A 72,089-nucleotide genomic window follows, 5' to 3' on the forward strand; every position below is an offset into this window, starting at 1 on the left:
ATCTATTAACCTCAGGCTTAAAAATCTACCCTGATGGAAATTCCTTAATTTCCCTTACTTTTCCCAAACATTCATTCATTCATTCATCTAACATTCATAGGAAGAATTTTTTTTTAAATTTTTGAGGCAATTGGGGTTAAGTGACTTGCCCCCATCACACAGTTAGTAACTGTTAAGTGTTAGAAAGAATGTTGAAATTAGAATCACAGGACCTGAATCTGAATCCCAGTTTTGCCACTTACTGGCTAAGTAAACTTGGGAAAGTCATTTTCAGATTTCTCATCTGTAAAATAGAGGGAGGAGTGCAGATTTAGAGTTGGAATTATACTAGATGAACTCTAAGGTCCTTTCAAGCTGGAGGATCATAGGATTTAATCTGTCATCAAATGCTTATTAAGTATTTATTATATGCTAGACACTGCATTTAGGATACAAAGAAAAAAATTAAATTGTCCCCATTTTCAAGGAATTTATATTCTATTAGAAGAGACAAGGTGTATATAAGTATAGATAAAATATAATCTGAATGAATGCAAGGTTGTCATTCAGTAGCATTCATTTTCTTCATTTGTTTATTCAATTGTCTTTCCAAAATTCATTCATTTCCTCTTCATTTATTCAATGTCCATTCATTTATTAGCCATTCATTGGATATGTTATGCTCAAGGCACTTTGTGCTATGGAGGCTACAAAGATAAATAAGGCAGGAGGAGATCCCTCAAGGAGCTTATAATCTAGGAGAGGAAATATGGTACATTACTAACTATAATACAAGGCAGTAGTTACAAGTATCAAATGATTATAAATCCAACATGAATTTCGTAGGAGAAAAAGATCACTTCTGGCTGATGTGATTAACCCACTCACTCCATTCATTCAATAAATTAACTCTCTTGTACTGAAAATCTCTGATAATTTCATGATACAATTTCATATCTGTATTCTCCTCTCCTTAAATCCCTCGTCAAATATTTCCTCAGTGGAAAGATCTCTCAGTTAAATCCAAAGAACCAAGTCTCCAGATTCCATGTGCTTGCTCAAGTCTCAAATCCAGCAAATTAAAATTGGATTATACAGATTGGTGTCTTGTAATCCTTGTGGTTGTTACTATATTAATGCATAAATCCTGTTTGCTCTGCAAGATTTTGCATGTTTCCTGTAACATGATACTATTGTTTTAACCCTTCCCTTGATCTTTAATTTAGTTTGAATTCTTGATTAGGAATCTAGCCATTCTAGCAAAAATATGCACCCATTTATTTTCTCTCCAGGAATCAAAGGTACAGAAGCAGGCAAACTTCCAAACTCTAGAAGGTGATTAAACACATGGGAAAAAAGTCTTCTAGTCATGGAACTGGGGATGATAGTAGATCAAACAGATCAAATAAAATGCGAATACACCAAAGATCCATGATATCCTCAACATAGTGGAACTCGAAATATGAAAACTTTCTCCACCAATAGCAACCATGATGGTTAAAGGCCTAAAGCAAGGTCTGACTATGTCACTCTCCTTTTCAAGAAGCTTCTGTGGCTCTCTGGTTCCTCTGGCTCCCATCTATCTTTTCTAGACTGATTACACATTATTCCTACTCACATTCTACTAGTCAACAGGTGAAGCTTCCCATATGCAACACTGAACATCCTTTACAAAGGCCATTCTCTATCCCTGGAAAATTGTTCCTCTTTACTTCTACCTTTTGGAACTTTTCAAATATTAGGAGAAGTGCCAACTCTTGTAGGAAGATTTTCCTAAAGTTTCTATCCTTGCTTCCCTACAAAGTACTATCTTTGTATTATCCTTCCTTCCTTCCTTCCTTCCTTCCTTCCTTCCTTCTTTCCTTCCTTCCTTCTTTCCTTCCTTCCTTCCTTCTTTCCTTCCTTCCTTCCTTCTTTCCTCTCCTCTTCCTTTCTTCCTTCCTTCCTTCCTTCCTTCTTTCCTTCCTTCTTTCCTTCCTTCCTTCCTTCCTTCCTTCCTTCCTTCCTTCCTTCCTTCCTTCCTTCCTTCCTTCCTTCCTTCCATACATCCATCTTTCTAACTATCTATCTACAATCTCTATTCTGTCTCTGTTATCAGTCACACATCAATTTATTTCTCTTCTATCATATATTTTTTCATTTATTAATCATCTCTGTATCATCTGTCATCTATCTATATTTTAAATGTACTTATATGTAGTCACATTATAGAGTGTGCACAATACACAAGTAGAATGCAATTTCCTTGAGGTCTAGGATTGTTTTTCTTCTGATTTCATATCCCCAGTATCTAATATGATCTAGTGCATAGTAGGCACTTGTTGAATTGAACAAATGATATCATCACCTATTTAACAGGATAATTACAGGAAGAACTTCCTTTCTCCAAAGGTTTTCAATCCCATCTCTGTTATTACCAGTATGATTTAACAAGTTATTCACCTCTGTGAACCCCAGTTTCTTCATCTGGAAAATGAGGGAATTGAACTGATGACCCCTGTTCAGGGCCAGCCCTGACTTAGCCTAGTCTAGGGATTCAAAATTGGAACAAAATGATGGACTTATAGACCATCCAACACTTTAAGAAAAAAGATGTTTCCTTAACAATAACATGAAAAGGATATTCATCAAGGATACAATCTTAGTTCAAGTGGACACTCCTTCTTCCTCTATTTTCATACAGAAAGACATGTCTGGTCAGAAGAGTATGGTTGCCTTCATGGCAAGGGGTAGCCTTTTAGCACAAGGGGCACAGACTCCTTGTGGACTGGCCTTTTGATACCACAGGCAACCAGAAAGCCTTGGCAATAATCTCCCACCAGTCACAACTCTCCTGATCTTTTCATGGGGGAAAAAATAAATTAACCCAGCCTTATGAGGTATGGATCTTAGCAGAAATTGTTCCTAAGTTTCTGAGACTCCTTTCAGTTCTGGAAGGGATATTAGGGGTCTCTTATACCAATCCCCTGTTCTACGGCTGATGAACTTGCGACCTGGAGAACTTAAGTGTGGCAGAACATGCATTAGAATCCAGGTCTCCTGGAATGGGATCTACAGCATGCTTTCTGTCTTTAATATAAGTGCAATCCTGGATTTAAGCCTGCATTATTTGCATAAGACTCTCCTCATTGTGACAAGCTCTACATTAGGCCTGAAGTTGGCTTGAGAGCTTGGGAGAAGAGAAAATTTTCTTCCTTCTAGACTAGGGGTTCTCAAACTACGGCCCACGGGCCAGATGCCGCCCACTGAGGACATTTATGCGGCCCTCTGGGTTATGGCAAATGGGCTGAGGGGCAGAGACAGAGTGTGAGTTTTTGTTTTTTCTATAGTCCGGCTCTCCAACAGTCTGAGGGACAGTGAACTGGCCCCCTATTTAAAAAGGTTGAGGACCGCTGTACCCTCATCTGGGAAAAATTGCAGAGAAAGAGAGTTAACTTTGGAAGGTAGGCGTGTAAAGGAAAACTGGCTCTGCAATACATTTTTGATTTCCAGTTTGACTCTAGAGACAGTGGGAAATGTTCTCTAGGTTGAGATCAGGGATGGTCTCTTGGTTGAATGAAGATATCTCAATCTTCTGCCAAGGATATAATCTTGAAATTGGGGTTGTACAATATAATATTTAAACCGTAAGTGTCTTGAGAACAGACTGTCTTTTGCCTTTCTTTGTATCTCCCGTGCCCAACACAGTACAAAGTAGGCACTTAATAAGTGCTTATTGACCAATTGACTTTCTTCCAGTTGGAGCTGTCCAGCACTTGAATTGCCTCTTGGAAGGTGATGAGTTTTCATTCAATTGAAATCTTTAAGCAGATATTTGATGACTATCTGTCAGGGGGAATATCTGTCTAATCTCTTCTCACCTGGAAATTCTATGATTATACAAAAAGGGAGAAAAATAAGAAAAAGTTAAGATGAGGCAAGAAAAGAGAAATTTTGTGACCTGAAAGTCTAGAGAATTAGGGCTTCTTGAAACAGTACACAAGCCACTACCTAAAATCAGGTGATCTGCAAGCATTTGTTAAACACCTACTATGCGACAAGAGCTATGGCAGTTGCTGAGATTACAAAGACAAAACTGAAACAGTCCTTGTTCTGAAGGACTCAGCTGTCAGCATGGTTGCATTTGGAATGGTGATATCCTTTGGTCAAGATGGCTGGGCTGTATTTGGTCCAACTAGCTTCATCCCAAATTATTTTTTGATAAAGTCAACATTCTTTCTTTCCCCTCTTTTCAAATTCTCAAAGGTTCACATGCTCCATGAAGGCTTCTTAGTTTGCCTGAGTTGCTTGGCCTTCTTTCCCACCTCATTGCCCAGAATGTAATACACCCCCCCCCCCCCGAACTCCCAGCCAGCAGCGATGGGTTCAGGAATTTCAACATTGCTCAGCAACCCTGGTCTGGCTGCCAGTCCATCTGTTTCCAATCTCTTTATTGCTTCACATTCTTTTGGTTTCTCTCTCTCTCTCTCTCTCTCTCTCTCTCTCTCTCTCTCTCTCTCTCTCATTTCTGTCTCTGTCTTTCTCACTCACAGAGACAAAGCCAGAGATAAGACAGAGAGGAAGAAAGAAAAGAGAAAATAGAGGAGAGAAATAAAAGAAGAGAAAAAAGAGAGGAGAGCAGGAAAAAGTCAGAGAGGAAATAAGAGAAAAAGGGAAAGAGGAAAAAGAGAGAGAGAGAGAGAGAGAGAGAGAGAGAGAGAGAGAGAGAGAGAGAGAGAGAGAGAGAGAGAGAGAGAGAAAGAGAGAAGGAAGAAAGGAAGGAAGGAGGGAGGGAGAGAGAATGATGTAAATATGGGCCTACACTTTAATTGCTTAATGAATTTTGTCACTTTCCAAATGAGCACTGGTCTTGCCCAACACCTTCCTCCGAGTTGAAGTTTATGTGTGCCCTTAAATTCCATTTATTTGCTGTCTTGGGAGAAAAGCAATAGCAAAAACAATAACAGTCGTGACGCCTTCCCTTTCCCAACTTTGATTCTTAGATACTGGCATGAAGGAAGAGCACATGGGGTGTTGACATCCAAAGAGAGCTGGTTCTACTTCCCACATAGGGTGCCAAGGAGGAGGAGGAAGGCATAAGTCTTTTGATTCCTTATTTTCCAAGATTTACCATCATCCCAAGCTGTTAGCTGGTTCTTTGTCTATAATCCAGTGGCCCATCTCTAGTGAGATTATCTGGAGTAGAGAGAAGTGTCCACTACTCCAGCATTCCAGTATATCTGCATCCTCATTATTTTAGGCATCCCCTCCCAAGACAGATCACAACCCATTCATGTCAGGCCATCTTTTAATGGGACTCATCCCTCATTTCCATCTAGTCATCCTACACTTCCTTGGTAACACTCCTTCAGCTCATAGGACCATGGATTTAGCATTGCAAAGGAACCTCCAGGCCATCTTGTCCAATCTGTCTTTTTACAGATGGGGACACTGAGGCCCAGGCAAGTTTAACAGGTACTAAACCTCCGAGGTGATGTTTGGGCCCACACCCTCTGGCCCCAGAGCCAGTATTCTTTTGCCTGTCCCAGACTTCCACATTGTTTTTCCTAATGAAATTACAGGCAGCTCACTCCCCACCCTGTGCCTCCCCACTGCCCTCTGGGTGATCTTTCCCTTCAATTCTTTGGAGACTGCATTGTTCTAAGACTCCCAGTTATGCGATACAGCAGGAAAGGTTTTGGTGTAAAAAACATGGGCCATTGTTTCGGGGGAGAAGCTGGTGTCGTTAAAATAACTTCTCAGTTTCTCAAAGGCAATCCTGCCCGTTCTCCTCCTCTTTGGGGAGATGACAAGCTGCCAGTGGGCACCACTCAGCTTCCATCCCCATGGGAACGTGGCTCTGTTTCCGAAGTGCCAGCCCTCCATCACTAGGTGTGTGGATGGGGGGCTGCTTTCCCTCTGATGGCTTTTTAATGAACCCATGACGGTATTTCTCACCCAGTGAAACACCTTCTTTGTCTCTCACAGCCAAAGGCACTTACTATAAAATGAATGGAAAAAAATGGGGGAAAATTGCTGGACCTACAGAAGTTTTTATGGGTCCATCATACTTGTTAGCAGGGCTTAAAATAAGGGAAGAGGAAAGTAGCTGGTTTAGGGATCATTTCCGTTGGAGGAGGAAAGGAAATGGGATGGTTTATTCACTCTTCAGTCTCACACCAACAGCCCTCCACAGTCTGGTCCTAGCTCATCTATTTGACTTGATTACCTACTACTCTCTTATGGGAACCTTCCTGATCTCCCATCCCCCTTCCCCACTCCAGTTCTATTGGTTGGTTTCTTTCTTATTTCTTATGAACTTTACACTCAAAGTCCTAGCTCTTGGGCAAGTCATTCTTCTTTGGGCCTGTTTCCTCTTCTGTAAAATGAGGAAATTAAAGCAGAGGGTCCTTAAGGGCACCTAATATTTGATATTATGATCTATGATTCTATTTCTACTGATTTTTTCAAAGTGAGTATCTTTGATGAGTTCTCTAATCACTCTTTCCTGCATAGATCTCCTACTTTCCTGAATTGCTGTGTCACTTATTGACTGGATCATGTAATTTAACACTAAAGGGCTAAATAAATTATATATGCTGAGGGGGAGAGACCCCTGATTCTGGAGTTTTATGACCTTGGTTCTAATTCCATCTCTGTTATTTATTATTTGTGTAGGCAAATCCTCCTCCTGGGTTCTCAGTTTCCTTTCCTGTAAAAAGGGGAAGGTTAGGTTAGATGACCTCTGAGGAACTTTTCAGTTGGGATTTTTATCTTTACAATGGGTCTATATGCCATTGGTGCACACAAACTATCCATCTTCTATCTTACATCAGTCCCTCACTCTTATTATGCCACCAGGTTATTTTTTCCCCTTGTCACATTTCTTTAATGATCCTTTGGCTCACTCATCACAGATCTAGAGCTGGTGAATTAGGTATGGAGCCACTCTCCAGTTGGCTATATCTCACCAACCTAGCTGTATTGTCAGGGCTTTGGGGCAGGGACCCTTTTATCAGAAGGTGATAGAATTGAGACTAGAAAGGATCTCAGACATCGTCTAAATCAAGAGGATAAGTGAATTGCAGAAGATCTCAAGATTAGGGATTTGAACTCATATCTTTTGACTCCAGAGCCAAAATGCTTGCTCTTCTATTAGATTACCTCCCTTATTTAATTTATCTTATCTTCCCCATTAACCAAATATAATGCTAGGCAGAGAGAATGGACTGGAAAATCTAGTTTAGAAAGAATAACAGCTATAAAAATGGAGTATAATGGATTTTCAGTGCCAATTTCTGAAAAATGGAATGGCCTCTCAGATCCTAGCTCCATCCTATTCTTAACTGCTCTGAAATACTGGATTGAGTGTATAGTAGTGGGTATAAAGGTGAATAAGACACTCAAGAAACTTGTAGTCTAATTGGTACAATAAATATAGACCAAATTAGAACATAAGAACATATTCAAAACTCAAAGGAATTTGTAATATCATCATTGTGAATGTTCCTTCCCGTGGTAGAGATTTCAGCTTACACATTCGTGTTGCATACACACCGCTGTGACATTTGTTCATGTTTTCTCATATATACATTGTAATAGAGATAGTCAACGTACAAGGATTATCCAAGATTTCTCTTGACATGCAGAGAGAGAGGAATAAAAAATATCCCTTAGCCATTGCTGTGTACAATGGTCTTTTGGTTATGCTCATTTCATTTTGCATCAGTTGATATGAGTTTTCCCAGGTTTTTCTGAAACCATTCTGTTTGTCATTTCTTACAGCCCATTAGTATTCCATTCTACATTGACATCCCACAACTTATTCAGTCATTCCCCAATTGATGAGCATCCACTTTTTTCTCTTCCACTATTTCCTCTATCTACTTTCCCCCCTTTTTTCATCACAAAAAAAGCTACTATAAATATTTTTGTATATATCGGCCTTTTTCCTTTTTTTATTTCTTTGGGATACAGACCTAACATCCCAATTTTCTCACATCCCTTCCAACATTTGTCATTTTCCATTTCTGTTACACTGTTAACTGGTGGGGGCTCAGAAATTATAGTTTTAGTAGTACAGACCCAGCATAGTAGGATGACTTAGAACCTGTGAAAACCTGTTTGTCCACTCCCACCCTTGGAAATCTACTTTTTAAATTTGAAAGTACTGACTTAGGAAGTAGCCCAGAGGGAGTGTTATCCAAATACAAAAGCAAGACAATTCTTGTCCTTATGTTCTTCAAGGAGAATATGGTCACACATAAGAATATAGAGAATATATAAAAACTAAAGATAGGGTGATTTGGGTGTGGCCCTAATAACTAAGGGAACAAGGAGAGGCCTTTTTAATAAAGTAGACACTTGACTTGAGCATTAAAAGGAACTAGGAGTCTGAAGTGCCAGAACATTCCAAATACAGGAGAAAACTTGTGTAAGTGGGAGAATAAATAGGTCAGTTTGCCTGGAGATAGACTGGGTGAGAGGGAGTAATATATAATCAGCCTGGAAAGGAGGCTGGAGTTAGACTCTGAAGGACTTTTAAATAAAACAGAGAAGAGTTTTATTGTATCTTAGAGGAAATAGGGAACCATTGAAGGCTCTTGAGTGGTGATGTGGTCTGTCCTGTGCTTTAGAAAGATCACTTCAGTAGCTTTGTGGAGGATGGATCATTAAGGGGAAAGATGGAGGGACACCAAGTTTGGAAATTATTGCAATAGTTCATGAAGGTACTCATGGAGTTGTGAAGGGGGAATCTCTAAGACTTGGCAACTGATTGAATATATGTGTGGGGGGGTGAGAGAGTCAAGACTGACACCAGTGTTGCCAGCTTGGATGACTAGAAAATGATGGTGGCTTTAGCAAAAATGGGGAAAATAGAATCAGAGGATCTAAACCTATGATCTTCTAGTGTCTCAGCTTCTGCAACTCCATTTGTTAACACTGGAGAGCTTCTGGCTTTCTCTGAAGTTGCATACCAGTGAGCTCTCCAGTCTAGAGGGAGGGCCCCACGAACCCAGCTCATAAAATACACAACCCAGTTCAAAAAACAGCATCGCAGGCTCAGCTCCCAGTTCCCCCCACTGGCTGTGTGAACAGAGTCGACCAAGAGACCGTATTTAACATTTCACAGGCCGATTCGGCTCTCCTAGACATCTCTGTTCCTGCTTTGCTCAGTCGATAGACACATTTAATGGAAAGTAGTTCAGCAGAAAATAATGGAAAAGTCAGTTGATTCAGTATTATTGAGGCCTGTGAAAAAATCTCTATAGAAAGTGAAGGGAAAGTTTAATGGCATTTGGATCATGTTTTTGAAAGGGAAAAGTGTCAAAGCATTTATTGACCAAGTCCTGGAGTTTCATGACTTGCTTTATTTTTTTTTTCTGACACAAACTTTCAGAGGACATAGGATTTCGACCTTGCCCGACCCTCAGAGACCAAATAGTCTAAGCTTTCAGTATAAAAGGGAAAAGAGGGGCCCAAAGTGGGGGAAGAGCTGGGATTCAAACTCAGATCTATTGACCCCAGATTCAGTTCTATTTTCACTACACTAAAAGTTTTATTTCTTAAAGGGGCTGGGCCTCTTGAATATTTCAAAAGGGTGTGCAGATACTGTGAGCTTGGTGCATAAAGCCAACATCTGTCTGGATTTCAGCCCAAACTGGAAGCCACAAGCCAAGTTTGCAGCCTGCTCAGTTATTTCAAGGGTCAGCACCTTAGAAGGCCCATTTGAGCAAGAATATCTAGTCAGGATTAAAGGCCAAGTGAAAAACTAAGAGAGGTAGAGGTTCAGGCCAAAAATAAACTAAGAATGGAATTTGGACTAAGAAAGTAGAAACAGTATTTTAGGAACTCTAACAGATAACCGATCTACAAAATTGAGGGCAGCGAGATGGCACTGTGGATAGAACACCAGGCCCGGAGTCAGGACTACTTGAGCATCCAGCCTTAGACACTTGGGCATGGCAGTTTACTCTGTTTGCCTCTGTTTCCTCATCTGTCAAATAAATTGGAGGAAGTGTGGGAAAATAGTGGAATAAGGCAGGAAACGTCCTTACCTCCCAAATCACTGGAAATAATGCCTCAAAGTAAATTTTAGAATGTCAGAAATAATAAGTTGGAGAGGACAGTGAGAAAGATCTGATCTCCTGGGGTGGTGATCTGGCATGATTGAAGTACAGATAACTGGCAAATAGTCCTGAAAGCAACTGTGTAAGCCGTGGCAGCCTTAGCTATAAGAGCTTTTGCCCCATAGATTGTGTAGGGGTCAGGTGGCTGATCGGGGGAAGACTGTGGGCCCTCTGATAGTGCTGGATTCAGGGACCCAGAGGGCTGAGCAGATGCAGTCCCAGGCTGTGGCTGCAGGCAAGGAAGAATGCCGCATATTGGTGAGTGCAGTCAGGGAGGGGTGGTGAAGGATGGAGGCCCTGCTGATTGTGGTCACTGAAAGTAGAGTGTAGTCCCTGGTTTCAGTCCTAAGGCCGATAGGTGCTGATACTAGCAACTGCCTGAGAATCTGCAGGGAGCAAGAGCATATGCAGTGGCAGTGGTGCTAGGGGCCTGGTCATGATCCAGGAGCAAAGAGAAATATATAGACCAATGTATGAACTGGAGAAGCATCAACCATACTTGGCCTTTAATTATAAAGCATTGGAAGAATAGGAGATCAAAGGCCCCCAGAAACAGCTCAGAAAACAACATCATGAAAAACCTAAAGTCTGAAACACTTTAGGAGCCCAGTTCTAACATAAAGTTAACAACTAAGAAATATCCCATTTAAAAAATGAGGAAAAGAAAAAGAACCTGACTGTAGACAGCTACTAAAATGATAGAAAAGGTCAAGATTCAAACTCAGAAGAAGTCAAAACAGTTGCTTGCAAAGCCTTCAAGCAAAAAATAACATGGCCATAAGCCTAAAAAGAGTTCTTAGAAGAACTTTGAAAGGATATTAAAAATAAAATGAGAGGTTAAGACAAACTTGGAAAAAACAAATGATGTAATAAAAGCAAGAAAATTGTGAAAAGAAAGTCAATCAATTGGAAAAAAGGATCCAAAAGCTTATTGAGAAAGCTAACTCCTTAAAAATTAGAATGGAGCAAAGGGAAGCTAACGATTTTATAAGACATCAAGAAATAATAAAACAAAATTAAAAGAATGAAAAAATAAGAGTATGTAAAACATCTCATGAGAAAGACAACTCATCTGAAAAAGAGATTGAGGAGAGATTATATAAGAATTATGGGGCTACCTGAAAGTTATGACTTTTTTTTTCTCCCCTGAGGCTGGGGTTAAGTGACTTGCCCAGGGTCACACAGCTAGGAAGTGTTAAGTGTCTGAGAACAGATTTGAACTTGGGTCCTCCTGAATTCAAGGCTGGTGTTCTATCCACTATACCACCTAGCTGCCCCCGAAAGTTATAACTTTTAAAAAATAGTCTCAATACTATACTTCAATATTAAGGAAAATTATCCTGAAGTTCTAGAACTAGAGGGAAAAATAGAAATTAAAAAAATACATCAATCAGCATCTTGAAGTGATCCCAAAATGAAAACTCATAGAAACATTGTAGTTAAGTTTCAGAGCTCCCAGATCAAGAAGAAAATATTATGAATAATTAGAAAAAACCATTTAATTAATGTGGAGCCACAATCAGGATTGCTCAAGATTTAGCAGCCTCTACGTTAAAAGCCTGAAGAGTATAGAATAATAATATTCTGAAAAGCAAAAGAGCTAGGTTTGTAACCAAGAACCACATACTTACCAAAAACTGAGTGTAATCCTGCAAGGGGAAAAAATGTATATTTAGTGAATTAAAGGACTTGCCAATATTCTTGAGGAAAAGACCAGAACTAAACAGAAAATTTGAGTTGCAAACCAAAAAAAAATATAAGAAGGTAATTATGAAAGACCATTTATAAGGGATTTAATAAGGTTAAACTATTTACTTCTCATATGAGAAAATGATATTTGCAGCTCTTAAGAATTTTATTATTTCTAAGGTAGTTTGAAAACTTACACATTAGATAGAAGGCTTGGGGTTGAGTTGATAATATTGGGATGATCCTGAAGTACAAAACTGGATAGGAAAAGGCAAAGTGGAACAAGAGAGCCATGAACAGAGGAACTGTTCCAGGTTGGGCGGGATAGGGTGGAGGGCAGGTAGTATGGGAAACTTCTCAGAACTGGGTTAGAGAAGGAACAATATATACATATTGTAGGGTAGAAGTCTTCTTAACTTACAGAGAAATAGAAGGGCAAGGGGATAGGATAAGGGGGAAAACTCTTAAAAGAGTGTGTGGACTACAAAAAAAGAGGACAAGTGATTAGAATAAGGGAAAGACTTTTTGGGGGGATAAATTTCTTTTTAAATTAGTTAACTAACCAAATGAGTAATTAGCCCCTCAGTTACATTTAAAACAATTTTTAAACAGGTTTATATAGTTACCTTGCTGCACAAAAAAAAAAATTGGATCAAGAAAAAAAAACTGGGAAAGTAACAAAATGCAAGCAAACAACAACAAAAAGAGTGAAAATGCCATGTTGTGATCCCCACAGTCCTCTCTCTGGGTGTGGAGAGGCTCTATATTTTACTCTGGGCTCTCTCCATCACGATTCTATTGGAACTGGTTTGAATCATCTCATTGTGGAAAAGAGCCACTTCCATTAGAATTAATCATCATATAATCTTGTTGCTATGTATAATGATCTCCTGGTTCTGCTCATTTCACTTAGTATCAGTTCATGTAAGTCTCTCCGAGCCCCCCTGAAATCATCCTGCTGATCGTTTGTTATAGAACAATGATATTCCATAATATTCATATACCACAATTTATTCAGCCATTCTCCAATTGATGGACATCCACTCAGTTTCCAGTTTCTGGCCACTTCAAAAAGGGCTGCCACAAACATTTTTGCATATGTGGGTTCCTAAGATCTCTTTGGGATATAATCTCAGTAGAAACACTGCTGGGTCAAAGGGTATGCACAGTTTTGATAACTTTTTTCAGGCATAATTCCCAAATTGCTCTCCAGAATGGTTGGAATCCATTCCCAGTTTCCACTAACAATGTATCAGTATCCTAGTTTTTTCCACATCCCCCTCCAACATTAGTCCATTATCTTTTTTCTGCCATCTTAGCCAATATGAGAGGTGTCTTAGAGCTGTCTTAATTTGCATTTCTCTCCTCAATAGTGATTTGGAGGAAAGAGAGACGAGAGAGAGAGACGAGACGAGAGAGAGAGAGGATCAATCTGTATTCAGACATAGTCAGTTCTTTCTCTGAGTATACATAGGATTTTTCATCATAAGTCCTTCAGAGTAGTGCTGGATTATTGTACTACTTAGAATAGAAAAGACATTTGCAACTGATTATTCCAGAACAGTGCTATTACTTTGTGTACAGTATGCTTCACTTTGCTTGAGGTCATGGAGGACTTTCCAGGTTTTTTTTTTTTTTTTCTGAGAGCATCCAGCTCATGATCTCCCATAGAACAATAATATTCCATCATAATCACATATCACAATTTATTCAGCCATTCCCCAATTGATGGGCATCTCCTCAGTTTCTAATTTTTTGCCCCAAGAAGAGAGCTGCTACAAATATTTTTGTACATCTAGGTCTTTTTCATTTAAAAAAAATCTCTTTTGGGATTCATGCCTAATAGTGGTATTGGTCAAAGGATATGCATGAATTTGTAGTCCTTTGGGCATAAATCATATCTTATGATCATTTATAAATTGGGGCATGGATCTTTTTTATAAATATGATTTATACATGAGAAATAAAGTCTTATAGAGGAACTTGCTTCAAAATTCTTTTTACAATTACTATACTAATGCATTTCCCCCCATTTATTCTATTCTCTCTCATTCATCCTCAAAAGGATTTTGCTACTTACCACTCCCTTCCTCAATATACCCTTTCTTTTATCACCCTTCCCAAATCCAGTTCCAATGGAGGAACTTTTAGAAGGGTGTGCAAATTAGGGAGGCAGTCAGAAGAAAATTAGATTTCTGGGAGGGATAGAATGAAAAAAAGAGATAAAAAAGTGGGGAAAATAGGATGGAGAGAGATGTACAATTAATAGTTAAATTTTTGAATGTGAATGAGATGAAGAACTCACCTATAAAATGGAAATGGATAGCAGAATGGATTAAAAAAATAGACTGACAATATGTTGTTTACAAGAAAAACATTTTAAAATGAGAGACATACATGAAGTAAAAATAAAGCGCTAGAATAGAATTTATCATGCTGCAGTTGATATATAAAAAAGCAGAGGTAGCAACCACAATCTTAGATAAAGTTAAAGTTAACTGGTTAAGAGAGCCTGAACTATTTATATAAATGGAGACATGTGGAGATATGGGTGCTATTATTATTGTTCATTGATTTCAGTCATGTCTGACTCTTCATGATTCCATTTGGGGTTTTCTTGGCAAAGATATTGTCATATTTTGCCATTTCCTTCTCCAACTCACTAGACAGATGAGGAAACTGAGGCAAATAGGGCTAAGTGACTCGTTCAGGGTCACACAGCTAATAAATATATGTGACTGGATTTGAGCCTGCATTTCCTGGCTCCAGGAACAACATTATCCACTATATCATACAGCTATTGACAGATATAGATAATTGGATATGGTGGTAATAGTAGTGGTGATGGTACTGGTGCTGGTGGGAGTGGTGGTGAGAATGAAGTGTCAAGGATATCCCATAAGGTGCAAACCTGGGTGACAAGAAATTCTTTTACCCTAAAAGAAATGATGGAGTTAGGAAACAGACTTAAGTTTTGAAGAAAATAATCATAATTAACATTTATATACTACTTAATATGCTTTAGACTCTTAAGTGTTTTACAATTACTCTCTCACTTAATCCTCACAATAACCCTGCAAAGTAGGAGCTATTCTTATTATTACCATTTTACAGATGAGGAAACTGAGGCAAATTGCAGATAACCAACTTTCCCAGGATTATACAACTAGTATATTTGAACTCAGATGTTTCTAATTCAAGTCACAGAACTCTATTCATTGCATCAGTTCTGTTTTGGACACATCACGTTTGAGATACTTATAGGATATAGAATTGAAGATATTCAATAAGCAGTTGGAGCTCAGATGAGAGACTTGAGTGGATATCTAGGTCTGGGAGTCCTTGCTTAAAGATTGATCAGTCAATGTTTATTGTTGTTGTTGAATTGTTCAGTCACGTCCAATTCTTCATGATTCCATGGAACATAAGACACCAGGTCCTGCTATCCTCCACTATCTTTCTATTCAAATTTATGTTTGTTGTTTCCATGGCATTATCTATGCCATTTCCTTTTCTTTTAGTGTTCAATCTGTCCCAACATCAGGATATTTTCCAGAGAGTCCCTTCTTTTCATTATATGGCCATAGTATTAAAGCTTCAGCTATTAAGTGCCTATAAGTACTGTATAAGTGCCAGGGAGACAAAAGGAAGTAAAATATTTCCTGCCTTCAAGTTCACAATCTAATGGGGGAGATAGAGTTGAGGCTATTAGAACTATCAAGATCACAGAGAAGTAGAGTGTAGAAAAATAATTGAAATGGATAAAGACAGAGAGCTTTGGGGGGCAGCCACAATTAAGGAGTGGGACACAGGTGATGTAGCAAAGGAGATTGAGAAGGACAGGACAGACAGCTCAAAAGAGAACCAAGAGACAGCAGGATCATGAAAATGCAGAAGAAAAGAATATTGAAGAGTAGAAGATGGTCATTGGTGCCCAATGTTGCAGACAGGTTAAGAAGGATGAAAACTGAGAAAGGTTTTAGATTAGTCAATTAAAAGATCATAGGTAACTTAGGACAGAGCAGTTTCAGTTGAGTGATAAGGTTGGGAATCAGACTGCAAAGGAGTGTAATGTGACTAAAAGGAGAGGGATAGAAGTGATGGGTGTAGAGCTATTTTTTAAAAAAGGAATTTGGCTGAAAGATGAAGGAGAACTTTAGGAGACACTGCATAATGACAGCCCTTGCAGGGGAGGAAATTATTATGTAGCCCCTCTTCATTATCAGAAGCCTGAGACAAAGTCCTGTTTGCCTCATGTTAGTTACAGCATGTCCCCTCTGTGAAATGAAGTGTTTGGACTAGTTAATCTCTAAAATCCCTTTGGGTTTAGACAGTTGGTTACATAAATGTGTGTACAAGATAAATGTAGAAGGAGAATTTAGAGACAAACTTTGGTACCCTGTCCTCAAATTCACCTTGTTGACCACAGACATGTTATTTTAGATTTTTGCTGAGGGCTTAATTTTTTAAAAATCAATAAAATAAATGATCCTAATGATTAAAAACCAACCATTTTTGTCCAGGGAGGAGGGCAGGCCAGCAGCAACTTGAATATTAACATTTTTATTCTGAAATCCAACACCGGTAGTTGGTGGAAGATCATTTCAGAGAGAAGTTGTTGGAGATGAATTTGGTTTCCAAAGCATTTTATGTCCCCCAAGTTCTTAGAATTCTTAGAATGATTTCTCCTAGTGTCTCTCCCCCTCCCAGATTCTCACTAGGCATTGTCTTCCCTCATTAGAATGGAAGCTCTGGATCAACTGAAGAGATGCAAACCCTTAAATTTCCACTACTGGGGAGACTAAGGCTGATGGACCTAAAAAGTTCTGAGCCACGCTAGTCCTAGCTGCCAGAGTGGGAGTGGAGAATGTGAAATTCAGATTTAATAGGGTAGGTCCCTGGGATCTGTAGGCCCCTAAGGGCCTAAACAGGGCAGGCCAAAGATTCATGCTGCTCAGAGTGGGTCTGGGTCTGTGAGGAGCCTCTACGTGTCCAGCCTGGTGGGATGAGGAGAGACAGCTTTAACAATCAAAAGAACACAAGTTTCTTGAGGACAGCTTCTTGAATTTGTATCTCTGGGACTTAGCAGAGTGTCTACCAAATAGTAAGTGCTTAATAAATATTCTCTTTTCCTCTAATATGTATTATACACACACACACATACACACACGTGTAGGTATGTATGTATGTATGTATGTATCTATATTTCTCTCTCTATCTCTATCTGCCTGTGTCTTTCTGTCTGTCTTTTTCTCTTTTTCTCTCTGTCCTGTGTTGGTCTCTCCCTCAACCTACCTGCTTACCTCTGTCCATACCTAACTAGCTATCTGTCTATCTGTCTAATCTCTCTCTCTCTCTCTCTCTCTCTCTCTCTCTCTCTCTCTCTCTCTCTCTCTCTCTCTCTCTCTCTCTCTCTCTCTCTCTCCTAATCTATCTATCTATCTATCTATCTATCTATCTATCTATCTATCATCTATCTATCTATCCATCTATCCATTTATCTGTCTGTCCGAATGTCTGTCTATCTATCTATCTATCTATCTATCTATCTATCTATCTATCTATCTATCTATCTATCTGTCTGTCTGTCTGTCCGTCCGTCCGTCCGTCCGTCTATCTATCTATCTATCTATCTATCTATCTATCTATCTATCTATCTATCTATCTATCCGTCTATCCGTCTATCCGTCTTTCTTTCTTTCTTTCTTTCTTTCTTTCTTTCTTTCTTTCTTTCTTTCTTTCTTTCTTTCTTTCTTTCTTTCTTTCTTTCTTTCTTTCTTTCTTTCTTTCTTTCTTTCTTTCTTTCTTTCTTTCTTTCTTTCTTTCTTTCTTTCTCTCTCTATTCTATCTATCCATCCATCCATCTATCTATTCATCTATTTATCTACCTTCCTGTGTGTCTCTGTGTCTTTTTCTCTCTGTCCTGTGTCTGTCTCTCCATCAACCTATCTGCTTGTCTCTGTCCATACCTAACTAGCTATCGGTCTATCTGTATAATCTATCTACCTATCTATCTATCTTCTTTCTCTCATCTCACATCTCCTGTTTGTCTCTCTCTGTCTATATATCTGTCTCTGTCTCTCTCTCATCTAGCTATCTATCCTCCCAATAGAGAAGTGGAGGTCTACAGATGCCAGAAGTTGAATACGCTTTTGGAAATAGTAGCCACATAAATTGATCTTGCTTAACTGATTTTCTTTGCACAAAGAGAATAAGTCTATAAGTCTCATTCTGCATCAGGCACTTGCTAAGGGTTTTACAAAGATTATCTCTTTTGATGTTCATGGCAACCTTGTGAGGTTATCCCCATTTCAAGGCAAAGCAAGCATATTGAGAATGGAAATATTGGTGAATGTCTGCTGTGTACAAACAAAAAACTTAGTTGAATCTTTTTTTCAAAAAGGTGCCTTGAGAAGGCCTTGGGTGATGGGTGGATGTTGGGAGTCAGCATGTGGCACAAGGGGAAGGAGATCCCAGAAAATCTGCTCCCTTGTGAGTTCCCTAACTCTGGGTGTGGGTTTCCCTCTGCAGATTGAGGGGGGTGGGTAAAAGGCTCCCCCACTTGTAAGTCTGATTCTCTCCTCTGCTTTGTCTGTTTGGCATCCTTTGGGTCCTGCCCCAGTATGTGTGTGTGTGACGGGACACTGGTAGTGATGAGCCCCACCCTCGCCCAGCAAACCACGATGAAGGAGAAACCAAGCCAGGAACATTCCTGTCCATACTTGGTACAACTCTTTCTATGGAATGTGTTGGAAGACAGGCTGAGAACATCAGAGGAATTTTTCTATTGTTACTGTCTTGGTCCCTGAAGGTCATCATCGGGGTGGGCGGGATTGGGAAAAAAAAAAGAACAGCCAGAAAATGTTTCTCCACTCCCATCATCTCCATTGCTTAGGGTTATAACTCTGGAGCTGGAACGTACCTTAGAAGCCAGCTAGTCCAGCCCAATCACATTACAGAGGAGGAAACTGAGACTCAGAGAAGTGGCCAGAATTTGAACTCGAGTCTTCCTTGACTCCAAGTTTAGCATTCAATGTCTCTAAGAGACAGAAGATGACATTTATGCTCTCAAATATCTAGCTAAGTAACTTCGACAAAAACAAAAAAAATAATTTTAGAACGTTCACAAAACAAATTTTTAAAAATATATTTTATTTATTCACTTAGAAGCATTTCTCACTCACTTTCCCAGAGTCAGGCCAGCTGCATTTCCCAAGCAGGGTTTTAGAACTCTCTTGAGGGACTGGAGAGGGAGATGTCTCCACTGTTATTAGTTTGAGCCCCTTTTTTCTCTCCTTGCCTATCAGCAAGTGTAAATGAATGCATGATCTGAGCTCATGGCAGCTGACACAACTTGGAATCATCTTCATGTTTGTGGTTCTGGAATTTTGGAGTATTCCACGCTCTGGTTCTTTGCAAACCACATTATCAATCCTATCATTTTTACAGGGGAGGAAACTGAGGTTTAGGGAGGGAAACCAACTCCTCCTAGACCAGATAGAGAATTATCCAAAGCTCTGCCCAACTCACTGAGCTCAGCATCCTTTGAGAGTTTGGGTTGTTTTTTTCCCTTTGATTGGGTCCTTTCCCTTTGGCCAACGAGGCCACACGGAGCCTGAGAGGAGAGGAAACTAGAAGGAATGAATTGAAAGCAGCTGAGACGGCACAACAGTGGAGGGGAGAAGCCCTGATGAGCCCTGTATGTCTTGGCCCAGCTGACAAGTGCTCAGGCGTCCCCAGGAGAGAGGAAGAAGGAGGGAAGGAGGGATGGGGTCAGTGGTCACCGAGCTGGCCTTGCCGCCAGCCAAGCCCACAGGCCGGGATGGAGGCCAGAAGCTTGGATTGTCCAAGTTCAGGTTAAGCCCTAATTAAATCATCTGTTAGATTGTTTGTAATCCCTCGCCTCTCTGCTGCCTCCCAGCCAGAGACCATCCTTACATCAACAGTGAAGCTGTTTGACTTCTGGAATCACAGCTGGCCAAGGACCACTTGGAAGTCGAAGGAGGAGAAAGTGGGAGCCGAGTCCAAGCCCATATTGGATTTTGTGGGTAAACTCCATGTTGGGCGGGTGTGGAAAGAGAAAGAGGGAGAAGTGAAATGAACCAGACAGGCAGCCTCTGATTTATACAAATCACTGGTGCCCCAGATGTGCCAGATGTGAATGCTTCTGCCAAAGGCCACGGAATCTGCAGATACAAGGATCTGGGCACAGTCAGACCCGATTCCTAAGAGATGTTTGATGTGGCCAGGGCTTCATGTGGTCTCTCTCAGAAGTGGCCCAGGGCATTATGGGCATGGGAAAGGGGCTGCTGTGCAAGTCCACTCTGTGAATCGGATACCTGGAAGTTTCCCTGGGTCTGTTGTAGCTGGACAAGATATTAGAGATCATTTAATGCAATCCTCATTTAATTTTAAAAATATATTTTATTTATTCATTTAGAAGCATGCTCTCACTTTCCTAGAGTCAGGCCAGCTACATTTCCCAATCAGGGTTTTAGAACTCTCCTAAGGGATTGTAGAGGGAGATGTCTCTAATGTTATTAGTTTAAGCCCCTTTTTATCTCCTTTGCCCCACCCCAGATGCCAATTAGTAGCCCTAAGTTTCATTTAACCCATTGTAATCAATCAATTTTTACAATAAGATAGTATTTCAAAGATATAACAAGACCAAATAATACAAACATTTTCCCCAACACCATAGGGGCACCATAAGGGAGGACTCTCCCTTCTCCTACTTTAGTCTCTAGAGAGAAACAGCTCTATATAGCATCAGTCACATCACATCCAGATGGGGCCTGATGGGTTAAACCTGAAGGCCACTCCTTACTCTTTGGGTCATTGATGTTGGATTGGCTACAAAACCCTGGATACCTGGAGGTTCACTCTCTTAATCTCTGAAAGCTCAAATCCCTTCTCCTAAACTGGAAATGAACAAATCTAGAGGCCAAAGACTGAACTCTATTTTTAATATTTTTTTATTAAAGGTTTTTAATTTTAAAAAGATATATGCATGGATAATTTTTCAACATTGATCCTTGCAAAACCTTGCGTTCCAATTTCTACCCCCTTCTTCCCTTCCTTCCCCCTCTTCTTTCTCCCTTCCTTCCCTCTGTCCTTCCTTCCTTCTTTCCTTCACTTCTCTCTTTTCTCCTTTCTTTCCGTTCCTTCTTTCCTTTCCTCCCTCCCTCCTTCCCTCCCTTCCTTCCTTTCTTCCTCCCTTCCCTCCCTCCCTTCCTTCCTTCATCCCTCCTTCCCTTCCTTCCTCCCTCCTTGCCTCCTTTCCTCCCTCCCTTCCTCTCTCCCTTCCTCCCTTCCTTCCTTCTTCTTCCTACCTTTCTTACAACAATATAAATGAATCATCCCCTTCTCAAATCCATTATTCCAAAGAAGAGGTGTGTGGATATAATTAGGCATTTCCTCTGATGTCCTAATTAGTTTTTTAAATTACTTCTCTCCCCTCTTTCTCTGCACCTTCTTCATTCTTTTAATAAGGAGTGGTGCTGGAGAGAGGAGATATGTTGGTGAATAAAGGTGATATAAAAACAAGAAAAATCATTAAAATTCCTTTTAAAATTAAAAGAGAGAGATTATGTAGTCTGATCCCTTCAGTTTATAGATGAGAGAAACTGAGATCCAAGGAAGATCTGTTTTTCAAGGTCAAATGGGGAATAGAGCAAGCATTCAAATTCTCCAAATTCATTGCTCTTTTCCCTACCTGATCCTGTTGAGTAGACAAATGAAGAAGGGAGGCTGGGAATGAGACGAATTCATGTAAGTGGATAAAAAAAAATCTATTTGTGACGCTCTCCCCCGGGGAAATAATGTCTAAGAGATGAATCGTAAATGAGCCTGATGATATTGGGGGGAGGGGAAGGGGTCTCGAATCTCATCAAAGAGCCAAGGGCATCTCCCTAGAAACTCTCTAGGATGACACCGATTGAGGAGGAAAACTGGAATCAAAGCAATTGAAAGCCATCTGTCAGTGCTAGAATGACAGAGCCATGATTCCAAGAAACTATGGTCAGGGCTGATGCAGTCTGGAGTGAGGGGTGGGGCAGGACATAACAAGGGATGGTCTCAAGGGTAGGGAGAGGGCTGGAAGGGGGCCGCCTGTCCCCCCGAATCCTGAAAGTATTGAACCCTCCATCTAGCACCACAATGTAATGTTTGGGGATGGTGCTCTCCTTGGGGAGGAAAGGGTAAAGCACCCAGGAAGAAAATATTCCCTTCCTCTCCACACACATTGCACACATTGGCCCCTGGAGCAAAGTACTGTTGGCCCCAGAGTTCCAGTTTATGTGACACACTTTGGGGAGCTATTAAGAATTATCTGAGTACAAGAGAAATTGATTGCCTTGACTGGCCAGACAAGAGAGGGGAGGGCTCATTTTTTCTAGTGAACCTAAGTGCTCCTGTCCCAGCAGAGGCTCTAGTTACAAAGACCAAGAATACTGGATTTCTCCAGACTGTCCCAGGTTCAAATATTTGATCTTATTGTCCCCAACAGCTTTCTGGCACAATAGAGAGAGTGTTGCATTCAAATCCTGCTCTGCCAATTGTAATCTGTCACCTTCTGGGATCAGTTACCCCATCTTGTGTAGAGAAATGAAGGTTTTTCTCTGGACAAAATAAGTCACCAAAGCAATCAAGCTTTACTCCTAATAGATGTGCCTGATCAATATAAATACCACCTATTGCATGAAGTTTCCCATAATCCTCCTCAGCTGCAGGAGCTGTTCTCCCTCTTCCTCATTTGGTATGTATGTTATGCTTACTTAATTGTTTCTCTGTGTGTTGTTTGCCCTGATAGAATGTAAACTCCTTGAGGGAAAAACTGTTTCTTTTTTTGTCTTTGCATCCCTGGCTCTAGCACAGGGCTTGCATCACAAATGCTTGTTGATGAATTAACCAATTAATTATAAGACAAGAATGTGACCTTGCTTCTTTAGCTGTTTTTTTTTTTCCCTAGTTCAAATCCCTTTGCATGTTAATTTAGATAGATTTGGGGAATTTTTGTTGTTTAGTCCTTTCTTAAATTATCTAATGTTTCATGACCACATCTGGGGTTTACTTGGTAGAGATACTATAGTGGTTTGCCATTTCTTTCTTTAGCTCATTTGATAAATGAGGAAACTGAGGTAAACAGGAGTCTTGCCCAAGGTCACCCAGCTAGTAAATATCTCAGGCCAGATTTAAACTCAGAAAGTTGAGTCTTCCTGCTCTCAAGCCCAGGGCTCTATCCATTGTACCGCCTAACTGCTCTTATGGATATCTGACAGTATCAAAACCCAAAACTAGATACTTATTTGTGGACATATTCTTCCCATTCCACAGAAATGGGGACTGAAAAGGAAAGGTTTCTTTTTAGCCTGGGGAACTTTCTGACTGACTTTTGTTAACTGGATATGGTAGCTATGTCTAAAGCTGGTATTCTTTTAAAAAGTTTATTTTATTATTTTTTTTAAAAAATAACATTTTACTTTTGAAAAAACATGCAAAAATAATTTTCAACATTTACTCTTGCAAAATCTTGTGTTCCAAATTTTTTCCCTCCCTCCCTCTCTCACTCCTCTCCTAAATAGCAAGTAATCCAATATTAAGCTGAGATTCCTAATCTGAGGTTGATCCATGACCTTTTAAAAAAAAATACTTTGATAACTGGTCCAGAAAAACTTAGGCCCCCCCCCCAAATTATATTTAACATAATTTCTTTTGTAATCTTGTATGTTTTATTTTATGCCTTTGTAAACATGATTCCGAGAAAGGGGCCTATAAAATTTTCCAGCCTGTCAAAGGAGTCTATGACAAAGAAATCGTTAAAAACCCCTGGTCCAAATTGATGTCAGCTTGCCCTTACTAGGGAAAAAAGACTCCATTTATTACATTTTAGTAGACTGGAGCTTTATTGGCCTGAAAGTTAGCCCAGAAGATGGAAGCAGGGGATAGCTCCCAGGGAGGAGTGCAATGATATTACCAGGAGATATCCAAGGTCCTGTGGCATTGGAGGTGTGAATTGCTTCTCTACATATATTCTTCACCTGTGGGTTGCTCACATGTCACCTCTAGGCAGGTTTCCTTCCCCATTGATATTGTGTAAATTTGTGGGAGTGCCCTAGGTTTATGGAAGCAAATTCTATTACAAACCTTATGATTTCCATGAAATGCCTTTGGACTAATTGTTTCTGATGTCTGCCTAAAAAAAAGTACATCCTAGTGGGGGCTCACAAATGATCATTCTGAGTGCAGACACACACAATTCCTTGAAACTGGGTTAGCATTCTGGCTGTTCCACATATGAGAGGGATGTGTTCTAGGTATGAGAGTTGGACTATATGACACCAAAAATTTCTTAGAACTAAAAGATTGATCTACTTCTATGATCCAATGGACTTAAAAGTTCTGAGAAATTTCAAAAGCTCAGAAAATACTGAACAAATGACTCTAGTCTGTGAGCATTGCAATAAAACTATGCAGCACAAGTGGTGATTGAGAGCCACCAAAAATGTAGAATCTATTCACATATATGATTATATATATTTTCCCAAGTTAAAGAAACATTTGCTCCCCAAATTGCCTGAAATGTAGCTTGTATGGAGAACCTCTGTGTACCCACCATTTACACGCAGTATTTGTGGTGTGGGTAGTACGGTATGAGCTGAATGATGGTGATACGGTGTGTGGTCCAATATTTTTTCTTAGAAAAATGTTTTTTGTATCTTTTGTGTATATGTGGTGGGTGTGGGTGTAATTCTCTAGTCTATCTAATGATAGTCTACTACAGTGGAAATAGAATTGGCTCTGGACACTGGGATCTAGCTTCCAAACCCCCTTCTGACCTTTACAACCTATGTGAACTTGGTCAAGACCCGGTCTCTCTGGGCCTCAGTTTCCCCACTCTTGTACAATGAGGGAGTTGGAGTAGGTGGCCCCCAAGTTCTTTTCCAGCTCAGAATTCATGGTCCGGTGTAAAGGACTAGGAAGGAAGGAATTAAGTTTCTGGATCCTGTTTTCCTGATGTAGAAATTACTCCTCCTGCTCCAGGTGAGCTGGTAAAGTTGGCTAGCCCCCATGATCCCCTCCTCCAGGGACATGAGCCACAGCAAGGGACCCATGAGACCGGGCCCAGCTTCAAGCCTTTCAACTGGCCTTGGGCCATCTTAATTCCAGCAGTAATCTAAGGCCACTCGGTGATATAGAATTGTTTTTCTTAATGATTGTGAAGCTGGCTGGTTAAGAGCTGAGGATGATGGCCAAGTTGGCCCGGACCCCAAACTGAACAGCAGCCAAGCCCACTGCCGTGATCTGTATGGCAACACGAGGCAAAACTCAAACAGCTTTTTTAAAATTCACTGAGATCCTCCCCAGTACTGAAGGCAAGGCTTGAATTACCCCCGTGTGCCCACAGCGTGATGGAGGCCACTTGGAGGGACGTACATGTGCTTCAGGTCCTGCTGAAATGCTCCGACTGGACATTGCGTGAAAGAGCCGCTAGTGAGAAGTATCAGGATCTCGCTGACCTCTTACTTAGCATGATTGTTGGGGAAAGGAAGCAATCTGTTTTGAGTGGGTAGTATGGTTTGACAGAAAGAGAATTGCCTCTGACATAATAGCATTATAGGTTTAGAGCTGACTTTTAGAAGGCAATCCCTATGTTTTACATGAGGAAACTGAGCTACAAAAAAAAAAATTTAGTGACTTTTCAAGTCGTGCAACTAGTAAATATCTGAGGCAGAATTTGAATTTGAATCTTTCTGACTCTGCCGTCAACTGTCCTTCCACGGTGTCTTTTGCCCCCCTAGTCTGAGAGCCTTGTTAAAAATCTGGCTCTAACACTTTCTACGAGTGGACCTCTGGCCCATCAAGAATCTCTTTAAGCCTCGGGTTCCTCATCTATAAAACGAGGGGGTTGGACTAAGGGGTCTTTTAAATCTTTCTGGCCCTGGGTCTGTGATCCTGAATTAGGACCATGATTTTTTTTCTGGCCCAGAGTCTCACTCTCCCCTCCCCAGCTCTCTTTCTTCCAACTCCAATGTGACTTTGTCTGCCAATTTCTGCTTGACCTATTTACAGACTGAGAAGCCACCTCTGGACTGCTTTCTCCAAACAGTATATTTCACGATGAACATGTTCCCAAGGCTTCACGGAGAACAATGTGGCCTTGGTCCACTCCGTCGCCTTTCTCTGAGATTGGGAGGCCAGATGCCCAAAGGGTAGCTCTCTGCCAGTGTCAGGAGTGCCTTCTGTCAACTTCTTTCTGTACCCCATGAGCTACTCTTGGGCGGTCCCAAGGATGAGCATCTCCTACCGGCTTCTCTCTGTACCCCAGGACCCCTGGAGGGTCCTGAGGATGAATGAAAATCAGCAGTCTCCTTTCTGAGATGAATGTCTGCCTTTTCAGGAATGGGCTGTGAGCCTTCATTTCAGGACCCTAAGAGATCAAAACTAATTGGCCACTTGTCCAAGCTTTTCTAGTGATTGCCCAGGCATTGATAAAACCAGGAGCTCTCCCTGGACTGCCAAGGCGAGGCTTTCCAACCTCTCCTCCTCCCCCATGATATCCCCATCACAGAGCGGCTGTGGGCACCAGAGGAGATTATGGGGCTGGGAGGACCTCGGGGGTCGCTACTCTATGCCTTTCACAGCTAAGGTTAAGTGACACCTAGAGATCCCGCGTGCCTCTCAATACGCAATGTATATGTTGTATATACACATATATACAACACATATGTATGTATATATGTATGCATACTTACACATGCGTATGTATACACACACACACATATATATATATACACACAGACATGAATATGTATAGGGTCACATCCCACATGTATATGTTGTTATATGTTCAATGTGTATACGTATAAATATGTGTATGTGTATGTATACTCACATATATATTTATTTTTATATTTTAGTATATTCACATATATATATCTACATTATATGTAGATATACCTGTGTGTACACATGTAATATATACCTTTAATTAAATATCCCATGCATAAACATATATACAAGTATGTGTCACTATATATTCAATGCATTTACTATATGTGCACAGGCATGTGTATTGTACACATTATATATACACTTGTGTGCACATATATGTATACATAAAGGCATACACCTTTATATATATGTGTGTGTGTGTGTGTGTGTGTATATATATATATATATATATATATATATATATATATATATAGGTCTATTTTCTATACTGACATATACAAATATGTATACATGTATATATGACCACATATATGTACAGACATAATTGTGCATCATAAACACATGTGATAACATATGTGTGTATACACATGTGTGTATATCTATCGATGTGCATGCATTACGTATATCTATAGTTGTTTGTACACACATGTTCACACACATATATGATGTCCTAAAAGTTCTAGAGCAGGTTTAAGCTTTCCTTACATAAACCTGCCCTAAGACTATGTCACTTGAGTTTGAAATTTCCCTAGTAAGGACGTCTCCTATGAAAACAATTCCCTCTCCTGAAACAAGTTGGCTCTCTCCCTGAAACTGAGTTTCCCAGGATACCTGGAGGTTAAGTGTCTCAGCAGGATGTATTAGAGGAAGGGCTTGGAACCAATTCCTCTGGGCTCTGGGTTAGCTCCCTAGCTGCTCTACTATACTTAGCACTGTCTAGAGCAGTGGTCCTCAAACTTTTTAAATAGGGGGCCAGTTCACTGTCCCTCAGACTGTGGGAGGGCCAATTATAGAAAAAACAAAAGCTCACATTCTGTCTCTGCCTCTCAGTCCATTTGCCATAACCCGGCAGGCCACATCAACATCCTCAGTGGGCCTCATGTGGCCCGTGGGCCGTAGTTTGAGAACCCCTGGTCTAGAGGGTGGACTCAGGCAGATTTGAAGGAAAGAAATGGAAGCTGAGGCTGGCCTGCTGCATCCACAAATGCTCCTGAGAGAACCAAAGCTACACAGTGATTGTGATTCTTATGGCTCAGATTTCCATGAAGTGACCTGTATTTACTTAAGACTCATCTTGCATATATTTACTTATACGAATATTGTTTCTCTTCAATAGAATGTAAGCTCCCTGAGGGCAGGAACAAACTTTTTTTCCTGTCTCTGTCTCCAGGACAGTGCCTACCCCATAGTAATTGTTAGTTACTTAATCAATACTGGTTAGTGAATTGCTGAACACATCATTTAATTATCTTTTTCCAGGATAAACCTAGGACAGCTTCAGCTGTGTGAAGCTACTGTGCTTTCTCTAATTCAACTCAATTTAGTTCATTTGGCAAGGATTTTGTTAGTCCTTGCCATGTGCCAGGCACAGGGCACACAAAGATCTACATTAGAAAGATTAGATTAGAAAGAACCAGCTAAACCAACCCTCATTGTACAGAGGGGGCAAATGAAACCCAGGGAGATCCAGGTTACGTGGCGCCTAGCAGCAGAACTGGGATTCCAGCTCAACCCTCTGTCTCCAAATCCAGAGCTCGTACCACTGCACCGTGGTGGTGATTTCCACTGAATGTTTTTCATCTTCCACTTGATTCCCAGCTCTCTCCACCAATGACTAGAAAATGGTTTGCCCCATGGAGGCTTCTAGTGGGGAGGGTTATTGGGAAATGACAGTTTTTTTTTAAATCTTCATAAAACATTTTAAAGGTTAAAAAAACAAGCAAGAAGAAGATTGTGAGCTCTGATAAATCACAATTTATTTAGATCCATTTCTCCTTCTGTAAGTCCTGCCAGTGGGTTTTTTGTATAACAGGAATATTCATAGAAATGCAGATTCATGGAACTAGAAGGGACCTCAAGAGGACATCCTGGTCCAATCCTTTTCCTTCATGCAACAAATAAAGGAATAAATCATCACAGAGAGGTAGTTAATTATTTGTTCTTCTCAAAGCCCTTACGGTGGGACATTTCACAGCTTCCCTGAGTAACATAATCCAATATTTTGTCACCTGCAGGGGCAAGAGTTAGTTTTTACTCTACTTGGAGTCTCTGATTTCTTTTAAGTCCGTTTTTTGTTTTTTTGGGGGGATCTCCTTGGAAAAAGTGAGAACTTCCCAGCAGTTGGGTTGGATTAAAACATGAAACAAGAAATACCTGCATAAGATTTCCCCCTCCCTAACTCATCTCCCCAGTAAGGCTTGTTCTCCTAGGAATTTTCCTTTTAATTTCATAGTTGACTCAGTCTCTTGCTCAAACACAGCTGGAGGTCCCCAATTAGGATCTTTCTTCTTTGAACTTTGAAGATAGCAATTCTGTTGTCCCCTTCTAGAGTCAACCCATTTCATAGGATAAGACATTGAATGCTTCAAGTTAAATGAGCTGGAGAAGAAAATGGCAAACCATTCCAGTATCTCTGCCAAGAAAACTCCAAAAGGGATCTTGAAGAATTAGGAACAAGTAAACAATAACAATCTGATTTCAAATCCAACATGAACCAAGTGGCCCATTTTCTGCCTCAAGTATTGTAAAACTCCTGAGTGTTTTGTTGCTCTCTTCTGCACCCTCAAGTTGTTGTAGTTTTAGAAAGCTAGTCTTGATATCAGGAAAGATGTGAGTAAAGATTGTATATTTCTCTTTTATTAGCTAGATGACTTTGGGCAGGCCAACTAAATTCTTTCTAAGTCTTGATCCCTTTATCTTTAAAATAGCAAATAATGACACAACTAGAAAAGTAACTAGAATTGTTGCACTTGGGTCAAGCAGTACGAAATATTCCTTCGAATCAACTGCAAGTCATGATGTCAAAGTAGTACGAGTAACTAAAACAAATTCAGTAAATAGGAGGGGAAATTAGTTACCATAATTGTGCTTAATCTGCCAAAGGAGGGCATATGTTAAATTCTTGCTCCCTAGTCTAACTCAGTTGTACTCAAACTTTTTGTTCTCAGTAACTCTTTATACTCTTAAAAATTATTGATGACCTCAGAGCACTTTAGTGTATTATATCTATCAATATTTACTGAATTTAAAATTCAAATGGATAAATTACAAATATTTATTAATTCATTTAAAAGTAACAATAATAAACATGTTAATATAATAACATTTTATGGGAAAAAACCTACATTTCAAAAATTTTTTTAAAAGACTTTACATTTTTGAGAATCTCCAGCACCCCTTTATACTTTTAAAAATTATTGATGACCTCAAAGTGCCTTGCTTTGGTGTATTATATCTATCAATATTTACTGAATTTAAAATTTAAATGGATAAATTAAATTCCTTTAAAAGTAATAATAATAAACCCATTACATGTTAAGATAACATTTTATGGAGAAAACATCTACATTTCAAAAAATTTTTAAAAGACTTTATATTTTGGGGAATCTCCAGTGTCTGATTTAACAGAAGCTGGATTTTCATTTCTGCTTTTTATATCTAAACTGTTGTGATATGTTATTTTGGTTGAAGTATGTGAAGAAAATCCAACCTCATGCAGACATGTAGTCGGAAAAGAAAGAAGTATTTAAATAGTCTTTTCAGAGAATTGTGAATATTTTTCTTTGCTACGACAGTACAACTGGACAAGTGTTAGTTGCAATAAGATATTAAAGGCTTTCAGCAAATTCTTCATACCACTGCAATAAAATCGGCTAATCTATCTTGTATTTTGAATGGGTCTTTTGCCCATGAATGATTTTATGATATGCTGTGGTCATCTGGAAAATAGTGTTTTTTTCAACTTATGCACACCTTTCAAATGTTGACATAGTGCACTATTTAAATCTTTTTTTTTTTTGAAATCACATTCATATCACTACCAATCTGATCAGAGAAGTTTTTAGCATTGAAAAAGTGGTTTATACAAGTTTTCTGAAATTCTCATTTTCTCCTGAAAGTTCAAATTTTGTCATTGCCTGCAAATAGGGTCACTTGTTTTCCCTGGAAGTGACAGGCTCACTTTGTTCATTTTGAGAAAATGTCTGCCAGAAACCCGAGTCTGGGCAACCATACTTTGTCAGTCCTTTTTTCAAGCCAAAATGGTGCTTCATGCAAGAAACAGCTGGTCGAGTCCGCCACTCAAACAATCACTCAAGTGATTTTCCTCCAGACAAGCATTGTGCTTTGGTATGCAGCAGACGTGCTTAAGGCATACGTCCTTTTTTGTTACACAGAATATAAAATAGACTTAGTCTCGAGGGTCAAGATTTAACAAAATTAATAATTTTTTATTGCTTTACCAAGGACGCTCTTAAGTGAAACTGGCATTTCTTTTTGCTGAAAGTGCGTGGCAGGGAAGAGTTCGGTTTGGCACCGTTGCCCTGATTCACACTAAGATGCCTACAGATTTAGCTACCGTGACTTTTGCACCATCCATGTGAATAACAGTACAGTTTCAGAATAAACCATGAGATTCCAAAAGTTACTCAATGCCTTGAATATTTCAACACCACTTGTGTTTGTTGCCCAGCATGCACATCAAAGATCCTCTTCTAGGATTGGTTGGTGCTGCTGTTAGATAAATCCAAGAGAAATAGCAAGTCCAATTACATCTGTGGGTCCGTTCGTTTGTAAGGCAAAAGTACAATTCTGCAGGTGAGGGATTAACTCCATCAGTGTGTTTCTGGCCAAATCTTAATTCACAGTTCAAGGAACCTCTTAAAGTAAAACTTCATTGTTCACCCATGAGAGAACAAGAGTGAAAAAAGCAAATAATATATTAGTATTGTTGTGAAAATAATGATGACCTCCTGGATTCCCTGAAAGGGTCTCACTGAAGACCTTTGCTCTAAATGTTTGTATCCTGGGTCAAAATCCTAGTCACTATACCTTAGGTACATCTCTATGCCTATCGCACAGTGCTGTGGTAAGGTAAAATGTGTCGTTATTGCAACCTTTGCAACCCTTCACATGTTCTAAAAAATGCCAGCTATTGTTGTTGTTGGTATTATTTTCCTAAAGCACAGAAGTTACAAATGGATATATTAGTCTAATCAAGGCTGGACTAATTTCACAATTAGGGCAGAGATAAGTGTCATAGAGCAGAAGATTGGAGGGCAGGGCTTAGTTCATGGGGATATAGGTGGGAAGATGGGACTGCTTTCTTTTTTTTTAATTTAAATTTTTTTATTAAAGCTTTTTATTTACAAAACATGCACGGGTAATTTTTTCAACATTGACCCTTGCAAAAACTTCTGTTCCAATTTTTCCCCTCCTTCCCCCCATCTCCTAGATGGCAGGTAGTCCAATACACGTTAAATATGTTAAGATATATGTTAAATCCAATATATGTATACATAGTTAAATAGTTATCTTGCTGCACAAGAAAAATTGGATCAAGAAGGGAAAAAACTGAGAAAGAAAACAAAATGCAAGCAAACAACAACAGAAGGAATGCTGTGGTCCACACTCAGTTCCCATAGTCCTCTCTGAGTGTAGATGGCTCTCTTTATCACTGAAAATTGGAATAGGTTTGAATCATTTCTTTGTTGAAGAGAGCCACGTGGGACTGAACCCTGAGTCTGTCCAAATGATAGGAATCTTCTATAGGTGAACCCTCTAGTCCTCACTTATTTATCTATTTGAGTACTCTATAGTCACTAATCATAGGTCCGGAGGTACAATGGAAGACCATTAAATCCAGCTATCCCATCTTACAGACAAGAAAGTAGGGACTCCTAGAAGTAAAGTGGTCATACAGAGAGTAAATAACAGAGGAGGGATTTGAAATCAGGTTTTCTGACTCTTTCTACTATTCCACTCTTCCTCTTAAATGCTTACATATGATATTTTTTTAATGTTACATATGGGTGAGTTTTTTTTTTTTGTTGTTGTTGTTGTTGTTGTTTTTGTTTTTGCTGAGGTAATTGGGATTAAGTGACTTTCACAGGGTCACAGAGATAGGAAGTGTCTGAGAGCATATGGGTGGTTTTTTTTTTTTTAATTAGCTGTGTGATCATGGGTAATTTAAATTTTTAAAAGTTAAAAAATGTAAATTTATTTTATTTTTTCCCAGTTAATAAACATTTATTCCCTCTGCTCTTCTCCTCCTAATTAAACACATATACACACACATCTCAAAGTCTTCTTAATAAGTAGGACTTACAAAACAAATTCTTACATTGGTCATATCTGAAAATGCATGCCTTATTCTATATTCTTAAGTTCATCTCTTTTCTTTTAGGAAAAGTGCTAGGGTTAATATTGAAAAATTATCCATGCATAAAAAAGGGAATGAGTAGCATTTTTTATTATTCCATCCCCTAAAACCCATTGAATTATTCAAAGTCCTTAAGTCTTTCCAAGTTGTTTGTCTTTAAAATACTGCTTTTAGTATCTAAATTGTTCTCCAGGTTCTGTTCATTTTACTTTGCATCACTTCAGAAAAGTCTTCCTAGAACTCTCTGAAACTATCCTGTTCATCATATGAGTCAGTCAATAAATGTTCATTAAGTACCTATCATGTGCTGGGCACTGTGAGATATAATATATATATATATATATATATATATATATATGTATATACTGGATAATATATATATACTGGAGATAAAACAAAAGGGCTAAAAAGACAGTCCCTACCTTGGAGGAGCTGACATTTCCTTACAGCCATTCACTACATGATTTGCTCTGTTTAGCTCTTCCCCAATAGGTTGGTACTTCCTAATTTCTTCACCACTCCAAAAAGAGCTGCTATAAATGGATCCTTTCCCTCTTTCTTTGGTCTCTTTGGCATATGGGTCTTGTAGCAATATTTCTAGATCAAAGGGGATTCGCAGTTTAGAGACTTTGGAGGCATCTTTCCAAAATGGCAGGCAATTAAATTCGACAAGCAGTTGTTATTTGTCCAAGCACTACACTAGGCTCTGGAGATATACATACAAAGAATGAAGCAATCCCTCCCAGAAAAGAGCTCACACTCTCACCTTCCTGCACTGGGCTTCTCAGTGAAAGCAAAGGGCTTTCTCTGGTGTGCCAAAAATTCAGCAATATGCTTGGATAAGGACACTTTCAAGTGAATTTTCTCTCCTCACCTCAGCTCTCTCCCATGCCCATCCAGTGCAGGCTTGTCCAGGTTCTGCCCTGCAGCAATTGGTGAGAGCCAGAAGAATAGCAGCTGTGGGAAGCTGACTTTTAGGACCTTGCCACCATTTCTCAAGGGCCAAGGAAGGAAGCCAAGAAGGCTTGTGGGTATAGCAGCAAGAGACATAAGGTCAGTCATGGAACACTTTGGACCGGTAAAGCAGGACTTCTTCAACTTTTCCACTTGTGACCTCTTTTTGTCTGAGAAATTTTTATGCAACTTTGGATATATAAGAATATAAAATAGGTACACAAATCAAACATATACTGATAATAAATCATAATTTCCTCACTCGCACTTTCAGTTACATGGTCCCATATGGGGTTATGATCCACAATTTCAGAACCTTTGCTCTAGACTCTAGAGATATCATCTTTGCACATAGCTTCAGTAGGCTGACTGTGTGTCCATGCTGAAAGGCTCCAAGAACAAAACAAAGGTGTATATTGGCTGTGACCTCTCCTTGCTGCATCAACCTTATTGGGGGCCATTTGGTCCCGTGCCATGGGCTAGATCTTTCCTTTGACACATCCTCCATCATGGTTCCTTGGGTGGCTTAGCCCTGCAGGCCTTCTTCAGCTGTCCTTCACTAGTTCCCTGGCCTTTACGGGCCCTGCCCATCCTGCTGACTCCCACTCCTTGTCTGCCTTCTCCCATCAGCCAAACCCTATAATCATCATCGTGCAGGGAGTAGAGTATGCACACTTTCAGTAACGGTTTCATCATCCAGGAGACAGTGAGGAGCTCTCTTCTTTGGATGAAGATAATTAATTGGTCCACCTGAAGGCTATTCAAGTTGGGACAAGAGGCCTGCTCCTAGGAACATTCAGTGCAGAAAGCCAGAGCTTTCTCTCACAGCAGGTTCCAGTTACTGGGGCAGGGGGCAGGGGTCTCTCCAGGTCTGCAGGACACTAAGCAAGATCCCCAGGTGCCTAAAGAATAGGAAGAAAGGAAACAGGCATTTATTAAATGCATGCCATGTGCCAGATACTATGCTAAGGTTTTACCAAGATCTCATTCAATCCTCACGACAATACTATGAGGTAGGAGCTAATAACCCCCTTTCAAGCAAAGAAGCTGAGGGCCAGAGAAGCAGTCACACAACTATTAATTATCAGAAGTCAAATTTGAACTCAGATTCTTTTGATTCCAGTCCTAGTGCTCTGTAGACTTTGCCATTTATCTGCTTTTCTAGGCAGGGAAGAAGATGGAAAAAAGACATCAAGAAGCAGAAGAAAAGATCTGCTCCTTTGCAGAGGTGGGGGCTCATGGGTATGGGACATTAATTCTAGAGAATATCAGAAGTTTTTAAAGTTATGGATCAGTTTAGTTGAATTCTCTATCTTCCTCTTTTTTCCCTTTTTTTTCTCCTGGGGTAATTGGGGTTAAGTGACTTGCCCAGGGTCACACAGCTAGGAAATGTTAAGTATCTGAGTTTAGATTTGAACTCGGGTCCTCCTGACTTTAGAACTAGTGCTCTATCCATTGCACCAACTTTTTTCTTTTAGGAAAATACTTTGTTACAAGGAATAACTCTGGAAGAGAAGGAAAAGAGGGATACTGGGAGAAATTTAGGAGCTGTAAAAATTTTTTTAAAAAGAAGGGGGGGAAAAGGAGAAAGATATGCTACTCAATGGGAAGAGTAATAGTGTCATCCATAATATCATCAGCTTTGCTCTCTGATCTTTGCAGACCTCTCCTTGTATTAAAGAAACCTGAAAAGTGGTAGTAAAGTGCAGTGGTTACCCCTGGTTCTGAAGGAACCTAATCTGCAGCATTTCTGGAAGTTCAGTCTTGGGCCTGAAGCTCTATAGCTTCTAATCTCCAGTGGTGAAGGTAAAAGTGAGGAGTCTAATTAAAAAATATTCACATTAAGATTTAGAAGGGATTTTTTTTTTCTTCTAGGAACTGCATGAAATAAATAGGGCAAATGTCATCATTCCCATTTAACAGATAAGAAAACTGAGGCACCGAGAAAAGCTACTTTTCCAGGATTACCTAATTAGTCCAAATGTCAGAGCTGGGATTCAAACCCAGGTGCTGACACCAGTCCACGGCCCTCTTCCCCACAGCATATGTGACCCTGTGTGGGACACCTACATTAGACATGGCTAGAAACTCCTGTACAGACCACGTCAGAATTCTAAGCCTCTGGAATGGCTCACTATATGTTTTTCTCTGCAAAATTTTTAAAATGCAAAAAAAGATGACGGTCTCGAGTGTTTCCAGTACAGTCTTCTCCAGAGTGAGGGAAATGGATTACATGACTTTTCAGAGATTGCAATTTGGGGAATGAGTCAAACTTCATTGGAATCCTTGAAATATTTTCACAGTCTCTAAGCCTGTGGGCATTTCCACACCATCAGCTGCAACCCTACAAAAGCTTCCCTGTTTTCAAGGACTCCTGTCATCTCCATCCCACTTTCTGCTCCCTAGGCTATTTACTCCAGTGTGGAACTATGGGAAGGGTGCTGAATGTGGAGTCAAGAGTCCTGAAGTTATTATTATCTATTATGTTTAATATTATTATTATATCCCAGTTTTGCACTAGTTAGTGACCTTGGACAATGAACTAAACATAAAAACCACTCGATAAGCTACTACTGGGCCAAGTGCTGTGCTGGGTTTTGAGGAATACAGACAAAAATGAAACTTTTTTTTTTACCTTCTAGCATCTGAAGAGATCAATCAACCCACAAGTATATATTAATGCTTACTATGTGTCAGACATTGTGCTAAGTTCTGGGAATACAAAGTAGCACTCCTGCCAAGGCTACTCCCACAACTTGTATTACAGAGGAAAGCTGACTATTTTTTCCCTCAGGGGTCTAGAGAATAACTCTGGGAGGGTTGTGAGTTTTAATACTCTGTCAAGAACCTTTGTGTTTCCCATTGATCATCATCCAATGGCCACAATTTGCTTTTTTTTTTTTTTTTTGCAAAGTTATTTATTGAGGTAAGATCAGTTGGTATAATACATTTCCCCTAAACCTTGGAGTGTGCTGTGCCCTGGAATATATAAGGTTCTTGGAGAGAGAATGGGATCAATTTTTTTTTCCTGAGGCAGTTGGGGTTAAGTGACTTAACCAGGGTCAAACTTCCTAACTATGTAGGAAGTATTAAGTGTCTGAGACCACATTTGAACTCAGTTCCTCCTGACTTCAGGGATAATGCTCTATCCACTGCTGTGCTATGGGATCAAATTTATAGGAAAATAGCCAGGCACATATGTGGCGAAGGTTCACATACTCAAAGTCCTTTTCTTCTTTACATGGTCCTGAAGAGGCTCCCCTTATGTACTGTTCCTTTCTGGGCTCTGAGGATTTTCTAGAATTTGCTTTTATAGAATCCACATTCCCTGGGTCACATTCCCGGAAGCAGCTGCCATCTTTGGATAATTGTCTTTCCAAATATATCTACAAATACTTTCTCTGTCATTGGCTATTCCAACTCCAGTGGTGTTAAAAGGTGAGGGGAAGGGCAATTCCCTCTCAGTGATTTGGTTAGTATTCTTTCACCAATACACGGGCCTGGTGCTAGGATACAATATTCTCAACTAGTTTAGTGTGTCATACCCAGACTCAGTTGTACATCTGATTCTTTCAGGCAATCTAAAGAGATTTCCTGTATGTCATCATCTTTTCTCATCCAATGACCAAAACACTTTATTTCTAGGAATTGGTCAAGACTTATTCATAGTTAGTTTATATTTTGATTGACTAATTCACTGGAACTGCCTGAGTCTTCTGTAATTACAATAATTGGGATATGGGATTACACCAAGAAAACCGGTCCTCAAAGATAGATTTTCATTCTGGATGCATTTATGGAGGAAGAGGAAATGGCATTGAATGATGAATGTTACTGAATTTATGAATCATCCTTCTTAGCTCTTGACAGAGAGGTGATAAACTTCAGGTGCAGAAGGAGACAAACATTTTCTGATACAGCCAAAATATGGATCTGTTTAACCTGACAATTCTTTTTTTTTTTTTTTTTTTTAACAGAGAGGACAATTATTTTGTTTGGATTATGGTAGTAGGGGAGAGAATTAAAAGGGGGTGATATCAGTGATGCCCCCAAAAAGAAGAAGAAGAAAGCAAAAAAGTGCTAATGAAACAATAGAGAAGAAGGTTCACAGAGACATGGACAAGCCAGGACAGTATTGCAATCACTGTGTTAAATATATGAGATACTTGAAAAAATATGTACATAATTGAAATTCATGCTTTCATAACTGATCATCATTTTCTATTTTTTCCTTGTATATAGAAACGGTCAAATTTGTTCATGTCTATCAAGCTCATAATTCTTTAACTGGGGTGACTGGGTCTGGGAACGGTATTAAAAACTAACAACCCAGAGATAGAAAAAGTAGCTGGACTAGATTAAGTATAAAGCAAAAAGGGGTACGTGAGAGAATATATAATTTTGAGAGTATTGAGGGTGTTGATTTTCAATGTATCTGGAAGAGGGGAAGACAGCTAGAGACCTTGTCATTATTACCAATCTGGCTCAAAAGATGACCAAGAGAACAGATATACATATATTGTATTTAACTTATACTTTAACATATTTAACATGTATTGGTCAACCTGCCATCTGGGGGAAGGGGTGGAGGGAAGGAGGGGAAAAGTTGCAACAAAAGGTTTTGCAATTGTCAATGCTGAAAAATTATCCATGCATATATCTTGTAAATAAAAGCTATAAAAATAATAAAAAATAAAAAAAAAAGATGATCAAGAGAATATCCATAAATGCTTATCCATATGCATAAAATCTTATGAGAATAAGCCACACATACAGTGGGCATCTTTGATGTAAATATTAGAAAGGAATGGGTGTCTTCCGAAGTGATATTCCCTAGCAAATCACATCTTCCAGAATTTAGCGCATAGCAGGCACTTAAAGTATTTATTGACTGACTTTTTCTAACCTTCATCACACAATTGACTGAAAGATGTAAAGAACACAAGATCTCATGCACATTATATATACATATATATTAATATATCTATCTACCTTTCCTTAATAGACACTCCAAATAGATCATGATCTGGTACTAGAACTAAAAATTAAGATCACAGATTTAGAACTAGAAGAAACATGAGAGACTGAGTCCAACCACCTCATTTTACAGATGAAGAAAGAGATACAGAGAGGTTAATCAATTTGCTCAGTTATACTGCCTGTGAGTGTCTGAAGCAGTATGTGAACTTAGCTCTTCTCTTTCTCCTTTTTCTTTTTCTCTCCATCCTCCTCCCCTTCCTCCCACTCCTTGTCCTCTCCCTTCTTTTTTTCTCCTCTCCTCACCCTCCTTCCTTTTCCCCTCCATCTTCACCCCCTCCTTCACCTTTGCTTTCTCTTTCAACTTTCTTTCTTCCTTCCTTTCTTTCTTTCTTTCCTTCATCCTTCTTTCCTTCCTTCCTCCTTTTTCCCTTCCTTCCTTCCTTTCTTTCTTTCTTTCCTTCCTCCTTCTTTCCTTCCTTCTTCCTTTTTTCCTTCCTTCCTTCCTTCCTTTCTTTCTTTCCTTCCTCCTTCTTTCCTTCCTTTTTCCTTTTTTCCTTCCTTCCTTCCTTCCTTTTTTCCTTCCTTCCTTTCTTTATTTCCTTCCTCCTTCTTTCCTTCCTTCTTCCTTTTTTCCTTCCTTCCTTCCTTCCTTTTTTCCTTCCTTCCTTCCTTCCTTCCTTCCTTCCTTCCTTCCCTCCTTCCTTCTTTCCCTCCTTCCTTCCTTCCCTCCTTCCTTCCTTCCCTCCCTCCTTCCTTCCCTCCCTCCCTCCTTCCTTCCTTCCTTCCTTCCTTCCTTCCTTCCTTCCTTCCTTCCTTCCTTCCTTCCTTCCTTCCTTCCTTCCTTCCTTCCTTCCTTCCTTCCTTCCCTCCTTCCTTCCTTCCTTTTCTTCTTTCTTCTTGTTATTCTTCCTTCTCCTCTTCTTCTTTCTCCTTTTCTTCTTCTTTTTTTTTGTAATTTTGTTCCTCCCACAATGTTTCTTCAGAATTATTGCAATCATTATTATGTTGATATTAGCCTATATACACAAATAACATACACTATTATAGATGCTACATATATAGCATACAACATCACATGTACACATAAAGATACATATACACACATATGACAATATACAACAAAGTAAATCTACCTTCACCATGGAGAATTCCAATAAATCAGGATTCTCTTAAGCACTTTAAATAAAAGTAAACACATCAAACTGGCCTTTTTCACTTATCACTAAAGTTCTTCAAACTCATGCTAGCTTCTTGAAATTATACACATATGTATAAATAGATATAGACATATGGAGCTCTCCTTTCTCCTTTCTTACTCTCTCTCTCTCTCTCTGACTCTCTCTCTCTCTCTCTGACTCTCTCTCTCTCTCTCTCTCTCTCTCTCTCTCTCTCTCTCTCTCTCTCTCTCTCTCTCTCTCTCTCTCCCTCACTCTGCATATTATTGCAGTGATCCATCTTTAATGCAAGAAGGAAAGAAGAAACTAAAAGATATAAAACTCATTGTTACCTTCTGTTTATCTAGTTGTAGCAAGGACATTTAAATCTAACTTCTTAGTCTTTGAAGTGCAACATTGAAATGTCATGGTCACTAACTGAATTGATTAGTTATATTTGATTTGCACTCAGAAAATCCAGGACAAACATATTAAACTTGTAGTAAAACATTCATATGAGCTAAAGAAGAAAAAGGAGAGTCGTCTCAGATTGAAACTGACATTGAAAGGAACTTACAGCAGCAACAGCATTGAATTAGTTCTACAATTAAAAAATAGTTTTTCCCTCTTGATCCCACCAAAGCAAATTTAGTTCATTCCTCCCTAATGTAGGGAGATAGGATGGGAGAAGGAGATGCTGTTATAATATAATAATAATGAGAGAAAAAGAAGTTAGTAGTTCCCAAATGGTAAATTGTGCTCTTCTTTCCAAACAATCAGACTTTCAATGCTGTGCCTTGTCATTATATATTTTTTTTAAATAAAGCTTTTTATTTACAAAATATATGCATGGGTGATTTTTCAACATTGACCTTTGCAAAAGCTTTTGTTCCAAATTATCCCCTTCCTCTCCACACCTCCTTCCCTAGATAGCAGGTAGTTAAATATGTTAAAATATATGTTAAATCATACACACACACACACACACACACACATACATACACACATATATACAGTTATCTTGCTGCACAAGAAAAATTGGATCTAGAACAAAAAACCTGAGAAGGAAAACAAAATACAAGGAAACATCAAGAGAAAGCGTGAAAATACTATGTTGTGATCCACACTCAGTTCCCACAATCCTCTCTCTGGGTATAGATGGCTCTCTTTATCACTGAACAATTGGAACTGGTTTGAATCATCTCATTGTTGAAAAGAGCCATGTCCGTCAGAATTGGAAATTGTATCGTCTTATTGTTGTCATGTAAAATGATCTCCTAGTTCTACTCACTTCACTCAGCATCAGTTCATGTAAATCTCTCCAGGCCTCTCTGAAATCATCCTGCTGGTCATTTCTTCACTTATTCAGCTATTCTCCAACTGATGGGCATCTACTCAGTTTCCAGTTCCTAGCTACTGCAAAAAGGGCTGCCACACTTGTCACTGTATCTTGATTTTGATTTAGTGATTAGTTATTTTGATCCTTTTGGAGAACAAAGGACAACCAACGAAGCAGTTATAATCCAAAGTTGCACAGGGTTTGTCACCACAAATCTTGCTTGATTCCTGGCACTTGTAGCAATAATTAAATTACAAACAATTAATATTGGCACTATTGGTGCATATTTACAAGAAGGAAGAAATCATTACAAAATGTTACTATAGACTAGACAGTTACGATCTGTGCAGAACATTATGAAAGCCTCTTTTTGAAAAAGAAAACACCCAAAACTAAAATACTCAATAGTGGCAACCCCATTAAATAAGAATTTATTCACTAGTGCAATGATTTGAGAAAAAAAAATGTTCAAGACAGAGGGCTGGTTTAAGATGATAAGAATTTAAACTTAAACTTAAATTTAAACTTCTTCCTTCCTTCCTTCCTTCCTTCCTTCCTTCCTTCCTTCCTTCCTTCCTTCCTTCCTTCCTTCCTTCCTTCCTTCCTTCCTTCCTTCCTCCCTTCCTTCCTTCCTTCCCTTCCTCCCTCCCTCTCTCTCTCTTTCTTTCTTTCTTTCTTTCTTTCTTTCTTTCTTTCTTTCTTTCTTTCTTTCTTTCTTTCTTTCTTTCTTTCTTTCTTTCTTTCTTTCTTTCTTTCTTTCTTTCTTTCTTTCTTTCTTTCTTTCTTTCTTTCTTTCTTTCTTTCTTTCTTTCTTTCTTTCTTTCTTTCTTTCTTTCTTTCTTTCTTCTTTCCTTCCTTCCTTCCTTCCTTCCTTCCTTCCTTCCTTCCTTCCTTCCTTCCTTCCTTCCTTCCTTCCTTCCTTCCTTCCTTCCTTCCTTCCTTCCTTCCTTCCTTCCTTCTTTCCTTCCTTCTTTCTTTTCCTACCTCTTTCCTTCCCTCCTTTCTTTCCATATTTGGTATGTCCTATAGTTACAAGAGTTTTTTGATATTTATTTTTGTCCTCAGACATACCATTCACTTAATATTAGGAGGAAGTCCCGGGTTGTGATTGGTGCTAGTCTGATTTATGGAAGGAGGGGTTTTGAGCAGACTATTTGAGAGGCTATAGTGGGTAAGTGATTCATAACCTGAACTGGCTCAGGGGAGGAATCTGACCCTAGAGATTCATGAGCCATCATGTATTTTCTAAGAGAGCTGAGGTGTATATTAAAACTTGTCACATACTTTACAGACATAAAGCTTGTTAGATGTATGAACACGCATGTGCTTCTTCCTATTACCACTGTTTGAAAAGATTATCACAGCCTTCAAATTCACATTTAAAGGTTTCTATCCCATGTGTGTCTTTTTGTTGAGATTCTCAGAGTGGGCCAATGTGAGTCTTCCTAATTCTAAGACAAGTTCCTACCTAACTATCAGACAAGGGAGGTACCTCAGGAGAGCAGCAAGAGCTGCTTTGGGGAATCACAAAATTCTTTTAATAAGCCCAATTTTTCTCATGAAACAAAGGCTTGTCATTTTAACACCAGTGATTTTTGCAGTGACATCACAAACTTTTGAGTCAAAGTTTCTAAAGAATCTAAATTGAACATCATCACAATGGCATTGCTGAGGCTCATGGTAGGTGTGAGAAGAGTGAAATATATTATAAAGGAAGAATTATGAAGCACTGAAAAGAATATAATCAAATAAATTTATCATTGAACATTGTTGGTGGAGTTGTGAATGAATCCAACCATTCTGGAGAGCAATTTGGAACTATGCTCAAAGAGTTATCAAATTGTGCATGCCCTTTGATCCAGCAGTGTTTCTACTGGGCTTATACCCCAAAGAGATCTTAAAGAAGGGAAAGGGACCTGTATGTGCAAAAATGCTTGTGGCAGCCCTTTTCGTAGTGGCAAGAAACTGGAAACTGAGTGGATGCCTATTATTGGGAAATGGCTGAATAAATTGTGGTACTACTAAAATTTCCTTTTCCTTGCATTAGAAGTTCCAGAATCATGACCTGTCCTGGTGTCCTTTTCACAAGATCTTAAGATTCAGAGCTGAAAGGGGTTTCTAAGTGCAAACCCATCATTTAACAAAGGAGAAAGCTGAGACTCAGAGAGGGTAACTGAACCACCCAATGTCACACAGTAGATAAATGTTAGAAGCAAGATATGAATCCAGATCCTGTGACTCCAGATCTAGAGCATCATGTCTCTGTTAGGATGATTGTCCTTTTGCTCACTAATTATCTCAGTGGCTACAATTATCTCCCTTTTCTTGTCCAGAAAAGCAAGACCCTGGAAGTTGTGAGGAAAATCACCACAGTCACACTCACCCACCCTGGGATCCCCTTCTGACCCTCTCAAAGCTGTAGAATCTCAATGACATTAGGAAGTTACTTGGTCTAATCCCCTCCTTTTACAGCAGTGGAAACTGAGGCCCAATGAGAGCAATCGATTCATCTATTATCACATGGGACGCGAATGGCAAAGCCAGGCTTAGAACTAGCCTTCATGCCTCCCCCCAGAGGCACTGTAGGTATTTTCCCAGGTGTCCCCAAGCCTGACAAAGCAGAAAGTTTTCACTTCCCGTGACAAGCCTGTTCAATTGGAAAGCACCAGGAACTGAGGTTGCTCAGTGCTCTCTCAGCCTGGGCTCTGGAATATGGGGAAGCATCATGGGCTGTCAAAGGAAGAAGGCACCATTTTGACACCCTAGAAACCTGAAGGCTTCAATCAGCTTCTTAATTAGACAACCCTGGAGTTCCTCATTCAGGGCTACTCATATTTATCTGACTCCTCATCCTAGAGAACAAATGCACAGGCCCTACCTCATCCTTCTGTGCTCTGCTCCTTGGCTCTAGACTCTGCCTCCTGAGGCCAGCCAGCTTCTCTGACAAATAGTACTACTCTTCCCAAGAGGCTTCGATTGGGAGAGTGTGATGGTGTAAAGCAAATGTATCCCCACTTGTGAAAACCCAGTGGGACTCAAGTGGGACTCAGTGCCTCCCTCTGACCTCTTCTAAGTGGAGTAGATCATAAAAACAACAGGGAATTTTTTCTTTCTCTCTCTTTTTTCCACAACAAAGAGACCTCAGGTTCACTTAAGGGAAAACTTTGATAGTGAGACTTGTTAAATACTGAAGTAGGTGATCAAAAGAGACCATAGACCTTCCTGCTTTGAACAGCTTTCCACTAGACCAGTGGCTCTCTGAACCCAAGCGCTTTCTCTGGGACTTCAATGATTTTTCCAAAACTGTAGTGAACTGGTCACATTCAAGATTCCTTCTAATTACATGGAGAGTCACCTGACACAAGCCTTCCCCAGATAGTGGGGGTGGGGGTGGAGGGTTGAGGGGGCACTGGTAGGGGATCAAACCTCTTCATTATCAACAAGAGAGGTCCTTGTGAAAGCAGGACAACTAGACTAATGGGATCGGGATTTGACACTCAATTGGACATAATGAAGATACTCGGATGGAAAATGGCCGGTCCATTACCCCTCTGGGGAAATGATCTCGGAGGATGAGAAATCCCAATTTGGGGGGGAGAGGCATTTTGTCAACGTCAGACTCAGAACACTTTGTCGGCCTGGCCACACAGTTCTGCCTTCTGACAATGGAGGCTCCCACATCCTCAGGAAGAGGAAACAACATGGGAGGAGAAAGTCAACAGTGAAAGACAAAACCAAGGGAAGAATGAAGGTAGCCCTCTTGCCTTTTTTTTCCCCTTAAATTTCAGAACTATTTGAAAAGGCCATTTCAAAAATTGTACCTCTTACTGTATTCTTTTCCAGGGAAATCATTTCACTGAATTAGAGCAGCTCAAGACAGCCAGAGAGTCTTTAAAAGTCTAAGGTGGTGTTGGGGGGATGAGGAGAGTGACTTTGGATGAGCTCTGCAAGTGTGGGGCTGACCCTTTGGAAACAGGCCCCTCCTCTCATTCTTGGTTTCCACCCATGCAGTGTGTGCTGTTGAAGCCTCAAGTCATCCCCCACACTCTGATGTCATTTAACTTCTCACTATTCTAGATTAGTGGTTCTTGAGCTTTTGTTCTCAATGTCCCTTTAGATTACTAAAAACTATTGAGGATCTGTCCAAAGGGTTTTTGTTTTTGTGGGTTATATTTATTAATATTCACTATATTTGAAATAATAAACTAAATCTGAATTTGTAGCTCTTCTGAAAGGGTTTCCAAGACTCCCTGGACCACACTTTGAGAACACTGCTCCAGATAATGCTCTAAGACTGTCCCTTGCAGAAGTTACTGATGTGCTTTTGGTATAGGGGATTTCATTACCTGGAGTTCTTCCATCAAGAACACAGCTGATCTGGCCCCCAAATAAAGTATTCATAGTACTGTATTGGGCACTGGGGAGGTGGAGGAAAGGTAGAATTAATCATAATTATATTGACATAATACTTTTAAAGATTCCTCACAGCAACCATCCAAGGTAGGTTGTGTGAGTGTTAATTTCCTCATTTACTAGGAGAAGAAACTGAGTTCTCCAAGAACTAAAAGTGATTTACTTAGGTAAGGCCACCTAGAAAGTTGTCCTAGAAAGTCCAGATCTCTGGAGTCCCAGTCCTGGGGCTTTATATTATTCCATGATGCTCATAAAGACTCATAAAGTACACTTGAGGTCCACTCATAAAGGCAAGCATTGGACTAAGTTGTCGAGAGGCTTCAGTTCTCGACCCAATTTTGAAGTGGGACTTGAACAAGAACCAACTATGAAAGTATTCATGTCTTGATAAATGTGAAAATATATTTAGAAAAATTACACTTTTATCCTATATTGGATTACTTGCTGTCCAAGGGAGAGAGGAACTGGGGACGGGGAAAGATTGAAACACAGGGTTTTGCAAGGGTGAATGTTGAAAACTATCTTTGCATGAATTTTTAAAAATAAAAAGCTATATATATATATATATATATATATGCATATATATATATATATATATATATATATATATATATATATTTTTTTTTTTTTAAAGAAAGTATTCATGGGATAGCTAAGTGGTGAAGTGAATAGAACACCAGTCCTGAAGTCAGGAGGACCTGAGTTCAAATCTGGCCTCAGGCACTTAACACTTCCCAGCTGTGTGACCCTGGGCAAGTCACTTAACCTCAATTGCCTCAGCAAAAAAAAAAAAAAAAAAAAAAAAAAGACAAAAGAAAGAAAGAAAGGAAGGAAGGAAGGAAGGAAGGAGGGAGGGAGGGAGGGAAGGAAGGAAGGAAGGAAGGAAGGAAGGAAGGAAGGAAGGAAGGAAGGAAGGAAGGAAGGAAGGAAGGAAGGAAGGAAGGAAGGAAGAAAAAGTATTCATGTTTTAGGTACTAGAAGGACTTAGGCAACCTCTACATTCCTCTACATAGCTGAGAATTTATGATTCTATAAGCCCCTTCACTTTCATACCTCAAGCTTCCTCATCTGTTAAATGGAACTAATGCTGTCTACCACATAGGCTTATGAGATTTATTTACGAAAAGTACACTTTGTGCTGTGTAATTATAATGATCCAGAATCATATGATCAGAGTCACTTCAAAGGCTAACCATCATGTCACAGTGGAGCCAACTGAGACCCAGAGAGGAAGTGCCTAAGATTACACAGGGAATAAACATTTGAGGTGGTTTTTGAAAGTTTTCTGAACTACCTTCCCTAACCCTTAGGTCCAAAGAATTGAGGAAATGTACCTCCCTCTTTCTTTGCATAAGTAAAGGTTTATGGGTGGGGAATGCTGTTTAAATCGGCAGGCTTGGTTGTTGTGTGGTTTCCCTGAATTAAGTTTTTTTCTTCTCCTTTTAGATTTGTTGTTGTTATTGCTATAAGGAGAGGACCACAAGGTAGGAGAGGGAAACTATATTCTAAAATTAAGATGCCATAAAGACAAAAGTTTTTGGAGGGGACAAAGATGCCAATAAGTGTCTTCCTCTATATCTTAGTCCCAGAGAGGTATCTGGGACACAGAAATTAAATAAGTTGCCCAAAGCTTAAAGTTCTCTAACGTTTGCCTCTCCACAAAGGCCTAGTTGAAAAGATAAGGACTCAGTTACTCTGAATATTATAAATACTAAGTTAATTACAAAGGACTTGGGAAGGAAGATGCTATCTACCTCGAGAGAGTACTGCTAAAGTAAAATGGAACAAAAATAAATTAAATTTAATAATGTTTTATAATAATATTCATATAATATAACATAGAATAATAAAATTTAATGAATTGAAATTTTTAAAAATCTGAAAAGTGAAGTTACTATAGAAAAGTCAACTACTTATTTTCATGGTTATTCAAGGATCTACTAGAAAGGCCTGTACAAAACTGTACTAGAAGCAGCTTAGAATTGTGTCAGAGTTGAGAACCTTGTCGGGGAAGATGCTGGGATTTACAGGAAGAGTCTAGATCTCAGTTTCCTCATCTGCAGAGTGGAGGAGTTGACCTAGATAATCCCTGCTCTCCCCTCCAATTTTTGAATTACAGCCTGGGAACCGATTTCATTCTGAGAAAGGGCCTCAGGTGCCAGGAGGCCTGGAGGCCACCTCCCATCTCTTCAGCTACCTGGTCTGCCTGCTTCCAGAGTGTCAAAAAGCAGCAGAGGAGCTGGGAACAGGTGGAGAGCAGGAGTTGGACCCTCCCACCCTCTGCCCCAGTCTGTTGTCTTATAGGGAGGGAGAAGTGGGAGGTGGAGGGAAAAATAATCTTCCTTTTAAAAAAATCTCCCAGAGCTTGGCACCGACCTGGCATGTTGGCAGCTGCGAATACCTAAATTTGGATGGTCTGCAAACCAGCCCATGATGAGGGGAGAGACCAGAACTAGAAGTCTCAGCAGTTTTTGATGACTAGTTCTGGCCAGAGTGTAAGGGGCTCTGTAAAGCTGATCAAGCAACTACCCCCAACAGATTGCCCTCTCCACCTACCCAACAAGTCAGAAGCATGCTGGGATGATCAGGTCCAGGCTCTAACTTTGGCCTTTCCACTTACTAGCTGTGTAAATATAGACTTTTTTTTTTTTTAACCCTTTATGGGCTTCCTTGCCTCATCTTTAAAATGAGGATAAAAATATGGCACCACTTTCCCTCCAGGATTGAATTAAGAGCTTCATAAACTTTTTTTTTTAATTAAAGCTTTTTATTTTCCAAAACATAGGAAATTCTTCAACATTAGCCCTTGCAAAAACCTGTGTTCCAATTCCCCCCCCCCCTTCCCTCATGCCCTCCTCTAGATGGCAAGTAGTCCAATATGTTAAACATGGTAGAAATAGTTGTTAAATCCAATATATGCATACATTTTATATAATTAACATGCTGTACAAGAAAAAAAGAGAAGCAAAATAAAAGAGCTTCATAAACCTTGTAGAAATTGGAGTAACTGGTATTGAAATTGGATGAAGGGAGGGGAGAGTACCGCCCCAGCCATTTCACTCTCCCCTGACATGGATTCTCCATGAGGAGGAGGAAAGTAGCTTAGTAGAGAGATATATGTTATTTCTATGGACATTAGGCTTAGAAGTGCTCAAATACCCATTGGTGCTTGAAGGCTTCTAGGGAGCTGCTCGCTAACTGGCTATACAGATGTGGTGTCTGGGAAGAAGACCCCGGAGGGAGCTTCCTCTTACCCTGGGGACACTAGAGGGTACTACCCTGAGGGACAATTCTTAGATAGTCATGTGCCCACTCTAGAAACATTGAAAGTTCATCAGATCCCCCTATTCCAGGATTGGGGAGGCTAACACAAGAGAGTCTCCTTCCCATCTTCCCATCCATGCAGCCAATTCCCATTTTTCCAACTGTTGCTGATGATGGGGTTCCTTTAAACAATTTTTTTGAATAAACAGAAGCCTATTTTTTCTCTCTTTACCCTCCACTTCATAGGAAAAGAAAGAAAAAAAGAAATTCCTAGTAATAAATACAGTGAAGCAAAACACAACACTGGCAGTGTTAAAAATATGTCTCCTCCATCTTGAGGCTATCATAGCTTTGTCAGGAGATGAACAGCACATATCCCTAATGGTCTTCTGGAAATATTGTCATGGTGTTGACCAATTCTTACAGCTTTCAAAGCTGCTTTTACAGCTCTACCATTCCCTGACTAGTGTGAATTTGTGCAATTCTGAGACTTTATTTCTCCATCTGTAAAATGGGAATAATACTTACACTACTATCTACCTCATAGTAAAAGTCTTTGAAACCCTTCAAGTACTGTTTGTATGAGATATTTTGTTATATGCAGTGGGAGCAGAGGCTCAATCTTCTTGTCCCTCTTCTTTCTCAAAAAATGCAAAGAATATTAGCTACAATCAGGTTCTTCTCCCTTTCTGTCCAAATAAACATCATCACTTATGGTTGAGTAATTTTTTTTTCTTGAGGCAATTGGAATTGTGACACAGCTAGGAAGTATTAAGTGTCTGAGGTCAAACTTGAACTCAGGTTCTCCTGACTTCAGGGTTAGTGCTCCACACACTGTGCCACCTAGCTGCCCCTGGTTGAGGAATTCTTTAGAGCAAACAAATAACATGCATAGGGGCAGCTAGATGGCACAGTACCTGGAATCAGGAAATCTCTTTCTAAGTGGCCTCAGACACTAATTGTGTGACCCTGGGCAAGTCACTTTACCCTATTTGCCTCAGTTTCTTCATCTGTCAAATGAGTTAGAGAAGGAAATAGCCGACCACTCCAGTATCTTTGCCAAGAAAACCCCAAATAATATCATGGAGAGTCAGACATGATTGAAACAACTAAACAATAAAAAACATGCTTTCACATTTCTTTTTTTCTGGGACTCAATTTCCTCCCTGTAAAATGAAGGTGCCATCATCTCTATGATATGTGCATTGATTCCTCTCCAGATGATTATTAAGATCTCTTCCAGCTCTAAATTCCATGATTTCTTTGAGTTCAAATAATCCTCATAAAAATTCCAGTTGCTTTTTTTTTCTTCTATTTTACAGATAAGGAAACTGAGGGATGTCCAAGTTAATCAGTTGATAAACATTTATTAAGCACCTACTAGTCAGCCAATATAAAGGTTTATTTGTATTATATATATGTATATGAGCACCTACCGCTATCAACCTACCTTTCCATTTTTATTTCACATGATTCCACTTTACACACTCAACTTTCCATCCACATTAGACTATCAGCTGCTGATCTTCCTATCCTTCTTTCTCCTGCATTCCTGCAAATCATCTTTCTAGTCTAGGTCCATTCCTTTCTTACTTCTTCTTCTTGAAATGCTCTTCCTAATGGAAGACTCAGTTCAGGAGCTACCGACTGTAAATCCTTCCCCAATTCCTTCTTCAAGAGTCCCTGGCACATCCCACAGCCTTTTTTGTCATAGCCCTATTAGGTTGTATTATAGCATCATATTGCAGACTCTGTTTAAGTAAGAGGTACTGTGCCATCTAGCTGCCCCTATGCATGTTATTTGTTTGCTCTAAAGAATTCCTCAACCAGGGGCAGCTAGGTGGCACAGTGTGTGGAGCACTAACCCTGAAGTCAGGAGAACCTGAGTTCAAGTTTGACCTCAGACACTTAATACTTCCTAGCTGTGTCACAATTCCAATTGCCTCAAGAAAAAAAAAATTACTCAACCGTAAGTGATGATGTTTATTTGGACAGAAAGGGAGAAGAACCTGATTGTAGCTAATATTCTTTGCATTTTTTGAGAAAGAAGAGGGACAAGAAGATTGAGCCTCTGCTCCCACTGCATATAACAAAATATCTCATACAAACAGTACTTGAAGGGTTTCAAAAACATTCAGGCCATTCGCCAAGAGCTGCGTCTTTTCCTCATCACACATCCCTTTGTCATCATTTCCTATTATCTCCTTCACTTCAATCTCCAATGAAGAGATAATCTTTTTCCAGCCTTAAAAACTTTCTCTCTAGATCCTCAAATACCTGCTAGTCAACTTCCTCTCATCAATTAATTTCTGGAAAAAGTCACATCTACTGGTATCTCCATTTTCTCATCGATTCCTCCCTTCTCAACCTTCTGCAACCCAGCTTTCAACTACATCACTGAATTGAAAACTACCCTCTGCAAAGATACAAGAGATCTCTTAAGTCCCAAATCTCTTTTCAAGCATCATGGTCTCTGTGGCAGTCTTCATTGCTGACCATTTTTGCTTCTTCTCTCCATTTTCATGACCTGCTATTTCTTCGTTCTCCCCCTTTCTGTCTATCCTCTGCTGTTCAGCCCTCCTTTGATAGATCTTCACCCACATCACACCCACTATCTGTGGCATTTTCCCACCTCTCCATCTTGGTCCCTCTATTCTTTTTTTCTTCATATTATCATACTCAATGATCTCATCATCTCCAAACAATTCAGTTGTTATCTCTATATACTTGATTTCCAGTCTATATATCCATCCCTAGTTTCTCACCCAAGCTCCTGGTCTTCATCATCAGTATCTATAGGGATGTTCTATAGACATTTCAAATATCCATAACAGAGTTTATTTTCTTTCCTCCCAAGTCCTACCCTCTTGCTAATTTTCCTACAGCTATTGAGTTCATTCTCCTCAACCTATTCACCCTGGCTTCCTTAAGACTTAGCTTAAGCATTACCTCAGTGTTTATTGATTAGTTGATTGATAATAGTGATGGTAATGGGATAAATATTGATGATGATAATAATGATAATATTAATGGTGATGATGGTGACAGAGATGGTAGTTTTCAATAATCCACTGTCAAGCTTTTTTTATTTTTTATTAAGCAACCACTATATTCCAAATACTGTGTTAGATACTGGGAAAACAAAAATAGAAATAAAATATTTCCTGTCTTCCTTTCCTATGGAAACCTGGGGGTAGGGGAAGGGGTGAGCCAACAAGCATATGAACAAGAGAATACAAAATAAATACAAAGTATTTGTATGCACAGTGTTGTGCAGTGGCTAGAACCTTGGTCATGGAATCAGGATGTTCAGACACTGGCTGTGTGACTGTGATCAAGTCATCTAATCTCCAACTGCCTCAGTTTCTTCAACTGTAAAATGGAGATCACAATAGCATCCACATTTCAGAGGTGTTGTGAGGATCAAATAAAGTAATATTTGTAAAACAAGGTACTGCCTGGTACATAGTATTTGTTTTTTCTTCTTTCCTTCCAAAATGTGTGGGGAAAAGGGACTAGCAGTTAGGAGAAGGGGAAACAGGAAAAACTTCATGTAGAAGGTATCACCTAAACAGAGTTCCAAAGAAAACAAGGGATCCTAAGGGGTAGAGCTAAGGTGGGAGAGATGGTGGCCATGGGGACAGAGATAATCAGGATGTTGATGGTGTTGTGGGAGGAATGGTCCATGGAAATGATGAATGCCGAAGTGGGGGAAGGGCGGTGGTTCTGGAGCATCAGTATTGCCCTGTTTCCTTCAGAGAGGACTCTATTAAAGGCAAATCTTTCCTGGCCCCTATCCAAAGAGATTAATTGCTAAATGCCAAGATGACTTCATTGTAAGGCAGCCCCACCTCTTAAAATTCCCTCCTAACTCTTCTCCCCTCCCTCCACCCCAAGAGGCCAGTATCATAACGAATTTCTTCCATTACATACAGACTAGAAGAGTGCACTTGGGGGGAACAATGGATGGGGAGAGGGAAAGGAGAGGACAAATTGTGAATTCATTTAGTAATTCAACTCATCATTTATTAATCACTGACAAAGCCAAGGCACTCTGCTAGATTCTGGGGCTGGGGTAAGGGATCTAAAAGTACCCCTGTCTCCAGTTTCCAGCCTTCAGGGACCTTATCTATAGCCTAAAGTGAAAAGGATGTTGGGGGTGATGACAGTGAATCTGTACCTACATTTTGGTGTTATTTTAAATCACTTCGTTCCTGAGTTCTTCCCTGTTAAATAAAATATGTGGGTTTATCCAAAAAATTACCTCTATCATACAGCTAAAAATTTCATTTCAACACCCATTTATTAAGCACCTATTTGTATGCAAGATCTTCTCCTAGATAACAGTCATACCAAAAATTTAATCCTGTGATTCTAGTAGAAAGGAAGATTTGATGGAGTGGCACTTTTCAGGAGATGTAAAAGCAATAAGCTTTTCTGAAGCAGAATATCATCCCCATCCTCATCTTGCCAGACCCTTCAAGGTGGTTTGGGAAAATAAGTCGAGGGGGTACAGAAGACAATACAATTTTTAAAATATTTCTTGTGTTTTTCTTATATAACTTTTGTTTTTACTTCATGTAAATTTCCCACTAAATTCCTCCTCATTCCTTATCTAGCAAACCTTTCATCAGAACAAAGAATTTTTAAAAAGGAAAGAGGAAAAGCAGAGTATAAGCAGCCAACTTATCCAGTGAGTCCACTAATGTGTGTAATATTCCAAGTCGATAGACCTTCCCCATCCCTTGACCTCCCATACACACACATGCACTTTTGCAAAGAAAGAGGAGAGTCTATCAAGGAAGACAATTTGAACCAAAAAGATTTTGGAATATCAGGGTGACAGTCAAGTCAAGCCGATGTATTTATCTTCCTCTCTATTCCAAAGCAGAACAAATAGGACATTGTCTAGTTTTACTTGAGCCAGGGGGATTTTTCCCAAGCCTGACACATAGCCATTCTAAAGAAAGGAGAGCCATACATGAACAACTTTCTGGAGACAAATCCCCATACCTAAAATCCAAAGGGAGGCTTCAATTCAGAATTCCGGACCAAATTTAGTCGCTAAATCAACAGGGCATCCTCTGCCTCTGACATTCTCAGGATGGGGGAGGTAAGTGATCTCCTTGTCACATGGACATTTCAGCCCCTTCCCAGAAAGCACAGGCACTGCCAAGTGACTGCTGAAGGAAGCAGATTCCTCTGAGCTGGGCCTGGGTAACTCAAAACCCTTCCCCTTTACTCAACATGCCATGGGCAGTCCTAGTCTCTTGTATCCCACCAACCTCTTGATCAGCCTGTATCTGGAACAGAAGCTGCTCCTGGCTAAACTGACAGAAGAATGGGATCTCTGAGAGATCCTGAAACAGGATGTCGCCAAGCAGGAAGGGACTGCTGGATTTCAGATCCAAACTAACAGAGGCCAGATACCATCTCTATATTGTGGGGAGATTCTTGACTTCTTTGGATTTTTTAGGAATACCGATGGAGTTTGCAGACTGGCTATTAATAATTCTTCCCTCTGCCATTGTTAGTCTATCTTCTTTCTCATTCATAATGACTTTGATGCCATCTTTTCTACTTCTTCTCCATTCAGATTTCTCATTTGGTGTCAGCTAGGTGGTGCAGGGAATAGAGTACCAGCCCTGAAGACAGGAGGACCTGAGTTCAAATCTGACCTCAGACACTTAACACTTCCTACCTGTGAGACTCTGGGCAAGTCACTTAACCCCAATTGCCTCAGAAAAAAATAATAAATAAATAAACAAACAAACAAACAAATAAATAAATAAATCCAGATTTGGTGGAATTACCTTAAAGAGTTACCTAGAGCACTGAGAAATTAATTGACTTATCATAACCTTTTTTGGCTTTAGTTTTCTCAAAACAGGAATAATGATGGTACCTAGTTCATAGTGTCTTTGAGAGAATCAAATAAGATAACATGCTTTGCAAACCTTAAAACTATATATAAATGCTAGCTTATTGTTGTCATTATTTTACTATATTATTATTTTTTATTGTTATTGTAGTCTTGGATTGAATCTAATTATGGCAGGATAGCCCAATTTTCTTATAGTCCATTTATAAAAATGTTTTATCAAAAATAAGAAGTTAAGTGACTTGTCCAGAGTTCTTAAACCAGTTTTCTAGCCACTATACCATGTTGCCTTGCTAGATTTATAGATACACAGAGAGATAGAGATAAAGACAGAGCTAGAGCTAGAGGCATATACTTATACCGATGGATGAATACTATTGGTTGTTCAACAGATTGTGTTTTATATTCAAGAAAATTTTCATTTTTCATTTTTGTTTTTTTCTGTTTAGTTGGTTAGATCAAACTCTTTAAAGAGATTACGAATCTCTTCTAGACTCTTAAATGTTCTTAGGTTTGTCACAATGAATAGAAAATCATCTACAAATAGGAACATTTGAAAGACTTCATCAGCTATGAGGAAAACCTTCTTGATGTGGGTTTTGGGCTGGATCTAGCTTATGACAGTGGTGAACACTTTTGGCAAGCTTACAGCACCATATTGTGTGCCTTGATTGATATCAATGATCAGAAGTCCATTCAAAAAAATTATCCCTGCAGTTATTTCTTTCAAAGAATTTTGTATGAATTTGATTTGTGTAAATATTAGATCAGGCGAATCCTAGTCAATTAGATGAGTTCCCCAATCAGCCTGATGAGATTACAGATTTGGATAAATTGGCCTTTAAAGTATCTTTCAAATCTAAATCTGTGATGCCATCATTTGAAGGGTATGGAGGGAGGCATATTCACAATGTCCTCTTGATTGCTTCTCAGAGATTGGGACTATCTTTAAAAGGATTAAAATCCAAGAGGATGGATTTTTATCAGCCTGTGATCTTTCCATGACTTTTCAAAGTAAGTTGAGAAGATCATATTTACTCTCTCTTTCTCTGTCTCCCTCTCTCTCTTTTCCTCCCTCCCTTCAGTTCTCTCTCCCCCCATTCTCTCTCCCCCTCCTTTCTTCCCCCCTCTTTCGCACTTTTAGAATTGAGATTTTATACAGTAAGATAGACACATGTCCTGAATTATGGATAGTAAGGATGGGAAGAAGTATCTGTGTCCATGAAGAGTTGCTTCCTTCATAAACAGGTAATGCTGATTTGCAGCAGTAACACATGACAGAGGTCTGCAATAGCCTGAGAAGGTGGTTTATGGGTAATGTTCACAAGTTCCACCTCTTGTATAGTAGAGGAGAAATTCTGAATTGCCCATTAACATTTAATAACTATGTGCTATACACTATTGAGTATACAGCTTATAATGGATAAAATAATCTTTACTCTTCAAAAGCTGACATTCTAATATGAAAAATAAATACATAAATATATATCAAATTGTTATAAAATAAATAGAAAGCAATTAAATAAATACAAGGTAGTTTGAGAGGACGCAATGGACATGACCTGGAGTTGAAGGGTAAAAATGCCTTCTCAGAGTTAAAAATCACAGAATCTTACAATCATACTTCTTAGGGGTAGAGGAGACTTCTTAGACCATCTAGTTTGACTTCTATCTGAAAAGAAATTCCTCTTAAAGTATCCAGTATTTTAGACGTCCCCTATGGTAACCAGACACTCTCTACCAGATTAACTCTTTCCATTGTTGGACAGCTCCAATTGCTAGAAAGTTCTTTATTAAACTAAATCCAAATCTGTAAGTCCTTTAGGGACCCTGAATTGTAGAGAAGCCCCCTTCTGCTGTTCTAGAAAAGTTGCCTGACATTAAGAGAGAGTTTGGAGGGTCCAAGCCTGCTAAGAAACTGACCTTAGGAGTGAGGGATCAAAGATATGTTCTGTACTGGTGCTGTTGTCTGGGTAGTCACATCTCTCAGGCCCCTAAATAATTAGTCCTCCATAATAGGAAGTGAACAAGGCTGTGACTCATTAACAAATTCATTCTCCACCCACCCACCCATTCATTCATTCAATAAATATCTGTCAAGTTACTATTGGGGCAACTAAGTAGTACAGTGGATAGAATATTGAATTTAAAGTAAAAAAGACTAGAGTTCAAACCTTGCCTCAGACACATACTAGCTGTATGATTCTTAGAAAATCACTTAACTTAAGCCTCAGCTTCCTTATCTGAATAATGGAAATGATAAAACCACCTATCTCGATGAGTCATTGTGAGACTCAAATAAACTTACATAGGTAAAGTAACAGGTAAATTCTGCAAACCTTAAAGTGCCATAAAAATGCCAGTTATTTATTATTATTATTATTTGCACTAAGATCCAAAATTTAGACAAGATATAGTTTTCACCTTCTTGTAGCACATAATATATTGTATCAACATGTATGCATATATTGGTAATGCATTTGTACCCTGTTTAACATATATTGGATTACTTGCCATCTAGGGGAAGGGATGGGGGAAGGAGGGGAAAGATTTTGCAAAGGAATAAAAATCAACTCAAATATTCATGATATGAAAAAAGGAAAGGGACCCACATGTGCAAGAATGTTTGTGGCAGCCCTCCTTGTAGCAGCAAGAAACTAGAAACTGAGTGGATGCTCATCAGTCAAAGAATGGCTGGATAAGTTATGGTATATGAATATGATGAAATATTATTGTTCTGCAAAAAATGGTCAGCAGGATAATTTCAGAGAGGCCTGGACAGATTTATGTGAACTGATGCTGAATAAAGTGATCAGAACCAGGAGATCATTGTACGTGGCAACAACAAAGTTATGTGATAATCGATTCTGATGGACTTGGCTCTTTTCAACAATGACGTGATTCAGGCCAATTCCAATAGACTTGTTTTTTTCCCCTTTATTAAAGCTTTTTTATTTTTCAAAACATATGCACGGATAATTATTCAACATTAGTCTTTGCAAAATCTTTCCCCTCCTTCCCCCATCCCTTCCCCTAGATGGCAAGTAATCCAATATATGTTAAACAGGGTACAAATGCATTACCAATATATGCATACATGTTGATGCAATTATCTTGCCACACACACATACACACACACACACACACACACACACACACACACACACACACAAATCAAATCAAACCAGAAAAAAAGAGAAGCAAAATAAAATGCAAGCAAACAACAACAAAAAGAGTGACAATATTATGTTGTGAACCAAACTCAGTTCCCACAATCCTCTCTCTAGGTGTAGATGGCTCTCTTCATCACTACACAATCCAATAGACTTGTGATGGAGAGAGCCATCTGCTTTCAGTGAGAGACTATTATGTTGTTATTGTTGTTTGCTTGTTTTTTTTCTCTCTTTTTTCCTTTTTGATCTGATTTTTCTTGTGTTGCATGATAAATTTGGAAATATGTTTAGAAGGACTGTACTGTTTAACCTAAATTGGATTACTTGCTATCTAGGAAAGGAGGGAAAAGAGCAAAGAGGGAGAAAAATATGGAACACAAGCTTTTACAAAGGTGAATGTTGGAAAATATCTTTGTACGTATTTTAAAAAATCAAAAGCTATTATAAAAAACAACCCCCTCAAATATTTATGAGACAGGGACAATGCATCAGAGAGGTACAAAACAATGAGAAGTCCCAAGGAGAAAAGTCACTATTTCAATCAAGGAAGGCTTCTTGGAGGAGACAACTTCTGATTTGGAGTTCGGCAATAATGAATAGCATTTCTATAGCCCTGTAAAAGTTTGCACTGTGCTTCGCATGCTTCACAACAAATAAATGTTCTGGATATTACCCCTCCACCATACTGTAACCAAGGAAGCTGAAGCTAAGAAAGTTAAGACATTCACAGGATCGCACAGTTGATGAGTGTCTGAGGCAGAGTGGAATAAGTGCTGAATTTGACCTCAGAGAACCTGTATTCAAATCCTGACTACAATATAATAGCTCTGAATATAAATTAACCAATTTCTCTGGATCTCAATCAGTCCATCTGTAAAATGATGGCGTTGGACTAGATGATCTTCAAATTCATTTCCATTCCTAAATCTATCATCCTTTTAAGTCCAATATTCAGTCCATCCAGTACAAAGTTCAATAGACTTGAGAATATGAATATATATGTGAGAATATGAATATATGAAAAGGAAAGGAGAAGATCTAGGAATGACATGCGCAAAGGCATAGAAGTGGAAAAACATAGGGTATGCTGACAGGAAGGTCAAATGCAGAACACAGTCTGGTTTGACTGGAACATAGAATGCATGGAAGAAAGATATATGGACTATGTAAAAGTAAGGTAGTCCCAGTTTGCAGCAAGCTTTGAATGACATGTTAAAAAAAAAAAAAAAAAAAAGGCTGAAATTTACTTGGTAAGCAAATAAAATTCCCTGAATGTTTTTGAACAGGAATGACAAGAACAAACTATGGATAAGGAAGAGACAGGGTACAGTGGAAAGTACGCTGATTGTGTAGTGCAAGTCCTCTCTGTGACTTTACATAGTTTTGAACAATCAGTCTCACTAAATTTTGGTTCCCATTTCTGTAAATCAAGATGGGAGCATCTGAGATCCTTCTCTTTCTAGATCTCTTATCCTCTGGTTATTTTAAGGAATGATTTGTAATATCTTTTTCTACCCAGAATTCTTCACCCCATACCCAGGTCCCTTCCAAAAGATATTGTCAGTTGCTTCCACTTTCAGATCCCCAAGGATTAAGGAAAAATATGTGCTTCTTCCACAGCCCGATGGTTGATTCTGGGAAATCAGCTGCCTTTGCAAAATATGATTCCTACTTTATATCCCAAAAGCCAGATGCAGGGAGACTGTTAGCAGAGAATCTCAGCTAAGAGAGAAAGGGTTCCTGAATCCAGGGCAGAAAATGGGCAGGGATCCATTTGGGACAAGCTGCTGTTCCCAAGGTAAATGAGGAGGGCGGCGAATTATTTGCTGAGGTCCTTTCCACTGAAGACTCTGCCCTGTGCCACCCTCTCTTTTGATCCTCCCACCCTGTAAGCTCCAGAAGTCCCTGGTCTAGATCCAACCTCCTCCCTCCCTAGGCTCCCTCTGTCTTGGCAGCCAGGGCATGGTTGGCTTTGGCTCAGGCCAAAGGATCACCTGCTAGGGACCCTCCTGCTTTTGCTGCTGCTGTTTTTTTCTCAAGTGAAACTCTAGACCACTGAGACAATGCATCCTGTCCCTAGGTTTTGACCAACCAAGGACAGTCCCTTCTTCTGTCTTGTGCCTCTGCTGGGGACCACTGCTCAACCATCTCTCCCCTTGTCTCCTTTCTTGGCCTGGATTTTTCCCTCACTTTGGGCCAAGGGTTGTTTGCAAGGGAAGGACAACTGCACAAGAAAACCTTAGCCAGTCGAGCTGAATTTGAATCTCGCTCTGCAGCTCTGATCTCAAAGATCACAGGATTCATCACTGAAAGGTACATTAGCCATCAAGGTCAGGGCTCCTCACCATTTTGTATGTCCTGGGCCCATTGAGCTAGCCTGGTGAAATCTATGGGCCCCTTTCTCTGAGCAAAGTTTTTTAAAATGTATAAAATAAGAGATACCAGATTACAAAAAAAGACCAGAATAAAATTCAATCAAGATATTTTACAAAACTAGCTCAGAGAGACTTACATGAACTGATGCTAAGTGAAGCAAGTAGAACAAGAGAACATTGTAACCGCAACAAGATTATGTGATGATCAGGTCTGATGGACATGGCTCTTTTCAACAATGAGATGATTTAGGCCAGTTCCAAAGAATTTGTGATGGAGAGAGCCATCCGCACCCAGGGAGAGAACTATAGGGACTGAGTGTGGATCACAATATTATATTTTCACTTTTTTTGTTGTTGTTTGCTTGGATTTTTTTCTTTCTTGTTTTTTTTTTTTTCCTTTTTGGTATGATTTTTCTTGTACAGCATGATAATTGTGGAAATATGTCTAGAAGGAATGCATCTCTTTAACATATATTAGATTACTTGCTGACTAGGGGAGAGGATCAGGGGAAGGGAGGGACAAAACTTTGAAACACAAGGATTTGTAAGAATGAATGTTGAAAACTATCTTTGCATATATTTTGAAAATAAAAAGCTATTTTTTATTATAACTTTTTATTGACAGTATATATATATATATACATAGGTAATTTTTTATAACATTATCCCTTGTACTCACTTCTGTTCTGACAAAAAGCTATTTTTAAAAAAAACTAGCTCACAGACTCCATGTTGAAAATCCTTGAATTCTAGTCTAATCCCTTCATTTTACAGGAGAGAAAACTTAAGTCAAGAGGAGGAAGATGACTTGGCCAAATAATGAAATTTAGACAATTAGTAAGTTGCAGAGACTGGAACCTAAGGCTCTTGAGTTCAATACTCACCATACTGCCCTCTCTTATTACATTACCGTGTGATAATCAAATTTCCTTCCTAAGCCTTATTTTTCTAATGTGGAAAATGTGATGCTGATACAATTACTACTTAACATCAGGACTGTGTTGAGAAAAGTACTTTGTAAATTGTAATGCTGTATACAAATGTGAGGGATTTTTTATATTATTTCTATGACAATTGTGAACCATGAATAACACGGTACATAATGAGATATTTGGGGAAGTTCAGCAGTGCAAGTGCAAGTATGGTTGACTTCCTTTAATCCTACAGAAAGGTAGTATGTTACTGTATGAATTATCCAACGAGGGAGTGCAATACCTAAGGTTTCCACTAAGCGGTGAGCTCCTTAAATCACCAGTCTAGGAGCCATCTCAGTCCTCTCTGGCAGAGAGACATGACATAGCCTCCCACAGACTCACCTTCAGAATATGGTCAGCCCATAAACACTTAGAATCCCCACCCCCTTATTCCTCATCAGCACGACTATATATGAGGGCATTGATCAAACTAGAGAGCAATATTGCTAAACTAAGCTAAAAAGAACTATGACTACAACCCTTGTCCACAAATTGGAATTTCCTCTGCTTAAGTTCTCTCCCTCTCCCCAAAATCCACAGAGCACAGTTATCCCACATACTATGACCATGTCATTTATTGAACATTTCAAGAATGAAAGGAAAAATGTTAGACTCTTCTCCCACGTGGAGCTGCAGGTATCTCCCCAAACTCTTCCTGCTTACCTTCATCGACCTTTGAAGGTCACAAATTATGGCAAAGTGAAATAGGGAGAAGAGAACTGGTTTTAACAACAATGGGCCACTGCTGCTCCTCTGGGGACTGATCACTGTCTTCCAGGTCTCTAGATGTGGTGAATCTTACTCATGGTCTCAGTTCTTTCTTCCCTAGTCCCATCAACAGATAGTCTTGGGTCTCAGCAGCTAACAGCCACCATGTTCCAACAGTCTCAGTCTTGACCCTATTTCCCCTTGCCTTGCATTGAGACAGAAAATCTTGTATCTCAACTAAAATGGCCAAGAAAGGGACTCCGGATCCCTATGATCACATAGAGTCTCATCATTTCCCAGCTCTCTTGCAGAGTTCTGAGTCTATTTAGGAATATGCTTAAAGCATTCCTACTTTTCCATCCTGGAGGAGATTGAGGGTAGTTTTACTGTGAGATGGTATCTCACAAAATCTATTACCTCCTGTGGGAAAATCCAAAGTCCTCTGGTTCCCACAGAGAGAAAACAGTTTCAGAAATACCTGCTCTGATTTTAAGGTGGCTGCCTGGATTTCCAGGATTCTAGGCCACTGGGACAAAGTCCCCTGGACTCCAGGCCACTAATGTTTCCTCCTTGGAAAAAAAAATAAGAATGATGTCAGTCTCCATTTTTCTCTGCCCTTCTCTCCCTGGTCAAGCACAGCCTCCACTTAACCCTGGGAGAATTCCATCCTGGATGGACAAGGGCAAGGCCATTGTCACCAAAGGAAACCCAGCTCTAAAAGGTCCCTAATGATAGCCCTTAGCTGTCATCCTTTCCTCCCTGGAAAACGTACATCCCAGTGGAATTCAGGAAAGTCACTATTAATAGTTCCATTATCATATATATTAAAGGTAGTAGAGTCAGTGGTAAAAATTAATTTAATCCCCACTCTGTATTTATTGGACATGTTTGCTAATAATCTCCCCTATTTTCTCATTGCTCTGGCTGATGTATTGCTTTAACTTTTGACTCCATTAATGAAACATAACTTATTGAATTCAGAAATGGTTTATGGGAGTTTTCTGCTATTTGCCCTCTGGGGGAAGCCTTTATTTCATTCTCCCTAAAGAACTACCACACTCTCAGTCTCCCTGTCATCATTAGCCCTAATTTCCCTTGTCTTTCTTGTATGTCAGAGAAGAAGTATTGAACCCCGGTCAAAATGGATTGTTCCACACGGCCCCCCCATTCCATTTTATCCCATTCCATTCTCCCCATTTTAAAGACAATGTTACAGAGTTCCTAGCCCCTGCCCGTGTCCCTGTGCAAATATAGAATATTTGAAAATGATTCGCAAGCACCAGCTATTGCAAAATCCTTGAGAATGAATAAAAGAATGAAATAAAGAAACAATAAATGAAAGAATGAATGGAAAAGCAGTGAGGGCTAATGTGGTCTAGGAGAAGAGTATTCAGTGGCTGGAGGCTAATCTGGGAAGGCCTGGAGGAGCCTGGCGGGCCTTCCTGCTCCATGCTGGCTGGGGAAGAAGGCACATCTGTGGAGCTTTGTTTCTCACCCAGGCTGGTTTACAGGGCGCCCTTCCTTCCTGACTGCACGTCCCAGAGGAAACTCCCAACCCCTGGACCCAACTTAGCTGCAAAATCGTTTCCAGACCCGATCGGCCACCAACATTTTTGATTCAAATATGCATTTTTGGGCCTAGCCCACATTTCCTGTCCTGGGGTTCACCTCCTCCCCATTTGGTTCTCCCCATCTCTTCTCTCCTCCCCATCTCTTCTCTCAGTCACAGTTTTCACCCACCTCCTCTCCCCTAACCCCAATAATAATGCCGGGGGCATTTGTGTTTGTTTGTTTTTTTTTTTTTTTTTTTTTGCAGCTTTCTGCCTAAATCTCAAAACACAGGATCAGAGAGTCATGTTGTTGTTCAGTTGTTTCCCATTCTTTGTGACCACATTTGGGGTTTGCTGGGCAAAAACACTACAGTGCCTTGCCATTTCCTTCTCTAGCTCATTTGACAGATGTAGAAACTGAGAGAAACAGTGTTACGATCACACAGCTAGAAAGTATCCCCAGTGAGATTTGAACTCGCATTTCCTAACTCCTGCACTATGGTAGCACCACATATAGAATGATAAGGCTGACAATGGTTTAATGATACCCAGAAATTATATAGTGATTTAAGGTTTTTCATGGTTTAAGGATTCTTATTTATTTGGAGCTGAAAGATAGCTAGTTCAACCCCCTCATTTTACAAATGAGAAGACTGAAACCCAGGTGACACAACGAAGAATGATGAAGGGCTGAATCTGAACCCAGACCTTCAGGATCCAGGACCAATAATACCCTAGTACTGCTTCTTATCTGTCTTCCCCAGAGAAGCTACTGAGAGATGATTGTTAAATTTTTGATATGCGCAGTCACTCCTTGGAAATAGCTATAAATCACAATAAATTAGGACTCAGTTTATTGTTCTGTTGATTATCTAGACTTAATAAAGTGATGAAGAAAATGTTAGTGGATTAAATTTTAAAGTATGCCCTGGGGTCATCCTCCTCCCCCCCAAAAAAAGGTTCAGTTGTTAAACATTTTACTAACATACTTCTGTCTCTATCCCCTATAGAAATCTTTTCTGAGAAGGCATTATACATGATACAACGAAAAGAGCATTGTCCTATAGAGTGTCAGACATACTGGGTTCAAATCTTCATTCTGCCATTTACCTGACTTTGGGGAGGTCATGTGATATCCTTGAACTTCCCTGTACTTTTCTATAAAATAGAAGGGCTGAATTAGAAGTTCCCTAAAGACACTTTCATGATCCCACATTAAAGTTACGGTCTCATTTTCTTTAAATTCTGCAAACCTGGGTCTCATATGCCCTAGTTCCATCAGTTTAGAGCCAGAAATGACCTTGGAGAGCATTGAGAGCAATTTTTATTTTTTCATTATTTTTCAGAGGAGGAAATTGAGGCACGGTGAAACTATTTGCCCAACCTAATGGTAATAAGTGACAGAGACATGGCATTAGGCCAAGTTCTCCAACAAGTAAAAATGATGACTTTTTCCACTGTATTTTAAAACTTACTGCTCAGCCATTAAGGGGCAGCTAGGTGACGCCATAGTGAACAAAGCATTGGACATGGAGTCAAGACCTGATCTTCCTGAGTTCAAATCTGGCTTCAGACACTTCCTAGCTGTGTGATCCTAGGCAAGTCACTTGTCCTGTTTGCCTCAGTTCCTCATCTTTTAAATGAGCTGGAGAAGGAAATGGCAAACCATTCCAGTATCTTTGCAAAGAAACCCCAAATGGGGTCACAAAGAGTCAGAAAACAGCTATAAAATGATTAAAAAATAACATTCAATAATTGAAATTTTAGTGCAATTTGGGGGGGAGGGGAAAGATGGGTCTCTGATGTCATCTGTGTGCAACTATCTGATAAGGAACCTCCATCCACCCAATATGGATCCTTTTCCTGCAGTAATAAAGTCTTAGAGAGCTGCCTGGGGATAATGCGGTTAACTTAGTTGTCTGGAGTTGGACTCATAGCCAGATCTTCTTGGGCCCAAGGCCAGCCCTTTATCCACTCCTCAACATTGCCTCTCTATAATTCATATATGAGACACTGCTCCTCTCTTACCTTATGTATAACAGCAATGGTGTCCCAAAGGGGGTGATGGGGATATTTACCTAAATTTGTCAAGATTTTAATTTTATCAGAGAACTGCTGGCTTTTTTCCTCAAAAAATTCATAAGTTCATAAATATGAGCTGGAAAGAGCAGGCTCAGAGATCATCTCATCTGTCACCCTCAGGTTATTCAGCCTGTCTGTCATTAACATTTATTAAGTGCCTACTCTGTGCAGGAACTGAAATAAGTGCTTTGAGAAATGATAAATCAAGACACTATGCCTTGATTCTATATTAACTTTCTTCCTTTTATTATCAATCTAATATTTATATTTTCTAAATCCAGTTTTTCTTTTGTGACTTTATAAGTCCTTGCTATGTTTTAAAAATAAAAATAGAACAGCATTAAAGGCAAATTTTTATAGTCCAGCCTCGAAATATGAATTGAAATGTTAAAAATAGCTTGCCAAGGGATGACTCATTGAGTGGGAGAAGCAGAATGTTATAGTTGAAAGAACACTGGCTTTCACAGGACCAGGGTTCAAATTCCACCTTGGCAGTGGTATTAGATATTTATTCTTTATGGGTCTCAGTTTTTTTATCTGTGGAATGAGGGAGTTGGACTAGAAAACCTGTAAGGTCCTTTTCAAGTCTAGATCTAGGATCTTATGGCCTGATTTCTTCCCCTTTTTGAAAATTGCGCACCTTGTCCCCCTACCACAAATTTCCCCCATTTCCTTGAAGAACCTCCTCCATATATACAAATACACACTAAATGATGGACATCAGGAATCACAGAATTCCAAAGTAGGAGGAAAAATAATCTTGAATATGGTCTCTAGCTCAATCCCCTCATGTGATAAAAGGGGAAACTGAGGCCTCAGGAGCTATAAAACATAGTAAGTAGTTCAATGCAGTGGGAGCTCTCCTAAATAATGTGTGTGAAGCTCTTTGAATTTTCACACAGGGTAAATCAGAGGTTCTTGTGAGAGGGAGGGGGCTGCTCCCTGGATTTGTATTTTTAAATTTCATAACTGTTTCAGTAGAAGCAGTGTGCTTTGTAAAAAAATGCATCTTGCAATATTATTATTAGAAGGGGTCCATAGGTTTCAACCCCCTGACAAAGGGCCTGTGACACTATAGAAGGTTAAGAGCCCTTGGCTTAATGGATATGAAATATCATTGCTGGCAATTTCTGGTTTCTTTCTGCTCAGGGCAAGGGGCTAAAAATGTCCATGCTGAAGACTGACTAGTGGGGGTGGGGAGAGATATCGTGTAGGAAGATCTGTGTCAATGAAGATGTGTGTGAGCCCAAGAATTTGTGTAAACATAGGAGTGTGAGCAAGAGTGCATGTGTGTGTGTGTGTGTGTGTGTGTGTGTGTGTGTGTGTGTGTTTGGGTACAGGAGTTTGTGTCAGTGTGATATGTGTGTGAAAAGTTTGTGTAAGAGTGTGAGGAAGAAAGTTTGTGTTTGGGTACAGGAGTTTGTGTCAGTGTGATGTGTGTGTGAAAAGTTTGTGTAAGAGTAGGGAGTTGCATGCAGATTGTGTAAGGGTGTGTGTCCCATAGTTCTAGACAGGGTTCAGTGCAACAGGCCGTTCTTGCCCCGGGGGTGGAGGGTAGAAGCAGTGACTTGAAACTCCTGCTTCCTGACCAGCCCCTTAGCTCTGGATGTAAAATTCCATTTGGGTAAGAAAAGGAAGTTAGACTCTCCAGGACAAGCCCCCAGGGAGCTGTGAAAAATGACCTGCAAAAACCTCCCAGACGGGGCGGAATCTGCAGCAAAGCGGCCTGGGAGCAGCCACCTTCTGGGCCTGGGGTCACAGGAGAGCGGAAACTCCTGAGCCAGAGTTTGGAGAGCTGTGAGTTGTGGGCCCTGCTCTTCCCAAAGTGCCTCATGGGTCCTTTATTGAGGGGCAAGATTACTCCTTCTCCTCCAGGTCCAAAGGGGATCTGCTCAGTTCTTCAGTCCTGTAGATCAGGGAGTTCCCCTGAACATCCCCCTATTACAAGGAGATCTGGAGAAATGAGAAGAAAATCATCCCTGGAATATTTTGGGGGAAAATCTTGAAGGATCTGGTTTTCAGATAGGAATTATGGGCTACTGGGAAAGACCCTGACCCAGCCACCAGAAGTGGGTTCTCATCTGGGTCTGACTCCGTGGAAAGAATACTCGCTTCAGTGTCAGATCAGCGGGGTTACTGTCCCTGTGACCTCAGAAAGTCCACGGATCCCTTTGGGCTTCAATTTCTTCATCTGCAAACAAGAGATCGGATTAGCCATACCTTCTTTCTGGCTTGTCTCCTCAGAAAAATGGAAGGGGTGGACTAAGTCCTCTGTCTACCTCAGTTTCCTCAACTGCAAGATGGGGATAGACCCCTACCTCCCAGGGCAGTTGTGAGCATCAAATGAAATAATATTTGTGAAGAGCTTAGCATAATGCCCAGCACATAGCAATAAATAGATAATTAATAAATTAGTAGTGCTTCCCCAAGGGAGAGAGCCATGTATGCTGGAGGACTTTGAGCAAGGGAGGATTGGTATGTTCTATTGACTCCCACAAACCTTGGTTTCTCCATCTATAAAATGGGGAGAGAAGTCTTTGCTCTAACCTCATGGAATGCTTATTTCCTTCCCCTCCCCTCTCCTACAGTCAAAGAGGAGACTTTTTTGTGCCTATTTTTGTGGTTCTGAATGAGTGACCCAGTTCAGTCCAATGGAATGATGGAGAATTTTCCTAATGAAGTAGTAGAGGGAAAACAAGACTCCATCCTTGTACGCTGGAGCTAAACCAGGTGCTATATAAGGAAAGTCCTCCTAGGATGCTTCGTGGTGATTATTTTTCAGTTTTTTGAATCATGGTCAGGCTCCCTGGAACCCTGTAATTTACTCAGAGCTCATCTATAATTCAGAAGCTTGACTGGAGTCTGAGACAAGGATACACCCCCATCTCCAGTGCTTCCCAAAGGGAGAGAGCCATGTATTCTGGAGGACTTTGAACAAAGGAGGACTGGTATATTCTATTGACTCCCACAAGCCTTGGTTTCTCCATCTATAAAATGGGGAGAGAAGTCTTTGGTCTAACCTTATAGAATTAAAGTGAGGGCCCCCCATTTGGAGATTTGGGGAGATCAGGCAGTGTTTCATCTGAATCTTTTTTGTTCCTCCTAGACCTCAGGGCAGAGTTGTTGTTCAGTCCCTCAGTTTTGGGCAATACTTCATGATGCTGTTTAGGTTTAACTTGGCAAAGGTATTGGAGAGGTTGGCCTTCTTCAGTGAATAAAGGTAAAAAAAGGACTTGCCCAAGATCACATGGCTAGTGAGTGTCTGAGACCAGATTTGAATTTAAATCTTTACGACTCTACCCTTCTCTGCATACAGTAGGCACTTAATAAATGTTTGCCATTGTTTTGATGAAAAAATGGTGATAAAATATTAAGTAATTTTAAATTTGTATTATTGGACATTGAAGGCTTCTAGCCATCCAACTTTTATTGTCGTGTTTGGAGTCCGAAGATTAGTATCCAAATCCTTCTTCTGCCACTTACAGTCTGGTGTTTATTTTGTCCATGTTTAATACAAACTTATAGGTGTCCGTGCTATCTCCTTTAGTAGAATGGAAGCTGCCTGAAGGGAAGGACCAGCTCATGGGGGGACTTTGCAGTTGTATCCCAGTACATGGCTCAGTGCCTTCATCACAGGGACCCCAGAGGGTATTTCATCCAGATCCTTCATATTACAGATGAGGAAACTGAGTCTCAGCTGATTATGATCAGGTCAAATAGGCCATAATCATCAGAAACAGGATTTGAACCCAGGGCCAAGCCTTATAGGCAAAAGTGATCCCTTAGAAGCCAAGTATCTCCTGGGCAGCTCAGTTTAGTTGTAATGTTCACCAAACCGTATGGATCTCTATAACCAAAAGGTCACATTTGTAATTTGCATTCTCTTGCCTCCTTCTCTCCCTCCAAATAAATCAGACAAGTACATAACTATGAATCTGAGCCACTGGATGCATCTCAGGAAGGGGGTCAGGCCATTGTTCCACCTGGCCCTGGAAAAGAACACAAGTTAGGTTTTGACAAATAGTTGGTGCATAATAATGCTTGTTGGCTGGTTATTTATATGATCTTAGGTAAATCAATTCTCTTGAAGCCTTAGTTTCCTGCTTTGTAAAATGAAAGTTTGGAGCTCTGATGCTCTCTAATACCCTTTCCAGTTCTAACTTATGATCCTATAATAATTATTTTCATTATTGCTATTCTATTATGATAATTATATTCATTATGTTATTATTGCATTTCTTATTGCTTATTTCAATTTATTCAAAACCTATTATAAGACTATTGGCTCTATTAGTCAGTTATTTTGCTGGAGACGAGACAATGGTAGCAAGGTGGGAGCAGGAATTAAGTGGACAGAAAACTGGTCAGAAGTTCTGGGTTTGAATCCTCTCAGATTAGCAGTTTACTGCTGGGCAAGTTACTTTTTCTTTGTGCCCCAGTTAATTTAATACTTAATCTGAAGTCTCGGTTTCCCCTATGTAAGATGGGGGTATCAGACATCATGATTTCCAGTGTCTCTTCTAACTCTGAATCTATGATTCTATGATTAAGAATCAGGGAACTCGATTCTTCCAAATTTACTTCCCTTTTCTGAGCCTCAATGACCTCCTTCTCCGGATAGTAAAAGAATTAGTCTTTAATCCAAAGTTCAATTCCTTTCCAACTCCAACATTTCATTTTATAGATGGGGAAACTGAGACCCAGGAAGTAAAATAATTCCCTCTTTGACCTAGGATGATTCTTCCCTAAGGGGAACCATATGACTGAATGTTTAGGGAACTGGGGGTAAATTTTTTTTTCTGGAATAGGAGAGAGAGAAAACAGTTCCTTGAGAACTCTTGAATGTTTTTCTCTTCAATGTCCTTATGTGGCTGGCATTTGGAGGTTAACCCTAGTCAGTCTCAGTATATTACACTCCAGTAAGAGAAAGATGCTATTCACTGCCAATGGGGACCCCATTTTGGGCAGATTTATGTATGTGACGCTCTCGCATTCTGGGTGACCCTCTGCTGAGAAAGAACAGCTTTCCGCTCCTAGTCCCTATGAATTATTACTCTGCAGCCACAACACAGAGATCCAGACATTTCTTTCTCCTGCTAATTAGAGCATCTTTTTTTCAGAGTTGAAGTGTGATAGATGCAGGAAAATGAAGAACAAATGTGTCTGATTATTAACTGCTCCTTTGGAGACAGAGTAATTTGAGGAACATTAAAAATTGTATTTTTATAATGAAATGATAGTGCCACTTAGAATGTTTCAAGAAAGGCTTGCTCATTTCTTCCATGGACAGCCCAAGAGAAAATGGCTTTCACAGTATGAAAGAATATGGGTAGATGTGAAGAAGACTTTTCAAGGCTCCACATAGCCAGACCTTCCACAGACATCATTAAGAATCATTTCCTTAGGGCAATTAAATGCTCTCCATTTGGGAGGTCCTTTAAATCTGTGAGAATGACTTTTGCCTCTCTTTTTACCTTTATAAAGCATTATGAGGATTCAGGACTCTAGCTACATTGTGAGATTTCCCAGAGTAAACTCTGGATGGAGGCAAAAAGAGAGAATAGTCATTTAGATAATCCCCCACATTGGTAATGGTGAAGAAATTGAGGTTTATTATGAATTAGAAGAATTTGGGGGGAGAATCCTTTCCTCCGCTCTACCTTTAAAGAAGATGCTACTTCTGATGTTTACAATTCATAGAACCCTTTCTAAATCAACGGAACAAACATTTTTAAACATCTGCCATGTTCAAATGAAACTCATTATATTTTAATTGACAGGAAACAACTCATTACTGATGAAGGAAATCATTCCCGAATCTACTTTCTACACACAGCCAACCCACAGACTTGTTAGAGCAAAGATTCAAATTAGTACAAAACTAGAAAAATTAAAATGAGAAAAGGCTAGGACATGCAGTGAAAACCAACTCCTTCCTCACCTATTTAAATCAATCCATCCAAGTGTCAGCCACTGCACAATGTTCTGGGAACACAAAGATTAAAGTAAAAAGGTTCATGCCCTCAGCTTGTGTTTTCTCAGAGCAAACAACATATACACATATAAATATATGCAAAACAATTAATTGAAAGGTATAGAGAATACAAAATGCCATTGAAATAATCCCTTGTTGGTTATTTTTAAATGGTTTGTAAAGTGATCAAGGAATTTGGTAAAGCCAAAATATCACCTTCAGATCTTCTTCTAGTGTGTTTTCCCATCAATAAATAAAAATCATTTAATATTTCTTAAAAGATAAATCTGAGACAACCTTGTCCTTGGACCCTTTGTTTATAAATTCTAGCCAAGATATAAACAGATAGAGGAAGGCTTAGTCACATATAGACCATCAC

Source organism: Sminthopsis crassicaudata, chromosome 4 (genome assembly GCF_048593235.1).
Source record: "Sminthopsis crassicaudata isolate SCR6 chromosome 4, ASM4859323v1, whole genome shotgun sequence".
Classification (NCBI taxonomy): Eukaryota; Metazoa; Chordata; class Mammalia; order Dasyuromorphia; family Dasyuridae; genus Sminthopsis; species Sminthopsis crassicaudata.